This window comes from Passer montanus, unplaced genomic scaffold (genome assembly GCF_014805655.1).
Source record: "Passer montanus isolate IOZ18808 unplaced genomic scaffold, ASM1480565v1 scaffold17, whole genome shotgun sequence".
Taxonomy (NCBI): Eukaryota; Metazoa; Chordata; class Aves; order Passeriformes; family Passeridae; genus Passer; species Passer montanus.
In genome coordinates, this window is record NW_024364270.1 from 12,190,388 (window position 1) to 12,247,210 (window position 56,823).

Here is a 56,823-nt window from a genome sequence, read left to right on the forward strand (position 1 = left end):
CACTTTCCAGTAGACCACACTGCTGCAGACACTCACACAAAATTGTGATGTGTGCAACAGAAAAATATACCTGTTGAAAAGAGCTCTTACCAAATTTCACACTTTGGGCAGCTCATCTGCCACTGTAAGATTACTTGCTTGCATGCTTGGTTATTATTTTTAATGTTCTTCAGGAGGAGAATTATTCAGGATTAGGAAACAAAAACTACTGGTCAGTTTTGCAGCTCTGACTGCCTCTTCACAATGATAACATTCTTTGAAATCTGCTGAAGGGAAAGTCTCACCCACTGAATCCTGTGTCTAATCTAAAATGGTCCATACTAAAACTTCCTGCAGCTTGAAAACAAAATGAAGAGGGGAAAAAAAAAAACATGACCAAGAGGAGAAAAAGGAGAAAAACACAGCCTTTGAATTGCTGCTTTTGACAATCACTTTTTGAGAAAAAAAAAGATTTTTTCAGGCCTATTTCTTTTATGTCTTACTGTCTTAGAAACCCATGCTGAGGATTCAGGTATCTGCAGGACAGATGCCTAATAAAATACAAATGATCATGTCTTTGTGGCTGAGGAGATTAAGCCAAACATATTAAAGTGAATAAAAATCTCCTGGTGTTTTCAACAGGCATTGAATCAGGCACAAAGTAGGTGGTGGGGAACTATGGGGTTTCTGCCACTGGTCCAACTCTACCACAGGACTTCCAAGTGATCCCAGCAATTAATTTATGCTTTATGCCTCCCTATGCAGTTTCCCTACTTTTCTGCTAAAGTTCCTGCCCAAAGGCATAGTCAGGCTTAATGGCTCGTAAGGTGATTGTAAGATCCTAGCAAGTGCTGTAGGACTGCAAGATATTCCTGCTACCCAGCAAAAATCTTCTTTTATGTCTGGTTACACACTTAATGTTTAAGATATGATGGGCTGGTGAGCACAAGGGTTAATTACAGGTTCCCACAGATTATGTTTTCTCTCATGGGCCTACTTTGAACTTCACTCCCATGTTTATTTAGCTGTGTGTATGTGTGTGCATGGCCCTGCATGTAGCAAAGGGCCAGAAGGGCCGAGCCCCTCCCTGAGGAAGCTCTGACAGAGGATCTGTGCAAATGTGCTTCCTCTTCCTTTCACTCCCCAACCTTAAGGTCAGAGGATCTGGAAAATCCTCCTCCACCCTGTGACTTGATCTGATGATTGTAAGAGAACTGCAGTTCCCCTGCGCCTTCCTGCTCCTTCCGCTCCCCACCCTTCCCTCTCACAGCCCGGTAACCCTTTAAAGCCTTCTCCAGAGTGATGCCTATGGAGCCCAGGCACTGGAGAGGGACACAGGGGAGTTGGCTGCTCGTGTTTTCACAGGATGAGCAACCCTGGGTTATTCCAGGTGGAAGGCTGTTTCTGTAACCCCATGGGCCAAGGTAACATGTGAAAATTGAAGTTTTTCAGGGACATTGCTTCCTGTTCTCTGGCAGACGAGACAAGCCTGGAAAATGCATCAATTATTAACTCAATTGAGAGGAGCTAACTGTTTTTAATTTTTTTTTTTTTTTAATCTCAGATTTTTGGATTCAGGACAAGCCAGGAATTCTTGCCTTTGATTTCCAGCTTTGCTGCAGCATGAGGGGCCCCCATAGTGGCTAGTGCTGGTGGCTGGCACAGATGGGAGCATCAGGGCTGCAAGGATCCTTCTTGCAGGCTTCCTGCTTTGAGTGGAATGCTCCATCAAGGTGCTTTCCCACAGCTGCTGGTGCTGCCCTGAAACAACTGCTCTGAGGACTCTGAAAGGCCTTCAAAGTCCCCCTGTAGAAATCACAGGAAAAAGGACAGGTGGCCAGAGGTGTGTCTCCATGCCCAAAATATGTGCCCAAGTTGGATGCCAGGCAAAACCATGAGCAACCTCAGCTCCAGGCACGCCTCATTCCACAAGGCAGCACACCTTCTACTGCCTGGATTGTGAATATCCCAGCACTTGGACTTGGCTGCCATTTTTAATGTAGCTGCAGTAAAATGGGGTGCCCAGCTTCCCAGCAGAGAGAAGCCACAGCCCTGTCCCACTGCAGTCCAGAGGGCTCTTCTCACCCTGTTCTCTGGAGGAGTGGGATCACATTCCTGCCTGTCTGCACGAACACACCTCGTGGTGGTGATGTGATCACAGGTTCAGGTCGCGGGTTCACCTCTGTTGGCCAGTCAGCTGGGATGGCTCTTCCTGCACGCCTCTCCTTGCAGCAGCTGGAGGTGCAGGAAGGGACACTGGGGACAGGATGACTTGGTGTGTCACTGATTTCACCCTTTGCAGCTCTGGAGTCATTTCAGCAAGCAAACGACCTGTCCCCTCCTGGATGGGACAAGGGAGGTGGCAGTGTCTCACCTGCTGCTCGTATTTGTGGTGGACAGTCTAGCCAGCACTTCCCAGAGATGCTAAATGTGTTCCCAAACCTTAACACACACAGATATGATTATTTTTGTATTAAATTCTTTTTAAGGAGCCATTTATTAGCACGTGTTGCTTTTGTATGCAGTCTGTATTTCTGATGCCATATGTAGACTTTACCTCCTTAAAAGGATCTGAAGGCGCTCCCAAAGGGCACTGTGCTCCTTCATTTCCCTGCTCAGTCTAGACTGAGCAAACATGTTAGGTTCTATCAGTGCTTGTGTTCTGCAATTAAGAAAGCTGAGAGAGATACAGGTTAGTCTGGCTCTTCTGCAGATTGATTCATTACAGACCGACAGGTCAGGGCTGCAAACAGCAGCAATGCTGACCCACAGAATAAGAACTTTCTAACACTAGCATTGACCCAGGTATATTACAAAGATGCCCACATAATTATGCCTCATTGGAACACCTTTCAGTAAGCATATCTATGTATAAAGCACCTTTAACTTAAAGAGCACAAAGTGTCTTGGGTTTTATTCCACTCTGTTTACACTAAGGTGCTATTACTCTATGGAAGTGAAACGATACTGGGCTCCAGCCCGAAGAAAACCACAGGTGTTTGTGTCCTGCAGCAAACATTTCTGGATTCCTACACTAATGTTTGTACAGGTAACCATGAAAGGTGTTACCACGGGGCCACAAACCTGGATATAAATATATTCACAAATTTCACATTTCCTGAAGCAGGAACTGCTGTTTATTGTGTACAGCACCTGACACAACGTAGTTGTGAGCTGATTAGGGATACTGTGCTTTCCTGAAGTGGTAAATAAAAGAGTGATAATGATGTCTTCTCCTTTGCTTCTGCACAGCATTATTGCTGTGGTGTTTTGGTTTAGTGGGTCTAATTAACAAACTTCTGGAGTTGCTCCTGAAGGAAAAGGATTTCAAAGAGAGCATGATTTGTCATTTGTGAATCCCATTTATTTTAAAAGAGGGCATGGATTTCTTGAAAATTTTAAAGAAACATAACCATGGTTTTTACAATAGTAATGAATTCTGAGCAGTGAAAAAGGTCATATGAAAAGCAGTAGGAGGACAGGATTCTGGGATAAAGCACTGAGCAAATTTACTTCCTAAATTAACATTTTTCTCTCTCTCTTTTTTCCCTCTACTCTCTGTGGGACTTTGTGGGATAACAGCATCTTGTGCTAGACAAAGGAAATGAAAGAGCATTAAGTACAGGTATACTGGAAATGTGGTGGGCATTTCTAAAGAAAAAACTCAAAAGATCTCAAAAAGGAATGCAGATTTAAGTGGAAACATGCAATTCAGCTTATCAGCAGATTTACATCTTAATTATTTTTAGATGTACTGTAAAGATATTAAGAGGACAAGTGTATGTAAAAGTTGTCAAATATTATAAAGACAATGAAGTAATTAAATTTAAGAGAAACTCGTGTACATCTCTCCATGCAAATATGAAGTAGGGCTATTACACCCATCTATAGATCTCCTGATTTTGAAGAGACTGGACCAAATTCCTCTCTATCACACTTTCATCAGTCTTCAGACATTTATTAAGCTCAGATTTGCCTGGTGTAAGTGCCTGAAAACATAAACTCCAATAACACTTGAACCCAACAGATGTAAGAATGTTTGTTTTAATAATCGTAAGGGTCACAAATTCAAATGTTCAGTATGTGTGGATTACTTTTTAATTAAAGATAAGCTTTGCACTGTGCAGCAGCTAATGATTCTCTAGTACAAGGTGTTTGACAATTATCTATGGCAAAGCATAAAATGTCACAACATAGACTTTGAAAATATTGCCAAGTTTACCAGAAATGTCCATCTACATTTGCCACTTTGCTTTACTAGTTACACCCTTCTGCCTGATCCAAGGTCCCAGGAGGACTCTGCATTCAGCTGCCCCAGGCCAGGAGGGGCACTGGGCCACACTGACAGTGAGACTCAGCTGCTTGGTTCTGGGAGTAATTTTTCTCACCATCCAGCTGTACATTTTGCCTTTATGTCACCATCCCCCTGTACATGTTGCAACAGGGGGTCAGCACAATTCTTTGCCTTTCCCCATCCTTTGACATGCCAAGGAGATGTCAATTTGCAGTCCTGGCATCTCTGTCCATTCTTCTCTTTTAGCCTGCTTATCTACGGGACTGTTTCTAATTTCTTGCCTTGCTGTCACACTTACTGGGCACACCCATTTTCCCTCAGGTTTCTGTGGGATAAAAGGAGGATCAAGTTACCTGTTTTCTATTTCTGGCAAAAATTTCAGAGCCCTTTCCTGTCTCAAGTCCCCTGGACTCACTAAGGATAAACTCTTGCAGAAGAGAGGAAGCAAAGAAGACTCCCATAGCAACAGCACTCCTTCCCCTATCTCTCTGAATCTCTCTGTGTGCAACCTCTGGATTTTCATCTGCAGAATGGAAAAAGATAAGCTTTGCCTCATTTTCCTTTCCCACAGGCACTGAAAAATTATGAGGAAGGCTGGGGATGTAAAAAAGCATAAATATAAATAGTTTAGGAAAAACAGATTAAAAACAAAAGATAAAAACCCACAAACCAGAGAATACAGGGAGAAAAAAATTATGATCCCAAGTATTTGCACAGCTAAGGCTTTCACTTCCACAGTAATGTGCTCTTCCTAGATTGACAATACTGTGCAGGAGTAATCTGTCCTCATGAACACTGATTTCACACATAACCAGTTGAAAGGATCACAAAACCCCAGTCTTCTGTGAGATGTCTGGAAATAGCTATATCCAAGTTACAGTTCCAGGGAATAAGGAGAAAAAGTCAATAAAGTGTGGTGCACTACAGCATGTTTCCACATTGTGCCTGGGATTGCTCCCCAAGTACCTCCTACTGGGATAATTTAAAACTTTTGACATCCATGACCAGTGCATACAAATTGTATTCTCCTTTGCTTTTTCTTTATCATCTTCCTCCCAACCTTCCTCTTAGTTCTTTGGGTCAAAAGGGCATAACTTCCTGTCTGACTCCTAAAGCCATAGTCTTTTTTATTTTGAAAAAATACTGAGTTGAAGACTCATTTTATTTTGCAGATAACTGAACATGAAAATATTTAAAATCCACAGGAACAGAATTGGAGATCTTTTTTAATGAAAAAAAAACCCCAAGTATTCCCTCAGAATACTTGCAGATGTGAAAGAACCTAAATATGAATATAAAATAAAATAAAATCCAGACCTGTAAATACTTTTTTTTTTTTAACATATCCTCAAAATATGGAAACAACTCACTTGGAAAAGTGAAAATACAGCGTTATAGGCCTAAAAACCCAAAATAAATTAAAAAAACAAAGTGACTTAGGATTTGGACAGGCCAAATAAATGCTGATGGGACTGGAGGAGAGCAAATAAAATAATTCTACCTAAGGAAAGATAGTCTCTGCATGGTAGCTGAAAAAAAAATGGAAAGATTCAAAAGATGATCTGTTATCTTCATCAGGAATTTCCTAAATTCTTACTAAACAGGCTGTAGTAAATAATTTCTGCAGCTGATCAGCATGCTACTTAAAAGGATGTTTGTTTATTTTCTATAAATCAGAGACCAAGGGTACTTTGAAGTTTCCAGACAGTAGCACCACATAGACTCCCTTGCGGTGTGTCGGTTGTTTCGAGGCTGAAAGGTTTAGAAAGATGTACAACTGAACTCCTAAAGAGAACTTTCATCTCAGGCAGTTCTGTAAATTAATCAATTTAATATAATAACACAAACTGTTCTTTTTCTCACTATTTTGAGGAAGAACAGTAAAAGCCACACCTGAAAAATTGTGGGGTTAGAGGCTTCACTCATTTCTGTTGAACACTTAGCACAAACAGTTACAATCCTTATTCCCTCTAGGAAATGAATCCTCATTCTCAGTGAATTTTGATGTTCAAAATACAGGCTCACTCAAAAATCCCAAGAATGTGTCTGACAGAAAACAGAGATTTGGTTTATTTTCTTCTTCATGATTTTAAGATATGTAAGATGTTGTGCACATGGGTACAGATTCTAAGTCTTCAAATTAATTTGGTTTATAATATGCAAGATGTCAAAAAATGGGGGAAAAAAGGTGACAACAGTTATCATTTTACTTGCAGAAATTTCATTAGTACCATTGGCAAAAAAACCCCAAACTTCTAAAATTAGGACATCAGTGCAAGGTCTTTATGAAACTTCCTAAGCAATGATGACAGCCCAAACCAGATATTTCTAAAATTTCTTTAGTTCATATCTCACAGACCAATAATTTTCTGCAACCTCTAATGTTGGAGCCAGTGATGCACTGTAATCTCATACAATAGCACAGTCAGTACAGAGCAACCCTGTACATGAGCATTAATGTTAGTGAACACAGAGAATATCCACTGGGTGTATAACTCACAAATATTTGAGGGTACAAGTCTTAAATTAGGATATTTGTATACGTAGTGTAAACTATTAGATATAACTGAACACAGTTCAAATCCCTCTCCTCTCCTCTCCTCTCCTCTCCTGGCAGAGAACAAGACTCTGGTGCTTTACAAGAAGGTGGTGCTTTACAGAAGGTGGTTACAGGGCAAGAAATCCCAGCTTTGGGACACTGTGGCCGAGCTTTTCCCTTTATGACATTTCTTTCTGACCCGTTTATGTCTCCCAGTGCTGTGACACGTGTGACATCTCCAGATCCCTGAGGATCCTCCCCCCAGCAGCCAGTAGTTCTCTGCATCCCCGTCCCACTCACGGCCTTCTCTCCCTCCTCCTGCAGAGCATGGATCCCATGGTATTCCTGTTGGTGCTGTACAAAAGCCTCATCCAATACCCACAGCCTGTGGCTGATGGTTTGGATGCAGAAACACATCTGCGCATGGAAGCGCGTGAAAAGTACCTGGAAACGGAGAGGCTTCATCTGGAGCAGGAGATGGAACAGCTTATGCAGGAGCAGGCGAAGCAGGCACAGGTCTTGCAGAACCTTGCTGTTGCTGTGTTCCTGACCCTCGTCTTGGTCTTGTGGTTCACCGGGTGGAAAAGCAGCCAAAGGAGAGAGGAGGCTGAAGAAGGAAACGGTGGTGCTAATGAAGCGGAAGTGCGTAACGTTGGGGCAAATGAAGAAGGCAATATCAGAAATGAAGATGTAAATGCGGCTGCAATTGCAGAAATCAATGGTGGTGCAAATGAAGTCAGTGATGAAGATGATGATGCGGACGATCGCGTTGGACGAGTTGTAATGCAGCGCATCCAGTTGCCTGTACAGGACCTGCAGAGAGGCTGTGAATGGATTACTCGGCTCATGGATAATTATACAATTTGCTTTGGCCAAGTCCTCTCAAACAGCTTCTACCCAGTCCTGCAACGAGCCATCGGGGTGGGCAGTGCCTTTGAAGGCTGGAGTCCCCGTGAGCAGGATGTCGTTTACACCGTGCTCATCCCCATGACTCCTCCCCGAGGCCACAGCTTCCACCTGGAGCTGGAGAGTCAAGAGCAGAGGCACGTGAAGAACTTCCGTGTCCGCGTGCAGCTGGAGTGCACCTGCACTCCAGGGAGGGAGCAGCAGGACCTCTCCTCTCCTCTCCTCTCCTCTCCTCTCTCCTTTACAGCTCTCTGCAGTAGACATTTTTCATTCTGCATTTGAGGAAGCTGGTGATACTAGATGAAATGTCTTTAGTCTCCTTTCCATCTCTGTTATTTTTTCTCTTCTATGCCCTGGAAGAATCCTATCCTCATCTCACAGACAGATGACTCCTTGTCATCTCTAGACAGATGACTCAGTGGAAGTCTTGCTTGAAGTCACTCAAATGGCAAATACCTGGTGCAGAGTGAGTGTGATTGTTATCTTACCTGCAGAGTTTGCCTACCCTTTTCTAAGTGATTTCACCAAAAAAAACCAAAAAACCCAGATAACACCAGAAGCCTTAGCTTCAACATCTGGGGCTCTACCTTCTCAAACAGGTATTTTCCAGACAGATAAAAAATCCAGAGATTTTTCTCCAGATCTGAGAAGGCTTACAATACAAATCACTGCAAGGTAATATCCCCTGAAAGATAAAAAATACTCTCACAATTTGGCAAAGAACTTAAAACAGCTAAGTTCTCCTTTTCTGAAGCAAAGGACCATTATCAATAACTGTTCATCACTTCCTGGAACCCTTGCCAAGAGACCCAGAACATCTCAGTTTCCTGTTTCAACCCACTCAAATGTTATGCAGAACTTTGAAGAGAGGCCATGAAACAACAAGCATCTTGGAAAAAAGACACCACCTCTATTTCCGTACAGTTCCATGGAAATGATGCAGTCTTGTGAGAGGAAAAACTCATTAAGAAGGGCCAAAATGCTTCAATTCCAGATTTGTTTTGTGTGTAGACATCTCTAAGCTACAAGTCCTACCTTAAAAGTAGCTGGCAAAGCTGCAATGAGGAAAGACAGAGGTGATTCTTGCTGGGAGAAAGACAGGCATCATAGAAGTTGCTGTTTCCTCTTCTATACCACACATCCTTGAGGGCATCTGTTTCTAGATTATTAAATTAATCTTCTGCCTGTGATTCATTTTTGTTTTTTCACAAACATAAACTCCCTTGGCAGCTGTTCTGCTCAAGTAGGGTAAGTATCAGACCTCAAAGGAAGGTTTGTGCTGTGGGAGAGTAGTGAAGACTGTGGAACTTGCAGGGGCAGATGCAGGCCTGCTCTAAATATGACTTAGAGCCATGATTTAATGAAGTGGCACTTAAGTGCATGGAGGTCTTGCTGACCATACTAATTGGGAAAGCACAGGGAAGAGAAAAGAAACTCTATCAGCATCATGGTAAATGCCCAACTTGGATACCTCACATAGAAGACACAGGTCATGATTCTGACTTCACAGTTTTCAGAACTACACAGAGCACTCATCTTTTCTTTGTGTCTTTACCTCAATAAGCTCCTCATAGAAACACACACTTTAAAAGAAAAAAAATTTGAAGCAAATGAAACAGTTTTTCTAGGGTGAAGAAATAATTGTTCAGAACTACTTATAATGAGGTTCAAACAAACAAACACACCTAAAAATGCAGCCTCTGAAATAGCTATTAAACATTCAAGACACTGTTCTTTATCTTTAGTGAGTCTTTCACTAGAGCAGCCCTCTTCTATTTTCATGGAGCCCAGGTCTTATCTGTCTCATCTAATAAAGCTGATTGGATGTAACTAATAAATTAGGATAAACTACATATTTCTTTGAGTTTTCACCTTTTTTTTTAATAAAACTTTTTCTTGTTAGAATCACGTGTGGGATTTTACGCTGTTGCTCTCAAGGAAAAAAGATGCCTGCTACCTCTAGGGGAAGGCATTGATCAGTTTGCACTGGTTTTGGGGTTAATCCAGAGAGCAGAACAAAATTGTCTGAACTCTCTGATATGTAGTTTCCTGAGGCTCTGATAGGCAAACCAAGATTATCAGGACAGCCAGAAAGACCAAAGAAGAGGGTGGTTAAAGACTCTCTATGTTTAACTGGCCTAACATTGGTCCTGAGGACAGTCTGGTCTTGCCTAGTAGCCTCTTGTGTGGGTTAGACAAGAAGAGAGGAATTTATATCTCTGTGGAGCTGTGCAAAAAAAGCAAGTTGTTCTGGAAAAGAAAAGAAAGTGAAGTCTGGCTTCATATGGCTTTACCTTTTCTGACTGGAGTTCTTTGTTGCCTAATAAGTGCAAACTCCAATTGACTCTAATCACATGATGAAGGCATTTATACCTTATCATCATGTGGACTCGTTGGTGTCTGTGACTTATTGAGTTCAGTTACACTTCCTCCTGATTGTACACAAACAGGGTCTTCTTCCTAAGAGCTAATTTTCACAGATTTTTTTGTGGAGTTTAAAGTAATGTTCATCTCTGCCCAACCTCTAGGTATGTTGGGGCAATCGTAGACAAACCTGCAGGTTGGGTGGAGAAATGATTGAGAGCAGCCCTGCAGAGAAGGATGATGGCTGCCAAAAAACTCAGCATGACTGGGCATTGTGAGCTTGCAGCCCAGAAAGCCAATGGAATCCTGGACTGCATCAAAAGGAGCATGGCCAGCAGGTCAAGGAAGGTGATTGTGCCCCTCTGGTCCACTGTGGTGAGACCTCGCCTGGAGTGCTGCATGCAGCATGAATTGTTGGAGGAAGTCCAGAGGAAGGAACAAAGATGATAAGGGGACCAGAACACCTTCCCTCAGGTCAAGGAAGGTGATTCTGCTCCACTGTGGTGAGGTCTCACCTTGAGTGCTGCATTCAGCTCTGGACCCCCAACAGTAGAAGAACATGAGCTGTTGGAGAAAGTCCAGAGGAAGGAACAAAGATGATAAGGGGACCAGAACACCTTCCCTATGAAGAGAGGCTGAGAAAATTTGGGCTGTGCAGTCTGGAGAAGAAAAGATTGAGTGGAGACCTCATAACAACCTTTCACTCTCTGAAGGGGGCCTTTGGGGAAGCTAGAGAGGGAATCTTTGTTCAGAGCTGCAGTGACAGGACAAGGGGGAATGGCTTCAAACAGAAAGTAGCTTTAGATTAGATATTAGGAAAATATTCTTTACAAAGAATTTACTGTGAGGGCAGTAAGACACTAGCACAGGTTGCCCAGAGAAGCTGTGGATGCCCCATCCCTGGAAGCGTTCAAAGCCAGGTTGGATGGAGCTTTGAGCAACGTGGTCTAGTGGGAGGTGTCCCTGTGCTTGGCAGGGAATTGGAACTACATGATCTTTAGGTCCCCTCCAACCCAAACCATTCTATGATTCTGTGAATCTAAAGTTGGTCAGTTTGGCTGAAGGGGGAAGCCTGGGTTACCTGCTAGCAGGAAGAGCTGACAGATGCCATGCAAACTGTATGCAAATCAGTCACACACACATTGGTCTCTAACTTGCACTTGCACATCTTCAGAGAAGACTAATTTTTAAAAAAAAATGGGTTAAAGTTATTTCAGTCTCTTTGGGATTGGGAAGCCGGTATTTATTTCTGAGACATCAACAGGGCTCTGAATCTTTTTGTAATTAGCCCAATGCAAATTCACAGTAACACCAATGATTTTAGTAGTGTTCTGTTAATTTAGACATGAGGGAGCCTGAGCAGAACAGGAGCTGGAATCAAATCCATTAACTGCAGAAGCAGAATGCTCTAACACAATCATAAATATTTGCCACATGCAAAACTACACTTCCCACTGCTAACTGTGATCTTGTGATTTGATTAGAAAACAGCCCACTCCCTAATTTACAGTGTCATTTTATCAGTTTTAAACACAAGGGTTTTTTAGGGACCATTCCTTGTCATGTATTATCCTCATGCTAAATTGCCTATTATTAAAGGCATAATTTTTATAGAAGTAAATACCAGACAAGAACATTATCATATAAATAAGTATGATAAATAAAATAAAGGTTAAATTGATGTATACTTCTTAATCATGTGGTAATCAGTGAGGACACAAACATGAAATAATGAATTTTGCTGGTTACATTGTTGTTTTGCTCTTCATGCTAATTATTTCCTGCAAGTCAAAACATTTCCTTTTTTTCTGTTTGGTTTTTTTATTTAGCAGAAAAAGAAAGATAACCATCCCAATAAAATATAAACATTATCAGAAAAGGTAGAGGGAAAATAAAAAACTTAACTCAGCAGATCTTATCCATGCAGAGGCAGGAGTTTTGTTCTGTATTATTTTAAAAGTAAATTGTAAACAATCTACTTACTGCTATGTGTTTTGGCAAATTGTCTGAAACCTCCACATATTTTTTAAAGTTTATGCCTTTTTACATTGTTTATAGCTTGGCAGCCCCATGGATTTTTTTATTATTTAACATACATGTACTTCAGTTAAAATGTTTGTTTTCTGATCTTCCCTGTCTATCAGATGATGGAATAATTCTCTTCCATCATACCCAGCACCATGCCTTATTGCTATGGCTAAGAAAAAACTGCTGAATGATCCAAATGAGAAACATAAATATATACATCTGCATTTATATGTGTATAGGGTTGTAAAACAGGTTTCCAACATACAGAGGAGAGTAAAATGGTTAAAGCCTATGCTGACTGCTCAGGAACACCATCCATTAGCATTGCCTACACTTGTAAAGTCCAGTTCCTTTATTTTAAGTATTAACTTTTAGAATGAATTAAAACTGGAACTTGGATAAAGGCCTTTACTAATTTCTTTATTTATTACTGGGAGTTAGGAAATTCCCCTATAATTCCCCCAAGGATGCAGACAGTCTGGACAGACAGACAAGTGAAAAGTGGGAGCTAATGAATATTGCTCCAGTGTCAGACAGGTAAAGCACTCCCCCCTTCCTGTTAATTCAGTCGAAACAATGAAGAGAAAAACCCAACCCACCCTTGTCTTGTTTGGCTTAGACATGAACCCTTGATAAGACTCTGGAAAACAAGAAACTTTGTAATAGATTTTGGCTACCTTTGGATGACAAATTCATATGTCATAAAAACATAAAAATAGCGTTGCACTTCTGCCACTCAGCTTGATATGTTGTAGATTACAGAAAATTACTGAGATAAAGAATTATATAACATTTTTACTTGAATATTACATACTTTACATTTCTCTACAGAAAGGATATCCCAGCAGGAAGGAGAAAGGTGGAGCACAATCCCTGTAGCATTTCTTGTTCTGCATTGTACAAAACTTTGTAGGGACACAGGAAGAGGATACGGAAGTTTCTACAGGAAAACAGAGAAAAGTTCAAACATAAACAGTATCCAAAAAATTTACCAACACTTTATAACATTTCCTTTTTATTTTTAAATGTTTAAGGACAGTTACATTACAGCATAGTTTACTACACATTTCTATGTCTAAGTATTTTTACAATTTCTCTTATCATATTAATTGCAATACTATCTCAAAGCAATTTTTAAGATGAATTGTGAAAGCTTTATAAGAGTAACATATGCAATAATCTATTTGGGATAGCATCCTCCTTTTAACAGAATGAGTGTGTCAGACTAACAAGTTTATACTACAATCTATGCACAACTTTGAAGAAACTTGGTATTTAACCAAAGTCCCCCTGAAGACCACTTCCTCAACAGACCTCTGGAATCCCCCACAGCCAAAAGAAACCTAAAATAACTTCAACACCTTTTACAGGAGGATGGAAGATCTTGCTTCAGCAAAGCTTAAGAGCATACTTCAATCTAGAGTTGCAGGTGGCTGAAATATTTATGAGAGGGTTTAGCCAAAGACCTGTCCTATCACCTGGAGCAGCCAAGGTGGGATGGTGCCGGTGGTGTGATACACCGATGTTAGCTGTTCCCACAGGCTTGTATGTAAAGGAATGTCCCTGTGTGAGCATCCAGGAGCCACCCTGGCAGTCACGCTCGTAGCTCCTGCTCTGGGACCGAAGCCCCTTCCCAGCCGCACTCTCCACACGTGCACCAGCTCCACCCCACGTTTCCTTGAGCAGCGTCTCAGACGATCCTTAAAATAATTTCATCTTGGTGCAATAACCAATTAACAAAACACCAACCTGAGCTGGTGTCTCTGAGGAGGTACCCCGAAAAAGGAGCCCCTTTGCTTTTATCTGTTCACAGCCTAAGCACAGGCAAGTCCGAGGGTCATCGGCTCCTGTCACATCTCTGAGCATCTGGTCCTGCGCCACAGGTGCCTGGGCCCTTTGTTATGCACTTCACAGCCCCTGCCTGGGGCTCCAGCCACCCAGAGCTCAACCCGCAGCTCTACTGCAGCTGCACCCCGAGCCACCTGCATTAAATGCATTCCTCAACATGTTGTTGCTTGAAGACATTTCGTGTTAAGCAAAACACAGAGCACATGGTAAGCTCCTAAGAATTTGTTTAGTAATTATGGACTTTGGCTTGTGTTTATGGCCTTTTGCTAAGTCTGGCTATGAAGGAGCCTATGGTTTGCATCAAAAGAGCTTTCCATATAAATGTGGCATCTTTGGACAGCGCTCAGTAAGGAGCACAAAAGACCCAAGGCAATATTCATACAACTGTAGATTTGGCTGCACATCCTCAATTCTCTTAGAACTGTAACTACCACAAGCATGTGATGATAGGGTATCAGCTGGGATAACGGGTATCAGCTTTTCAGTGTGCCTGTTTCAGGTACAGGTAACACAGTAGTCATGTTCTATTACAGAGCAAGGGAGTATATGAAAGATATATAAACTGGGAATTTTTTTGAGGAAGAAGATCAAGTTTGCATTGCAAGCCTACATTACTTGAGTTTTTAGAGGGATCAAAATACTGTCACTTTAAAATTACTTAGGTGTGAGTTTGTCTACACTGAAAACCTTTAATACTTGTAGTTAAAATGTATAGCAAATAAAATCTCCTCATTAGCAGCTGAAAAGTGATTCCATATTTCAGCTGTACAGAAGGCAGAATATGAAACAAAGATATACCTATGTCTTCTAAACCTAAGCACACAGTTAGGGCGGCTGAGTTATCTAGTGAAGCTTCCCAGGATCCCTGCATGGTCAGCAGGGAGAAGCAGGCTCCTCTGAAGCATTGATACCAGGCTCCTAAATTACATGCCTTGAATTATTTTCCAAAATCTTTCTCCATTACCATTCATATCATTCATCTCCATATCATTCAAGAAAAAGGAGTGCACATGAACATGCAAAGTAAAGGTACTACGACACATTAATTTTTAAATTCTTTTTTGTAAAACATGACTTAGAAAAAAAGGATTTCCTAGCAAGCAGAATGGAGCTACAATTATGCTAATAGCCATCATTTCCCATAAGAAACAGATAATCTGTGTACTTTATGGTCTGCACCAATGACTGGTTAAAGGGTTAATTTTGACTTCTAAAAACTGAACATTTTGAAGACTTTGTTTTTCCAAAGTGTCTTTTATATGAGGTTTATAATTATGGCTATAGAGTATGAGAACAGGAAGGGCTTTAATATTAAAGGGTTAATTTTGACTTCTAAAAACCGAACATTTTGAAGACTGTTTTTCCAAAGTGTCTTTTACATGAGGTTTATAATTATGGCTATAGAGTATGAGAACAGGAAGGGCTTTAATAGAACATCAGTTATTTTATTAAAAAATGCACATCACCAAGAACATGCATAATTAACTTTGTAACTATGAAATAAATACATTAATTGGAACATTATAATAAAAAGACACAGTAATTAGAGGAGAACAAATATTGTCATTTTCACCTATCTGAAAATTTGAAAGTAGATCTGTGTCCCAAAATGTGTGTCATACTTGGAAACATAAAAACTATAAGTCCACATGTTGAAGGTAAAATATGTTTGATTTCATTCACCATTTAAAATTTTAGAATTAGTGTGGGCTAAACAGAAGTGGCAGTGAGTTGTGCTCCACTTGACCAGAGGCATGTGAGAACAGTAAGAGCAGTTTAATTATGTTCAGATGCTATGGTGATATTTGTCAGTAGAATTACCTTGGATCACATATATTTAGAGATTAGGTTAGGATAAAATAGACAGATGGGAAATGGCAGGGGGAAGAGACCAATAAAATGCAGCTGTAGCTCCAGCTCAGACCTTTAATTAATTAGCTTGGAAAAGGAATTGCTGTAGAACAGATTGGAAGATTTAAGAGAAACCTGAAATAGTTAATCTTTGCAGTTAGATTAGACTTCATGGTTAGTCAGAGATTCATGGAATCCTCTTTCGCTGTTTTCATGGGTTGCTCATTAGATGCTCTAGGCTCCTTCAATACAGAGTGACACCACATTCCTTAGATGACAAAAAAAAATCATAGGCAATTACACTGCACACAGGATGTAATTTCTTATAAACCTTTCACTAAGAAGGCAAACCTAATGAAATTGTACACGCAATGATGCTTTTACTTGAAACATGTTGGGTCATGTGCTTTCTTCCACAGCACACAGGGAGAGCAAAACATTCAGGAAAGCAAAATGTGCCAGAGGAAGAGGAGTGTAAAAGCAGTCATTTCCCTCAAACACTCCTTCCTGATCAAGCACCACAGCCTTCCGGGGCTGGATAGGGGAGAAGAGGAAAACCTTGGGGTCTCTAAAACATCATTCTCTTAAGACTGAAGGCAGATTTCTAACTGCAACCCAGCAACAAATCTCATTCGCAGACAGTCACGAGGGACTAGAACATGCTCCCTAAGGGAAAAGAAGTCCCTGGGAAGACAGAAGAGGCTCCTGCTTCCCTGCCGAAGTCCTACCTTCTGTACCGTATACTTGTTTCATAGTGTGAAGAAGCACTTAGCCCTTCTCCTGCCTCTCACAGGAAATATTTTAGGTTAAAATTTGAAGGATTTCTTTGTTTCAGAAAATGTGACATTAAGTTTAGAGGCTCTTGATGGCAACATGCAATTTTTTTCCCACTAATCTGAACCAACTTTGAACAAGAAGTTTCTCAAGAACAAACACAGTTCCATTGGTTTCTGCCATCACCTCTTCCAAAGTTCACAATTTTACTCTAGATAGCTCAGCAAAAAGCCCAGGAAGAAATGTTTTTGGGAAACACTGTGCAACCTGGTCCCTGAGTTTCCATGGATTTAGAGTCAGTGTTATATGCTGGAGCTACGGCATTGCACACATCGCTTTTCTTGCCAGTGAAGCTGCTAGTGAGATGAGATAAAACTGAGGACCTGACCATTTTGTGAGCAGTGGGGATCCCCAAGGGCTTTTTGCAAAAATGAAGCTGTTGGCTCTAAAGCCTGTGCTGGTTCAGCTACAGGAGAGTGTGAAAGAGAAAAGCCAAACCTCCCAGAGCAACATTCATCACATTCATCAGTATGGATGCAACATTTGCAAGATATTTAAATAATATGTTGTGAATGGCAACCAAGAATCTTGCATGAATTAGACTGTCATTTCAGCTCAGGCAATTAGTTTTTATTTACCCAGTTTCCAAAATTCCCTGGAAATTCTCCTGTAACCTGTTAGGTGGTTACTCAAGTTAGAATTGCTAAAAAATGAGAGAGAAGAATGGTTAAGAGTGTTTCTCTCACAGAAATATTGTGTTCGTTGTCCTAACGGCAGACACAAATCTGAAGCCTCTTCACTGCAGAGCCTGTAATCTAGAAAGAAATAAAAAATTATTAGAGAAGATGAAACAATGTATACATTCATTAAATATATTAGCACTTAAAATATTAAATGAAACAACAATTATTTCCAACTGCTTTCAACTTTGTTCTTGATAATTACATGCGATTATAAGCATCTATGTACACTTAAGGGAAATTGTATACCACAAAGTGACATTACAATTATATAATTTAATTCAATAATTTAATTACGGAGGGACTCAAGGCTCAGAGTGAAATTAGACTAAAACCTAGACCAACCCATTTATGAGTCTCAGCCTGAAGAGCTTTAAACAGAGATCTAGAGGACAGCAAATCTACCTGTACTTTTTTGTTCCCTTCTCTTAGATTGTTTAATTACAGCAGCACATGAGATTTATGAACAGTTTAAAAATGCAGGAGAAACAATCTGAAAAGACAGACAAAGCCTGGTTTCTTAATTGATGTAATCTAATAAAATGAGGCAGAATTATAGTCACTATTCTTAGGAATGCTTTGGGGCAATTTTTTCAGCAGGAGTGGTTTATAAATACAGGCTCTTTTACAAATCACACTGTCTCTAGGTAAACAGAGACATCCTGGGTGCATATGTTTGTTCAAGGATTGCCTGCACCCATCAGATTAGGACTCAGCAGCAGTAACCTGCCTTACTGGTTGAAGGGGAGCCGTCTCAGTTCAACTTAGTCCTTTATGAGTACAACAGCTGTTGTCTGGACCAAATCTGAGCAAGGAACAACAGTTTCCAAAGCTAAACCCTCAGATCTTCATAGCTTGAGGACAGAACTAAGGCTTCACAGTTAACAGTTGTAATGATATCATGTGCTGATGAATGGATGTGAAGAGACACAGAAGCTGACTAGTGACTCTGCTAAAAATATAACCAGCATTTTAATAACTATGTCAACTGACAGGTTTTTTGAAAAACAGAAGAAGAAAGTTCTTACACAACACAAACACAGTTTTCCTCATTCATCATCTTGTATTTTTGCATCAGATAATTCTTAAAGTTAACTCAAAGTGTAGATTAATCAAGCCAGGCAGATATTGCAGAGGAGAGTTTCAGCAATCATTCTGTAAAGCACTGTTTTTATCAAGACATAGATGTAGCTTCCAAAAATACTTTTCCAATGATATCCATAGTGCTACGATCAGTAGCCCTAGCCAAAAGCTCCCATTTTCTTCCACTTCCTGCAGAGCTTTCTGAATTTCTTGTGTTTCCAACACATCCTGGTGTCTTCATTCTGTTAAACGAGTTCTGCACTTTTTACTCCAGCCTTTGTAGGGCAATTATGAAGAGCCCTCATCCAGTAGTCATCTGACCTCCAGCATGGCAGCCTTATTTAGGTTTCTACCTCGCTAGACAAAAAAAGAGATTGGTGTTGCAAAAAAACACACACAAAAAAATGGTGCTGTAAACAGTTACAGCATAGGAAATTGGAGGGAAAAAAAAGTTTCAAACTTTTTAGAGACAGTGTTATTTGTAGAAGAAAAGAACTTGTACTGTTTTTGAGAGTTTTTTCTTTTAGATCTCCACACCATATACCTGGTCAAGGCAACTGTGGTATATCTGCTTCACCTCTTGGTCAGAAAGACAATAAAAGATAAATGTAGAAGATGAATACTGGTGCTCCTAGCTGTCAGTCCAGAACTTCATTTTGATACCAAAAAAACTTCTCTGACAGCCCTGTTTCCAAAACTGGATCTTCAGCTGTCGTTCCCTAATAATCCTCATAATTTAAACTAGTGCCACCAGCAAGGACTTTATCCACTGTACACTTAATCTAGGATATATACTATCTGAAATTAAAGATTTTAATGTTTATTTAGAAAACACAAAATGATAATTTATCAGACCTCATATCTCTATTCTGAAATTCAAAATTATTTCTAGAAAGGAATGGTTTAAGAAAAATAACAAAGTTCCATTATTTGGTGGGCTGGTACCAAGTTATTCTTGCTTCTCTATGGCATGTTAGAAGACAAGAAGGAAGAAACCTGATGGACTTCCTCAAGAGACTTAATTTGATCCTATACCTCTGTTCAGATGCTACTGACTGATGCTTAGTGGCCAACTGTGACAATCTCTTTGACTCCATCGAAACATACTTGTGTTCCCAATGATATTGCAAGCAACAAACCAATAGAGTGAGAAAAGATAATCACAGCTTCTATGTCAGTGCTCATCAAAAACATTCTGAATAGCAGTTACAGCACTGGCATGATAAATCTCATTACTATTAAAAGAAATAGCGGGATTGGTTTTGAAGGATTATGCCTTGAACGCCACTGATGTTCTAGGCAGAGAGAAGATAATGTCACTCACTCTGAAAATTTCCAAATAAAGTTAGAAATGCTGATATACGAGACACAAGAATACACAAAATTTATGTAAACTCCTAATACTGGAAATGTGTCCCTTTTAATACATCCAACCCAACAGTTTATATCTGAGGTCTACAGCTTGAAGGTCAAAACCTAAACCTCAATCAGCTGACTACCACTGACTCTTGAGATATGATGTGGAGTTGCAAGATGCAGCTTGTATTTGATGATTTGCAATAGGAAAAGGGGAAATAATTTTAAACTAAAAGAGGATAGGTTCAGACTGGATATAAGGAATACATTTTTTACAATAACAGTGGTAAGGCGCTGACACAGGTTGTCCAGAGACGCGGAGGTGCTTCATTCCTGGAAACATTCAAAGTTAGGTAGGCAGTAGCTCTGAACAACCTGATCAAGTTGATGATGCTCATTACTAGGGAATTGGACAGGACGACCATCAGAGGTGCCTTCCAAATAAAATCTTTATTCCGTGATGTTATGATTTGAGTACTCCTTGATTTTTAACCTGTTATTTCCCTTGATTTAAGTTGTCATACTGTGTTGCTCCACTTCTGCACTTTGCTGTCCTTGCGAGGTTCAGCTTGGGATGATGGCCAGCGAGCATCCAGCGAGCTACTGCATCCCACCAGCCCCTCAGCCCCCGGTGACCCCAGCAGAGCTGCCCTACGCTCCTCTCCACGGTGACCTCAGCCCCAGCACGGTGGGACGAAGGCAGCCGTCTCTCCAGGGCCAAAGCCGTCACCATCCTCCGGGACGGCGAAGCACCGCTCCTGCGGGGTTCATAAGCATCTCCCCGCTGTCCCCCGGGGAAACGCGGGCACATTTTGGCCCGAGCAGCCGGGGCGGCCGGCGGGAAGCTCCTCCCTGGGGGTGTAGCACAGGAAGGGGTGGCGGTCGGGGGAGTCGCGGAGCTCCCTTTGAGCCGGCGGAGTCCCCGCTGTACTATGCGTGTGTCTTGTGTTACAGCCATGCTGCACATCGGCGGCCAGAGCGAGGGGCGCGGGGAGGAAAAGGCTGTTTACACAGACTGCAAACCGCCCGGGGAATAGTGCGGGAGAGGAAGTGAGCCGGGCCGCTGTCTGACTGCCCCGGCTTCCTGCTCGCTCCCTCTCACGGGCAGGCGCTCACACACACACACACACACACACACCGGCCCGAGGGGAAAAAAAAAAAAAAGGAAAAAGGGAAAACAAAATCAGGATCTCATTACTAGAGCAACAGAGAGCCTGCAGAAGACTGTCAGCATGGAGAATCAGGGAATTTTACTCGGCTCCCTCTAGACTACCAGGAGAGAGCGGAAAAGTCCCTCAGCCGCTGGGTAGGTACAAGTGCTGCTGCGCCCGCCCCGGCTCCCGCAAAGTTTCGGGGGGCTGCGGGCAGAGAAGGGGAGGCCGGCGGCTGCTGCGGGGCCGCGCTCCGCTCGCGGTGGGGTGGCAGCGGGGACAGCCCGCGGGAGGGAGGTGAGGCTGCCGGGCACCGCGGGGAGGGGGCTCGGAGCCCCGCACGGGGCCGGGGAGCCCAGGGGTCCTGCCCCGGGGTCGGGCCCGGGCAGCGCGGCGGTAACGAGGCAGAGGACGGCCGCCGGGGGGGCGGGATGCCCGGGGAGGCTCCCACCGCCGCAGGGGCCCCCGGCCCGGTGGAGGGTTTCCCCGGGGGCCCTGCCGCCCCCCGGGAGCTGCGGGTGCAGGTGAAGGGACGGACCGTGGCGGGGGGCCCAGATGCGGGAGAAGGAGCCGCAGGGTAAGGAGCAGCAGGGCCGGGGGTCAAGGGGAACCTCGGGACCCCGCTCCGCCCGCAGCCCCTCGGCGGTGCCGGGGCGTTTCGCGTCCCGCTCCCCGGCGGTGCCGGCTGGCGGTGCCGGGGGCTGCCCCCTCCCAGCGGCATCCCGGGTACGGCGCTCGGGGCGGCGGGGGCCGCCCGCTGCCTGTGAGGGCGGCGGGGGCGCCGCGGGGTCCCCGGCGGCGCTGCGAGGCCGAGCGGGGCCGGGGAGGGCGCGGGGGGAGGGAAGGGAAGGCTCCTGCAGAAACTGCAGAAGGGGCTTTAAAAAAAGGAAAAAAAAAAAAAAAAGTGTCGGGAGAGTTTCTGGCTTGTCTGGAAACAGCAAGACTAATTGCCATGCGCTTCCGGTTTGAAACTGGCAGCAGACAACATCTTGAAAATGAGTCACTGCAGCTCACAAAGAAACTCTGTGGTTTTCTCCCTCTCAGGTTTATGTATTTGCTCCTTTTCACTGTTTCCTTTGTAGTCTTCTGCCTTCTCCCCGGACCTCCCCCCACCCTCTTTTCTTAGCCACCCCCTGCCCCCAGACCCCCTTGGCCGACGTGGATAGTTTCCACCACCAAATGAAAAAAAGAAAAACACAAAAAATGTTTGTAAGGGAAAGGCAAAAAAAAAAAAAAAAAAAAAAAAGAGAGGGAGAAAGGGAGAGAAAGTGGAGAGTTGTTGTTGGATCTGGCTTTGCTGAAGGTTAGAGGGACTCTGATGCTGCAGGGGGAAAAAGTTCCCTGAATTTTCCACTGGCTGCAGGAAGAGAGCCCATTTAGTCATGGCTAAGTAATGTCTGCACACACACCAACTAATCTCATTAGGAGTTTCCGTTCCCTAACACAGGAGGGTTTTGTGAAGCCCTGTCAGCCTTTCTAACGTTGCAGTTGAAAGGGAGACAAGTTACATCTTTATTTACTTAGGAGTGTAGTGCTATGACAATTTTATATAATGTAGCATCTTTTAGGCCATGACGACTCCAAAAGTCAATCGTTGCATTTCATTTCAAGCCGAAAGTCGTGATTCGTCTCGTATTTTGCTCATACAGACTTTTCAATTATTTCAGATTAATTTATGCATAAATATTTTCATAGGGTGAATCATATAAATGGGGTAGCAAGATGTCTCTGTTATGATAAACATGTTCTATGCATGTCTGACAATTGCATGTAATTACAAAGTTAAAAAATTTTGAGGCAAGATACTGAGGTGATGGCCATATTTGAAAAATACATTCACCCACATAGCCTTCCTGTGGTGGGTGCTTTACGTATGTAGTTTTCAAGTGATTGTATACATACCAGTTTTGATTTAGTGGTTTGTGTAATTACTTTATGATGATTTGCTTTCATAATGGTCATGAAAGAAGTCTATGTTCAGAATTACAAAGATTTTTGCCATGCCCCACCAATCTTTAAATTAGAAGCAACAACTTTTTGCGGTGGAGCAAACAAAGAAAATGGATTCTTGCTTGCAAGTGGATTTTAGCTAAAGGAATTGTCAATAAATGAGAATAAAATTGTATGCATTAGAAAGTAACACTTAGCTACTTACTTGAATTACCATGTGATAGCATAAAACTAATTTGCAAATATTATGCAGAAAAGCAGTGCTTGCAGTATATCACGTGTTTACCTCTGAGGATCTGCAGTGTTTCCTGCACTTCCTATGTCCAAGTGGCACAGAAAAGTTCTTCATTAACATCACTTCACAGAGGACTTCTATTAGTGGATTAGTGACACAATCTCCAGACACAGATGTCTCTTGATTTTCTAGCGGGGCACTGAAGAATTTTTGGAATAGTGTACAAACCAGACAATGCCTAATCTCTGTCTCAATCAAATGCAGCCATCAGGAAGTGAGGGATTGTTTTTCAGTTTTGGAGGTTTATTTCTTTTGTAAAATTATCAGTTTTAGAGAAGGAAGTGCAATACTAGACATAGCATTCAAAAACCTGTTGAATATGTTATGGAGCAGTTAGTGTGGTGTACAGCACCAAAACTTACTGAGGAGTGTTTCCTGGCTCTCACTATCTCTCTCTGAAATATGGACAATAAATTGTTCACTTATTGTGTTGAATATGGCTGGAATTTTTTGTCCTGTCTACTGAATCAGAGTAGATGAAGCACACACATTCATACATACTTACATACACATACGTATATGTAGTTTATCCACACTATATAAATTTTGTATGTTGTGTTTGTTCGAGATAAGTGTAAAACATCTTGATGCCCTCGGGAAAACAGATGTAGTAGTAGTGTACTTTGTGTTGTGTGTTCTGTGAATTTGAAAGGCTGAATGAGAAGTAATCCGTAGATGTGTTAAAATACAACAGTTCTGTCTGGACTAGAAAAAAAATTCCAGATATTATGTAATGCATGATAGTTTCCACTCAAATAATAAAAAAAGTATTAAGATGCTTTTTTTGTAAATATAATTTTATTCTTCACCTGTCTAAAAATGTATTAGGAGTATATATTGTCTGCTCAGTATTACAATCATTGCTTACATCTTTATTTTTCCTAATCACCTCTGTGAGTTGTTCCTAAAAAGAAAAAGCCCCACAGGCTTATATCCTTTCTGGTATCACCAACTCCACCTAGATGCAACAGCTGAAATAAGCAACTGAGTCTCAGGGGAGAAACTCAGCAACAGCCTTCCTTGTAACTGTTTATAACAACATGCACATGGACACTTTCATATGTAGAAACAAAAGTGTATTTTGTTTTATTCATTAGTGGCTTTCAGTGCTTACTGATTCACAGTGCTTCTTTGCTCCTGCTACTTAATGTTAGTCCATTAAACTTAAGTCATAGGAAGAAATCAAGTATATCACTCCAAAGACTGAAGTGTTTCCCCCTTGCTGTGCATAAAATCCAATTATGTAAACTTTGCCTTCTTCTTGTGGTGCCCTTTTTGCGATGGAGCTATTCATTACAGAGTTATTCTTAGGGGCAGCTATTACTGGTCAAGTGAACACAAATATTGGTCAAAAAATGATTCTGAAAGATGGCACAGAATGAAAGTAAATGTTCAGGCTCACCAAGGTGCACAGAGCTTGTTGTTCTTGCTCTGAGGCTCATGTTTGCATGTAGGAAGGTAGCTGTGTGCAACACAGACATGGGGGTCCATGAGCTGTACAGAAAATACAAACCTTAGCCTTGGGAATGCAATCACATGACAAGTTGCTTCAGAAGAAAGAAATAGGTATCAAACAGACATTTGGCAGCTAAATATAAGGGAGTGCGGGATAAGGGTGGGAGCACCAATACACAGTTACTTGTGATGCATGTATTTATTAAAAAGGATTTTAACTAGTGTGTTGGTGACATGATTTAAAATTTGTAAGTTCATGTAGTTACCATTATCTCTCTGAGTGGTTCTCTGCCATAATGCTAAATAACCTAAGATAATAAAGAACTGATAAATTAGCTAGTACTTCCCATAAAGATATGGCAGTTGGACTCCTTTGTGCAGTAATTTATCAGTCCATGGTTTCTTCTGTTGGAGGTGGCTCCAGTGCATGGCATGTCTGGATGCTGCTGCTGGAATCCATTTTGGAGCTGTGGCACTGATTATAGGACAGTTATCCTGGGCCAGTTTCAAAGAGCACTGTTGGTTTTGAGCTGCTGTCTGTGCTTGGTAACCACACCCAATGGCTCATGCCACAGGCTGTCACTGACGGGCCTGTGGAAGTCGTGTTGTGCCGTGTATCCTTGGATTGATTCACCGTGGCTTTCTCCTCGGTGTTTCCCACAATAGGGAATCTCATCGTCTTGAATCATTAGACAGATGTTTACTTCATCTGTGGCTTGTTAAATGAATCAATGAGTATTTTGGAGGCTGTTCAGAGCTCTTGAAAGACCGACTATGTCCGTTCTCATGTTGAAGTATTTTGTTGAATAATGAATGATTAAAGATTTAGTCATGATTTTGAGGAGAATGTCAAGGTGTAGGCACAGGAAGTCCATCTCACAGCACCACAAAATACAAGGCTACGTGGATGGAAACAAAGCAGATGAAGCATGAAGTGCCTCTCAGCTATGCACTTCAGAAAAAGAAATTCATCTTTGTCCTTAAAACTTTAACATATTGTGATTTTATGTGCCAGCAATTATATCAGATTTCAGGTTCTTATGGGTTTGTTGTTAAGAGTAGATTTTAATTCAAAAGCTCTTTGAAGGAGATTTTCTGCTTTTCCAAAATCAAGAACTAAAGAAAACACCTGCCCACAAGCATGGATACAAAAATACTACTTGGCAGCTAATTCAATGCCAGTTAACAATTGTACAGTCAGCTCTGCATTTTAATTTTTTTATGAATACTGTGGTAATTTTTTTGTACTACCAAAATGTACCCTGGAGCTGTTGATCTTCTTGATAGTTGCAATTCTTGGGTAGTATCTCATATTATACCAGACAAATAAATATTTAAGTACCATTTTAAAGTTATATGGCAGCTAAGAATATAGGAGGCAAATTTTGCCATGCCTTAGGCAGGTACAACTCAGCTGAAAATCATAGGGGATTTTTTTACTGTTGTGGAGTTCTCACCACCATGTCTGATTTTCAGCTGCTTGCTAAAGTAGCATTGCTGTGATTGTCTACAGCAGTGGGGTTTGTCCTTCTTGTATCTGTGGTTCCATGGTTATTTCTGAGCAGTTGTGCCCTCAGTGGTGGTGCTGCAGTGCTTCTGCCTCACTGTCAGGAGGAAGGGACACTGACCCCGCATGTATGGCCAAGTGTTGGAAACTGTTCAACTGTGCGATGGCAGCTATGGACATGGCACCTATGGACTTTTAACATAAACATCAATCAACTGTCTAAAGAAAGGTTTTTGAAGACTCTAGCATGTGATCTGTCCACATCTGAGCAGTTAGATACAGCTCAGGATCTTCAGGACAAGAGTCTCCATAGGAAGCCACAAACTTACTTTGTTTTGATCTTTTAAAGCACTTAGGCATGTATTTACTTTTGAGTGTGTCAGCACTTCTGTTAATGCACTGAGACCAGCTGCATGTTAAATGTCACTAAGGCACTGCAGTGGCTCTTGCTTGCTCTCTGAAGGGTCCTCCTAGTCTTCCACAGCTCTGAATTTTGCAGAGTCAGGATGTCCTGTGTGAATGATACTGCCCATTCCATGGCTACCCCCAGACCTATTTCAGAGAGTAATTTCAGTCACATCTGTGTCTCTGCTTTCCAGTTTACTACCCAATATTTGAAGATTCAGAATGAAACTTGGATGATCTTTGCAGATACCAGTTTACTACGTTAATGTGTTTTGGCTCTTGTGCAAGCAATACCGTCTTAGTTTTTTGAGCTTTATAGTATACAGTTTTCTTATCTTGTGGCTCTTAACTTGAAGATCACTTGAAGTACTATGAGGGAAAAACTCATGTCTCACACATTGTCTTTTATTTTTCATTGTTATTAAATTATGTAATGAATAATACATAATTTTATTAATATTTCCAATAATGCAAAATTGGTAAGAGATTTCTAGGCTCTAACCTAGTATTAAGTCCAAAGTCCCATTAATACTATTTTACATGATGGGTCTTTTTCTGAAAACATTAGTGAATGAGCAAAAATGTTTCTGTAAAACATGCTTTTGCTCTTGTACACAAAAGCATAGACTTGGACTATATCCTTCATCTAAAGGATCTAAATGTTTTTAATCAAATGTCCTCCTGTAAGTTTCCCATCATTATTTTGCAACACGGCTGATAGTTCATCTGGAAAACAGATTTCTATTCCACATCCATTTGCCTCTAATGTGGTGACAGCACCTCTTTACTACGTCTCTGTACATTTCTTCTTTTTTGTTGTTGTTTTTTTAATAAAAATTGATCAGATATGTGTTTCAGTTTAGGCTTTTTGAGAAGGATGCTAATGTGTGTTATTGTTTTTAAATGTTTATGTTGTGGTAGTGTTGAGTGGCCTTTGCTGTATCAAGTCACAATACAGCACAAACAAAAAAATTTGTAGACTGAAGTACCACCATTATCTCTTCCTAGCAATTAACAGTAATTCATGTGAAGAAACAATCTTTAAAAAGCCTTTAGAAAATAAGAACAAATTCCTTTTGCAGCTCAGTTAGTTAAATCTGGAGAAAGTTGACTACCTTCAGAGAATTTCTTCCATGCTCCACTAACATAGCTGAGATGGGAATGTGGGTTTAGATTCTGGATATAGACCTCTGTGAAGTCTGGTGACTCAGAGCAGACTCAGAGTAAGTGGCGTGTGTGGTCAGTTTAGCAAACTGTGAGTGTGGAATAGGGCTGGCATAGAAAGTATGACTGCAGCACTCCTTCAGTACTGCCACTTCAGTGATAAAAACCCTTCCAGAACAGAGCAGTTTGATTCCCTGGGAGCAGGGCACAATAATGCTGACTGTGCAGTCTCATCCGAGCTGAGAAGAGGGAATAGAGTCTTTGCATTTCATTTAAATGTGTCATTTTATACAGAATTCAATGGGACAGGATACAAGTCAAAACAGTGGCTGTTACGTATCCTGAGCAGCAGAGACATTGACAAACCAGTTAGTGCATTGATGTCACTTCTAAACATGTGCAATCTGAGCACTCAGCATACAGCAAAGTTTGCTGTAGTCATTGAAATAGTGTCTCGTTTGCCTCTCATTCATAGTTTGCAGCAGCTGTGGGAATTAGTTTAAGCACACAGTACAGGGGAGTGACAAACAGATCTTCTCCTGGCTGAGATCTCGGGTATTCTACAACACATTCTGTGGGATATTCCAGTGTTTAATGAATGAAGTTAGGTGAAACATGTAGGTGTGACCTGCAGGGCCTTGTTGGTTAGTAGGCAAGTCAATAATGTCAGAAGATTAAAATATTTTAGTTGGGTTTTGGTTTAGCTTAGTGCATGATAAACACACAGAACTTTCATTAGCACTAAGAAGAATAGCAGATCTTTGAGATTTTTATGTGTAAGAATAGTTCTTAATTTATGTTTTTACTATGACATAATAAAAATACAGACCTTCACAAGTGCTGCGATGCGTTGCTCATTTTTTATGGCTAAGGAACTTGCACTCTGGCTTGTACTCTAAAACCTACTGCAGTAGAGCTAATGTTTTGGGAAGAAACTGTTCAAGTAAAGTGATTCCATATTTGTAGGTTACCATCTGCTGAATTGTTTTACACCATTTTTGGTGTAATGCTGTAACTGATTCCCCTTGCAACAATATGCAGGTAAGCCTGAATGTTATTTAATAGTTCAATGGCTCATTTTGCTAATTCAGCAAATTCTGAAAATCCAGTTTGCATGGTAAGGCAAGTCTGACTACTAGTCTATGCTACAATGATCTTGCTGTGCTTCAGGTTTCATTAAAATTGCCAGCCACCTTGGTTTTCCTTAACAGAACTCCAAGGACTGTTTCCTGTCCTTTTGGCCAGTTTCCTCTCTGCTCACAGCATGAAAAAGACCTGCTTTTTTATCTGAGTTTTAGTCTAGGAAAAATCAGTGGCAAGGGGGAGATTAGTTTAAACATCTGAATATGAAATGTATTAAAGCAGCATTTGAGACAGCAGATAGTAATAGTACACAATTTAACATTTTAGAGCCACTGAATAAGTTACAAAGCATTCAGTCTGTTTTTGCAAAATGGAAAATTTTAATACTTCGTTTAAAGAAGGGAGTACAGATAAAGCATTTACATTTGGGAGTAATCATCTCTTGATATATTAAGTAAACTTTCAGAATATCTGCTGTTCCTGGAGGTTGGAACCTCTGCCTTCTTCAGCTCTGGAAACATCAGAAATTTTATATAGGACAGTCAAGTAATCATGATCTGTGTCCTACTGTGTCTGATGCTGACAAAATATAAGAGGAAGTCATATGGGAAAAATAAACATTTAGGACTGGTTTTGAAAGCAGGAGTCCCTCAGATTGCAGTGTAGCATGTTGCCAGCGTGCCACAGATGTGCACCACATGAGCAGACAGAAAGCAGTGTGAGGAGTCTGCACTCATTTTATGTCTGTCCCAAGGTGAAGGGTTGGAGCCATTACAGATTTATGTAGTTTTGTTTATGGCTAGCTTTAGAAATAATTGAGCAGGTTATTTTTTAAGCCTTCACAGGGCAGCAACTAGCCAGGTTTCCTCCTGCTAAGGGCTTTTACTCCAGTGGGATTAAAACTGCTTCTTGAACTGCATCCTTACAGAAAATGTGAAAACAGTCGTGTTGTAGAGATGGTGTCATCACACCTCTGCTTGGCAGGCAACCAGTCCTTTGTTTTATTAGTTTGGAGATTGCAGAACTTTCTTCCTTTGGACATCTGCCTCCGCTTTTCTTTGGCTTAGGTAAAAAAATTAAAAACTGCAAACAGTGTATTACCAAATGTACCTACTTGAAGCATTACTGGACATATGTGTGAGTGCTTTCTTCTCTGTGGTGGAACTCAATGCTATCCCTTAATATTTTGTGAGATTTTGCTGCTGTTTCTTTTGTGTTGCTCTTAACCACAGGAGTCTGTTTATTTTTTTTAAATGTGCTCGGCCATAACAGTGGGTATTCTTGCTTGAGAAGGAGACCTTGTAAATTTTTACTGTAAATAAATCTTTTAAATTAGAATTTAAAGTAAAAAGACAACTGTTATGCCAGAGTAACAGAGTAGTCATACCTTGTATTACTCTGTTGAGTAGCTCGTCCAGCAAAACCCTCTGTGTTTTTTTGGCACATCCTTAAACCAGTCTGTGTTTGTGTGGCAATATTACTGTAGTTTTGCAGTAAATTGGAACTTGTGCTCTGGGGCACCCCTGTGGCTTTCGCTAATGTTTCCACTGGGTGGTGCTGCAGGAATTCCTTTTTTTTTTCTTTTTTTTTTTCGCTTGAATCTGTATTTCCCAGAAAGACGCCTCTAAAATATAATAGGAGGAAGTCCTGATTTAGAAAGTTTTTGCAGTTTCAACACAATGGAAGGACTTGGAGGATGCTCTGACAGGAAATGTCCTGGTTGCTGGATGTGGAAAAATTACCAGCATTCTGTATCATACACACAGTCGGTTCCCTAAAGTGTCCTGGGTATGGATTGCACCACTAGTTTGATTTATTACCTTTAATAGAGAAAGTTCTGCATCAAATAAAACCAGGTATATTTACACACTTAGTTCAAAGCTTATTTTTTCAAGCCCAATTAAATTAGCAGTAAGATCTCCTTTAATGAATATATGAAAGCTTTCTGAGTAAACAAATTGATATTTGTTTTTCCTCTTTTCTGGCAGAATCACTAACTCCTCACCAACCACATCCTATTTATCACCCTTGAAGCATCTCTGTTGAGAAATAAAGTGTTAGGACTGACTCAGCTTTTTCTTTCAAATAGTTCTGAGCAAACATTTGGGCAGATTTGGCAATTGTCTTTAATCTCTCATGATATAGTCATAGTTATACAGATGAATTTTCAGTGAAAAATGTTATGGCTGACTAATTTTAAAATTATTTTAGGAAAGTTCCTTTTGTTGACCGACACTCTTGCTTCCGTAATTAGACGAAAAACACATGTACTTCAATTTTTTAATAAAAACTAAAATGAAAAATAGAAAAATTGTCCTAGAGAATTTATAAGCTCTTAAACTTTTCATATTGACATTCACTTTAGAACTGTGTTTAGGATGTATATAGACACTACCTTGTTCTGTATTTTTGTCTGCATATAGTTTATGATATTGTATATAGCATGGAATTTATATATGGAATTGTTTGGCCAATTTCTAGCAAGAGATTTTACAAAATCAATTTGTAATTGTTTATTTTCTAAGTATTAATAGACTTTAAAATTAATCTAGTTAAGTAAAAAAATCTCCATTTCTATTATTGAGAAATGGTGGTTAAAAAATAATGGCAAAACAGTCACATTCTTGCACATGGTATTGCAGCAGTCATCTCAAGGGTTAAAATGAACCTGAGACACTTAGAAAAATAAAACCAGAGCTGCTATTACAAACTGGGACAGATGTAGGAGGCCAGGTTTCCTGTGGCCCATTTTCCAGTTTCCTGGCTGCAACCTGCAGAAATAAAGGAAGCCAAATGCTAACGTGAATGAGAAACTAACAATGCCCCACGTCATGCTGCTCGGAGGAACGTGCTGGACAGAATTAAGATACAAAAGCAGAAAATGGACGTACAAAAAATGTACACACATTTTCTAGAGTAGCTGAAATGGTGAAAAAAGGTGTCTGTTACTGAGAAATGCTGTGTGCTTGCAAAAGCACACACGTGCCTGTAAGGGAAATGTAAGTGCAGGCGTGTGCCTGCTGTGATGGGGCATACAAAAAGGAGCTGGATCTTTTGCAGCTGCTTTGGCTACAGAAGGAATCAGCAGTTTCTTCATATGCTAAGGGAAATTAATTTCCCTGCCCTGACTCAGCCTCTTAATCCTTTTCATGTACATGCCTGATCACCATCTTTCTGTGACTACCTACATGGCATAACGCTGGCTAACACCTTTTATGTCTTCCTGATTTAATTGGTCACCAGCTGGTTTTTTCAGCCTCTGGGCACCCCAGCCAGTCTGTCCCACTCAGCTGTCCCTCCTGTGCCCCAAGTTCCCCGACCTGGTTTATAGCTCAGGCTCCCAGATGTTGTTCCTTTGCAGACCCTCTAAAGCAAAAGGGACTGGTTTTGATCCCAATGCCTGGAGGCATTCCTACTTTTAGCCTTCAAAACTTGTTCAGTCAGTGTTGATTGTCCTGGATCTGCAGTTTCTCTCTATTTTAGAAAGGCTGTAGGGGAGCTAACATGGAGAAAAAAAATCCAAGTAGGAAACCTGGACTACTTGGGAGAGCAGAGCTGTGTTGTAGCATAGTTGTGTGAAAGCTGAGGACCTCTGCAGAAGTCCTGAATTGCTACAGAGCTGCTTTCCATATTTTTGCCTTTTATATGTGGCTTTTCCTATGCAAGAGTCCTACAAAACTTGATGCTTCAAGGACTATCCTGCTTGTCTCACAGTTCATGTCATAAATCTTTTCAATACTGAGGTTTTGGTTAGCTAGATTTGTCTCTGAGCCTCCTGGTGTTCTAATGCTTCGACTTAAGATGCCTTGCTTATTTGTTTTATTTTGCCCAGCAGGTTAATAACCGTATTTTTGGATCTTAATGCTGCCTTACTGACTGACATTTTATCACATGGAATTTCATATGTATTGTCTTGTTAAAAAATGAAAAAGCTTATACAGCTTATCAGCACATATATGATCACACCTTTACTATTTCTAGTGTAACTTGCATAATGCTTTTATAGTGTTATTTTCATACTGGTTGAAGCCAGTCTTCATATGCTAAAGGGAAAGAGAGTATTTGGCATGTATGCCCCTTGCCTAAGTAAGGAATTTGGGTAGACCCTTTATAGGAACATCATCTCTCAGATGAGACACTTTGCTCTATGGATGTCTCTGTCCATTTCCATTATCCTCTTCAGGGAGAGCTTATGATGTTGACTCTGCTGCTCCAGGTTTAGTCACTTCTGTTAGTCCCTCAGTTTGGTTGGAATAGGAGCAGAATTATCAGCACAGATACTCTGATTTGCTGCCTTCTGGCACCAGACCTAAACTTAAAATTTGGTGTGTGGAGGGCATGTTGTATCACACTGACCATGCAGTTGCTAGGGTTTGTATGGGGGGAAGCACATTGCAAGGAATGTAAATTGCTAATGCAGATGGTGTCAGCATGGTTCCCTGTCACAGCTGCCAGAGAAATGGACTTTCAGAAAAATTTTCAATCCTGAAATACCATTTTGCTGTTGAACACAGCATTTCCAAGTATAATTTCTTCTAACTATGCCTGTGATTATTTGCACCACCAGTAGTGGAAGTGATCACAAAGTAAAATTGCTAGGCTATCTAGGTCAGGTCAAACTAGCAAATTTTGTTTCATGGCTTAGAAAGCATCTTTGACTGTCAAATGCATTGTATAAATATTTTAAAAATGGTAAGATGGCAAAATCAGATATGTCAGAGTTAATGGATTAAAAAATCGACTCTTTTGTCTGTATGAATTTTGATTAGGCTTTCCATGATACAGGATATATGTTTCTAACATAGGTTGTGTTTCTCATGCTGTACCATTGATACATGTGCCTATCTAAATAAGGGGTTTTATAAAACTATTTTTCCTGCTAATCCATGTAATTCAGTATGTGGTTCCATATATTATTTATTGCTCTGCATTCAAATCTTGCACTGAGCACAGAAGTAAGAGGAATATTTATTATTACTATTTAATATTAATAAGGAGTTGAATGAAATGTGGTCACTGTAGGAAGTGACCACATCCTAACAACCCTTTCTGTCAAAGTAAGGCATGACACTGAATTCCCTTTGAGTCAGTAAAAATTCAAAAGAGTTAGAAAATACATAAATGAAATATGTTTTCTGAAGATCTCCAACTCCTCACAGTCATAATTTATTATGACTTTTAATACAGGTACCAGGTTTTTGGTTGAATTACATGTCTTCTAATAAATCCAATACATCTGTAGTGATTCTCTTGCTTAACCACTCAAATGAGGCACAAGTTAAGCCCTGTGTGGCCATTCTGTCCTCCCAAGGGAACAGTTAGTATCTTGTGGAATTCAAAACAGTTCCCATTGAGAAAGGCAGGTTAATACTTCTGTTGGCCTGTTTGGAAATTACATATTTTGTATCAGTTAAAAAATCCTGTCACTGCAGAATCTTAGATTTTTCTATTGTTGTGGGCAGAATGGGAATTTGCCATGGGCAGAATGGAAGCTTCAGACAAAGTTTATTAGAGAAGCCTTCCCTTTGAGTCATGGGGTGCAGAAGGGACCCCTTTGCTTTCCAAACTCCTTCTCAGACAGGAGTCCAGGCAGAGGATTCTCCTACAACTGTTTCCCTGCAAATCACATTTTACAGAATGGAAATGAGATTAACACCAGTTTACCAAATTCAAGAAATCTGAGATTTTACTTCACCATATATACTTAGACCAAGGCTTCTTTTATAGGTAGTTACAGCTGTGAATATTCAGTGCAACTCAGACCTGCACACCTCAGGTTTGGTGGTTAGAAGAGTAGGACCATACAATTAATGATCAGCTGAAAATGTAATTGGCATGGTTTGCCTCATGTAGGAATCATACATGTATGAGCAGTATGGGAAGCTTTATACAGGAACTCAGTGGCAGATGGAGGGATGAGGCACAATGCAGCATTGAGCTGTTTTAATCTCATTTCTGTAGGGGCAGACAGGTCATACCAGTAGAAGATTTATGCATGTACCAACTGAGCACATTGATGCTGAAGTCTGAGGTCCTTTATAAAGCCTGTTCAGAGCCACAGGCTTGGGAGAGTTTGTGGTCAGGCAAGATAGGTTGTGAGGAGCTGCCTAAATGTAATCCCACCACAGCCATCTGGCCTGGGTCCAGCACCTGAAGTGACCCCCAGAGATTATCCATGGATCTCAGCTGGAATAACTGAGCCACTTCCAAAAATGTGGCAGTAACCTTTTGTGTAATAACCCGATGGGAGTCACCCCTCCTTGCTCGCCGGGACCTGTGGTTTGTAGAGTGTTCCTGTAGGATTCTCTTGCCCAGGCTTGTGCTGTTCATACATTTTACATTATGCCTGTGGCTGAGTCACCTTGAGTGCCACACTCAGTAGATAAAATGGAATCCAAAACTGTTTACATTTTACACATGATACACATCGGAAAACAGGTTCATAATGGAAAGTGTAGTACAAAGTTAGCTGTAGATTACTCTGTGAGTTTTCATGGGCAGAGGTGAATGGGGATGGAGCAGGCTGCAGCAAAATGTTCTTCGCTTGGTGTTGAGTTCCACCTACCTCTCTTCAGAGCCATGAGTGCTGAACTTGTAGTTTAAGATCTGGGTGAGAGAATTGTGTCTCTGGGGTATTAGACTGTTTGGGTGATGATATGGTGGTGAACTTTGTATTGCTTCTTCTATAATTCTCAACCCTCTTTACTTTCCTCAGCTGAAGTTCCGCTGACAGGTCTTTGTAGCATGGGACACGTTTTAGTACAATTTTGAAGAAAGATATTTATATGGTACTTGAAATTTTCCAGAGCAACAAAAGTTCTGTTTGTGATTTCTTGTTAGGAAGAGTTGCATGATGCAAGTTGAAATTATGCAGGGTATGGCTGCAAAATATGTGATTTTGGGAGCAGGTGTTCCTGCTCCCAAAATAGAATTTTGGGAGAAAATAGAAATTAGAGAGAAAATAGAATTATTTAAGAGGAATATGATTGTATATAAATGCATTTTTGCATTTTACTTTTTAGCAAAGTAAATTGCAAAACTTACAGGTATTAGAAAGTATATACATATATGATGTGTATCTGTGTATTTATGATACCAGATTAATAGGGACACTTTATGAAGTTATAGATAAATAATCTGTTAAAGGTGCTAATGTCTGCAAAGAGAGTGTAGTTTAAAGGAACTTTTACAGGCTGTAAAGTGAATAACTGTTAGGTATACTTAATCCTAGCTATGAAATTTTTTTCTTGCCTTATTTTCTGGGGAAAAGCATTTGTATAAAATTGCAGTGAAGCAAATGCAAACGTTTGAAAGTGCCAGACCTTCCATATAGGTAGGCTGTTCTGTTTCCAGCATCCCTAACAGTCCTAGGAGCCTCAAATGACTTTGAAAGTGCTGTGTAGTTACGGTGTCACTCAGCTGGGCATCAGTGGTTTTGTCTTTGTCATTCAGACGGGACTCTCAGTTAATTAGAGAAATGAGGATTTTGAAGAGATAATAAAATCATCATTGATTCTGCCAACCCTTGTTTGGCCAGCTTACTTAAAAATTACTTGGACTAAAACATAGCTCCAAACCGTGTTTCCCACACAACTATAGACGGCGTTCTCCAGTATCATTAACTTGCTTTACACTAGTGCAGCTCATGCAATTTGTGGTTCTTTATACTCGTGAACCTTACGCAGGGTGATTTCCTTCCTGCTGGGGCAGACGTGAAGAGGCAGCTGTTCCCGCAGCGTCCCTCTGTCCCGTTCCCTGCCGGGGATAGCTGGAAGTCTTGTGCCCTCTTGTGGTACGCGCATCCAGGGAAGCGGCAGGCAGCAAGCCTGGCGTCCTGTCCGTGTCACCTGCTAGGGCACAAACAACAATGTATTGGGAAACAAAATGAACGAGGGCGCTAAAAATCGTGAGCTTGTCTAGATAAAGACAAAAATACCTATTGTTTCATGCACAGAGGCAAGTCAGGTAATAATTAGCCCCATTAGCACCACAGTAAATTAATCAATACTAGCAATAAATCTCTGTGACACAACACATCCAAGTTAAGAATCAGAAGAGGCCAAAAAGATTATTTGATCCAGTGTTAACATGCTAAGGCTGGGAATGTTTTTGAATGTGAGTGAAAATCTCATCTAATGATTCTGTAGTTTAAAAGGTCAACTTTAGCTGCATCTTCATTAAAATGACAAGTTGTTAGCAGCTGTAATGCTCCCAGTTTTTAAGTTGTGCGTATACCTGTACTGAGTTGGAATACAGCCAGACTTCTGTTTATCCTTTTATTGCAGTACCTGAGCAAAAAGTTTCTTTTAGGGAGGGCTCAGTAGCACAGGCAGTTAATTAGCAGAGGAGAATAATAGTCAAAAAACCTTTAGCAGAGAAAAAAAAAATCCAACCAACCTCAGATATGAGACTCAGGCACTGTTAAAAATATTCCTAATTCTCAGTAATACGTATGATAATGAAAGAAAAGATCCCTCTTAAAGAGAGGTTCTGGGTAAACATCTTACTTTACTGTGCTTAACTGTACTGAACTTCCAGCTTTTCTAAAAAATAAAGAATGTCTTTTGAGCTATTTGAATTGGCAAACAGAAGTAAGATTAATTTGAGGCCCTGGGAAAAAACAAAATAGGCAAAGACTATCTGGTGGTGGGAGGGATGTAGCTTCTGGTCCTGTAATCAAAGGCAATTGCTCTGGTCTTCCCTTGTCCTCCCCTTTTTCACAGTGACGTATCTGAACAAGTCCAGTAAACTCCTCCTGACAGTAAACAGCAGGTTTTTGGTATCATTTCAGTGGATAGTCATGTTAAGTCCTTTTCTCCCTGCCTTATGTGTTCCTTTGTAATGAATGGAAGATGCCAGAACTGGCGGTGACCTTGTATAATGTGAACTTTGTGGGCGGTGCTTTTCTAAATACTTCCTCTATTTTATGTGACCCTTCAGAGAACAGCAGTGGGAAGAATACTGGAAAAGCAGTGGAAGACCTGTAGGTCTTACGGATGTTTGGTTGTGAATGATGTGGTAGCTTCCTTTTCTCAGTTATGTAGGATGACTCCTGTATAGAACTTATTACTGAAATGAGTGTTGGGTGGAACACCTGCTCCCAAATGTTTTTCACACTTGTTTGAAAAACATTTCTCTCCTTTGTCCCTTCTAGGTATGGAGAGTGCAATCACTCTGTGGCAGTTCCTTTTGCAGTTGCTGCTAGACCAGAAACACGAGCACCTCATTTGCTGGACGTCTAATGATGGCGAATTCAAGCTGCTCAAGGCAGAAGAAGTGGCTAAGCTGTGGGGACTCAGAAAAAACAAAACTAATATGAATTATGACAAGCTGAGCCGGGCGCTCAGATACTATTATGACAAGGTAAATTTTGTTATTCTCATGCAGACTAAGAAAATAGAAATGCTACCAGTTAATATTTCTCCTCTCCATGGAAGCTACTTAGAAGTTCCTCTAACCAGTCAAGATACTAGAAGGAAAAGATTGTAGAACACAAATATACAAATATTGTAGGACACAAATCTTGTGTTTCACATTTCTTGATTTTAGACTCCAGTAAATTCAAGGAGTTTCCAACCTGTTTCCGTGCCCTTTTTTTGATGAATATTATATTGTTTTTACTAATTGATATTAAATCTTCTCAGGATTAGTTCTCCTTAAATGGATATTTTTCAATAAGATATATAAATTCCAAGTTATTAGGTTTTACTCTTTCCTATATTATTGAAGATTAAATATTAATAAAAAAAGACTGTTATAGATTTTGTATATTAAAATGGAGAACTTCATAGCTGTGCTTAGTGGCCTGTTTTCTTCTTGATTTTCAGGAAAAGGGATGAGATGAGATTATACAGTGAGTTATGCCAGTGTTCAGCACAATTAGGCCATGTTTGCTGCCCGGACAAGGCAGAGGAAAGTAGATACTGTTTCTGGACTGACCTTAGAGTGCTGTTGTCATGTAGTATTTGTAATACACTAATTTTTGCAGGGGACAGTGCTATGCAGTCAATCTAACACAGCGATCAAAAACCGTGGTGACTGCAAATTAAAATGAACAATTGGATGATCAGACTTTCCATGACCCACAGGGGCTTCTTCTCCTGAAAAAATTTTTTCGTTTCAGATTTAGAGATGTTAGTGTTTTGTCCACTAGAAGTCATATTTTCCCACTTAATATGTTTCAAAGGTGGCCTGACTGAGAAGGCATGAAAGGATTCAGTGAGGACAGTACAGTGCCTGTTCTGAGCAGTTGGTGTGATGCATCCCCTTAGCTAAGTGCTAAAAAGGCTTCTGCTCAGCATGGGGAAGCTTGTTTCATTATTTGACTCCAGCCCCTCTGGTTATAAACTTGACTGGGATCAATGGAGACAGAGTGCCTGCTGGTGCATGAAGAGCATAGCCGGGCAGAGCCCAAATATGCTGTTAGTGATGAACAGACATTGCTTAAAAACAAGGAACAAGATATTTGTAGCACTTACGCTTTGAGATCTCTCTGATCTCTTTGAAGTAATAGAATATAATAGCTCCTTACCTGAGATTCTCTTACTTCTTTTATCCCTTAACCTTTTTTTTTTTTAACCCCTGTACTCTTTTCAGTTCCTTGCCCCCAGCACACACACACCTTTGTCATCTGTTTTGTCTCTCTCTCTTGCTTCTTTTATCCCTTAACCTTTTTTTTTTAACCCCTGTTCTGTTTTCAGTTCCTTGCCCCCAGCACACACACACCTTTGTCATCTGTTTTGTCTCTGCTCAAGCAGCATCTGCCAGAGTGGCTGTACAGTTTCTTCATCAGGGTTCTGGCTGAGACAACTGCTTGCTGTTTGCAGAGATGGTCTTCTGTCTGACAATTTTATCTAAGAGTGGCACAAGTATTTTGTCCATTTTTTCAGGCGTTCTGCGGTCCAGTGGAGGTCATAGCTCCTAGATGGAAAGAAGGATAAGTTCTTTCTTCCCCATGTACTGCAATCAGTACATGGGGAGCCCCAACCCAAACCTATGGCTATTTCTGTTTAAATTAAAAGAGTAACTCCTTTAGAATGAAACTGTGGGAGCTTCTCACTCTGTGGATATAGTGTTTCATGACATCTAGGTTCCCAGACAGTGGAGAAAGCTGGATTATTGGGAGAGCGCAGAGGGACAGAGCAAGTGGCTGCAGGTTTTGAAGTATGAGAGGGAATGGTGTAAGACAGCAGATAGTGAATCCTTGTGGGGTGGCAGGGTGTGCTCAGCAGTGGGTTCAGTCCTGAACGCTTCCTCTGCCTTCAGTTCAGTCTATACTGCATAGCACAGGAGGGAAGAAGTCAAGAAAGGGAGGAAAGGCTCCTTGACATTCTTCCTTCCCCCCTGCAGAACAAAAGGGGAAGGACTGGGGAGGTGGAAGAGCCTCTCTCAGCCTTTAATGCTCTTTTCCTTTAGACCATTCACCAATTTGTGAGATAAACCTAAAACCAGTCTAGACTCTGAGGTAGCTTTAAGGAGCCTTCTGAGATCCTTGTCCCCTCCCTGCTTGTGTACAATGATGGATGTGTTGGCATCTAGGGGTGCTGAGGTAAATGAACAAATGAACAAATGTGACAAACACTGAGCTGCAAATGGGGGAGTGGCAGCAGGAAAGATGAGGCAGAACTCTGGACAAGACTTCACTTGCACTATGGAATTATTGACAGGAATTTATCTTCCTATAACCTAAGTGATCTGGCAGTATGTGAGTTTGAGACAAGGGTCAGTGATTTTTTAGAAATTATGGTGGCACATGGGCTGGACCTTCCTTTCTTGGACTGCCCTCTGCTCTTACTGCGTACAGTTGACACTGAACTAATGTTTCATGGTCTGTCTTTGAAATTATTCACCATGGAGAAATAAAGCCTGATTGCTGGATAAATGGGGGTTTATGAGCTCTGCCTTTTGCTTGGGGGGAACACTGGCTTGTTAAAATTCATCATCTGATTCATCTGAACTTAAAAGTAAATTAATTCCAGTACTGGAGAAAAATAACACAATTAGGACAAGTTTCTTAGCCTGGCTTTGAAAGCAAGCATGACATGCTGTTTGAGGCTGATGGCTAGATTTATGTTAAATTCACATAAAAGCACCCCAGGAAATGTAGAGTATGGCATGTCTTGATTATAATTTGCTGCCATGATTATAGTTTCTAAATGTTTGTAGATAATCTGAAGACTCCATTTCCTGTTTCATTTGTTCCCCAAATTCTTCTTCCCTCCCCCTTATTTTATTTAATGCATTTCCCCTATTGCCTCAACAGAGCAGCACAGATGACAGCAGATGACAGACAGCACTGCATCCTACCCTCTACCTATGGCTTGTGTTCATCATGTCACACACTTTTGCCTGTCTGAAATCTCTTGTAATACTTTCAGGCTAGGAAATGCTTCAGCACTATTCCCATAAAGAGCACTTCAGCTTGAAGTAAAATACCTATGAAAGCAGGGTTAATAAGTTTCTTTTTTCCCTCAGGTTATCCAGTTATTTTGTTTTTGTGGTAGCCGTAATGGCACATATATTTTGGAAGTCACCAGGGATTTCAAGACTACTGAAAGTCCCTATGAATATTTCACGATGACACCACAAGAGAGAAGCTAGTGATTTTTCCCATGAGGTTTTTTTTGAGGGAAGGAGAGTGAATCCAGGAAATTACATGCCGATACTGACATTAATGGGATGTAGAAGTTGTTGAATTCAAGTCCTCAGAAGTTAGGAAATAAAAGAATCACAGTTCCCTGGATAACCCTAATGTTTGCATGAGTTATGCTGCATCTTTAATTACACAGTCACATAATGTTGTGATGAGCATCAGAGAATATTTTTGCATCTTTTCTGAGCAGTGCGTGGCCCGAGGCTTTACTCAGTGAGTGCTATTCAGTCTGTTTCAGTTTTAGTTTCAGTGAATGGCTGCCCACTTGTTTAGATGGCTTGGCAGTATGATTTATAGTATTAAAATAATACGGGCTGCTTTGTGCTCATTGCAGTGCAGGGACAGGGCTTCTCAGGTGCTGTCAGGATTCAGAGGTGCCAATGCATTCACTCCCTCCCGTAACAGGTCAAACCCTGTAACCTGGTTACTAGTTTGTATTTTTAATGTCCAAGTGTGGGTGGAAGCATGGAAGTGGGGTGGAAGCATGGAAGAATTGTTTTGGGCATGGGTCCCTTGCTTGGGTGCTTTCTGAACTTCAGGATATAAATGAGGATATACTTCAGTATAATAAAAAATATTATTTTACTTTTGGGAAGGTCTTCTCTAAGACATCTCAGGGGAAAAAGAATCCTACAATGAAACAACAGCAGTGTGATTGTGCTGGAGTACCAACTATACATTATGTAGTGGTGCAGGTCAGAGGTGTTACAAGGAAATACTTTAAGGGACATTAGAAAGAACCTTTATAGAAAACTGGAAGGAGCTTCAGCCAAGAGTGATTTGTGCAAGTCAAGAAGGTGCTTGGCTGAAATGGCATAAATGGTTATATAGTGCTATTCATATGGAAAGATGGGAGTAAAGAATTTGATACTCGGTAAGAGGTGATGTGTAGAGGAGAAAGCCCAAGAACACCTGCCTCAAAAAGAAACATAAAATTGTTCATGTTTGATGTGAAACGAAAGGGATGTTCAGTGACCTGAGGTAGAGAGAGGGGAGAACCGGGTCATAGGTGCTAGCCAGAGAAATAGCCTTTATCTTCCAGCTGGATGTGAGTGAAGAAAGACTGAAATACAGATAAATGGGAGCCTTGATCTTCCAAAGGTCAGTACAGGTGCACTGTGTAGTAACACCTGTGCCTGCATCAAAAATATTACAAAATCTGGCTTCTACACACACAGTGTACAAAGCATTGCTGCATAACCTGTGATGCTAGCAGAATCTGCCTGCCTGCACATGCTGATGCAGAACACTCCCATTTTTCAGAGCAGACCATCCTGCCACAGGTACCTCCTGCCAGCATATGTACTTCAGATGCTGGAGTGTGAGCAGCCCTCTGTCTGGGTGTCCCAGTAGCTGGAAGCAGCCTGGATAGAGTTCTTGGAGGAATTCATAACCTGTGTTCTTACACCTGTTAACACCCCTCAGTACTCTCAGAGCCAGAGAACTTGCAGCACATCCAAGTGGGACTTAGGAGCAGCAGCTACAGCTTTGGTCTTTCTTCTTTTCTGAGCAGGGATGTTTAGTACCTACAGACAAGTTCATTCTGCTGGAGCAGCAGCTACAGCTCTGGTCTTCTTTTCTGAGCAGGGATGTTTAGTACCTACAGACAAGTTCATTCTGCTCTGTCATAAATTTTGACATCTTGGGCATCCTGATTATAGGTCACTTCCTGGAAAGAGGGAAAAATGGTCTTCCTGCTCCTGAGATCCCTCATTAGTCTGAAGTTTGACTAGGAAGTGAATCCTATCTCCTAGATCAGTCTCCCCAGTGGCTGTTGCAGCCAGCAAACTTGCTAGCAAACAGGTTTGGGCCAAGCCACTAAAATGCTTCGGTCATCCTAGTTTGCTCTAAATGGCTCAAACACTGAGCAGGAGTCAGAGCTGATAAAAACAAAACAGACACACATGATGGATTTCAGTGGTGCATATGCATAGTTGACACAACCCCGCCCCAGTATAGTCTAGTTGAAGCTGCAGGGACAACCAGTCCACCCAGCCTTTGGCATCCAGCTCAGCCAGCTGCTCTGTGGAGGACAGGGGCAGAGGAGAGCCATCCCTGCAGCTGGTGATTCAGAGCTCTTGGGTGAGGCTGCTTTTGGAAGGGCGAGTTCCTGAATGCTGGGGTGTGAACAAGCCAGAGCTCCCTAGCACGGCCGGTGTGCTGGAGCAGGCAGCAGGCACTGCAGCTTTCCAAGCACTTCTCAGCAGGGCAGGCTGGCGTGGGCACGTTTGCTGTAGTCACTGTTTTGTACTCTGGGGGCAGAGGGGGCAAGTGTAAAGTGTTCCAGAAGCCAATAGAAGAGGGGCATTCCCTGCTGCCTGCCCTCTCTCTGAGTGTCAGAGAGTGCTGTCTATTGATAAGATTTTTTTTTAAGCTGTTGGACTGCAACCCCTGCTCTTGTCCCTGGTGCTCATTTCTTCTCTGCAGCAGCTGCATGGACCTAGTCCTGCCCTGGCTCCCTGCAGCCCTGGCCAGCAGCCACTAGCACTCATTGCAAGCCTGTTCATGAGGGAATTTACATAGAAAATTCAAGCAACAACAATAAAAAATGTTCACATACAATTACTGTCCTGCTACCAAGCAAGTGGTCTAATCTTCTTGCAGATGCAGGAAGACACAATTCTTTGCCCTTTCAAACTGCTTGTTGTGCTGTGGTTTGAACTGTCATAGCTCAGAATGATTCTGACAGATCACTGAGGTGATGGTAAAAATATGCTGCTTTTTACCTTCAATTATTTGTCAAAAGAATATGGAAAAGTCAGTGCCTTTCCCAGGCACTTGATTAATTTGTGTCGTTATTTTCTTTTTCATGCTGGTGGAGATTTCCTCAGGCTACACATTTAAGAGAAGCCTGCAAAGTGCTTGAGGGATCTGCACTTGAATCTTTTCATCTCCAGCCATCGTTAAGTGGGCCTTTGCTGCAGGCTGACAGAGTTGGAGGAGCAGCACTGCAATGTTCTTAAAATATAACTGCATTTAATAATAACAAAGGAAGTATAAACTCACCAGTCCGTTCAGTTGCTTTTTATAGCAATGTTCCCCCGTTTCAAGCCTGCATCAGTGTAAAAGTGCAATCCTTAAATAAATTGAATCTTGTTCTGATGGGAGTCACATTTTCCAAGGACAATCTCAGTTGCTAGTGCTTGATTTAATAATAATTCAAAGTAGCCAGGAGCAGAGGGGAGGCATTATTTTAAAGGAAAATATAAATATATATATATATATAAAAGAAAGAAAACAAAAATGCAGTTGGGATGGGTTTGTTTTTTTTTCATATGCGAGTAGTTTGGAGATTTTGCAATTTGGAAAGAGAATGCAATATCGAGAGTGCAGAAAAAGTGCAATCATCCAATGTTGCACCTAATTAGCAATGAAAAAAAATCTAGGCCAAGCCCAAAGCCATAGGAATTAAAGCTCATGCAGATTCAGGTTCTGTGGGCTGTTTGTCCTGAACCTCTGGAGGGCAAAAAAAGGCACTGCAGCATCTGCCAGGTGGGTAGATGTGTGTACAATTCAGCATGAAGAGGGCAGTTTGTGCCTTTAGTTTGAACTTGCTGAATTTAATTCTTCTCTTTGCTACAGATCCCTGTTATCAGCTTGGGGAACAACATTCTCTATTTGTACCACAGCTCCTGACCTGTGATGCAAAGCTGCATCCCAGGGTTCTTTGTGGGGTTAGTTTTGTGTTCAAGAAGGTGCCTGAATTAAATGCCAGGGCGTTCAGACAGATGAATTACAGAGTGAAGTAGCTCATCTGAGAGACAGAAGAGGTTCTGATACTCAAGTGCAGATTCTTCTTTAACAAAATGATCCTCGCTTTTGCGACCGAGCAAGGTGCAGTACAGGCAGTACAAGCACCCAGCACTACTTGTTTTCTATATACAGAGAAATGTGATGTCTCTTTTCCTTTTCCTTAATTTTCTGTTCCATTTTCAGTCAGTTTAACAAATGTTTCCACTATTGGTGTCAGAAGCTGTGGTAGAATGAAAAACCAATTAGATTTTTTAGGAAATTTGTAAATATTTACATTCCCATATGTACAGCAAAGCAGATGTCTGCAGAATACCAGCTGGAGGTGCAGCAGATGTGCTGGACTAAAGGGAGCGACTTAACAAACTCTCCACCAGGGGTTTCAAGAAGAGGGAAATTAGCATGGAAATCTCAGGAATATATATTGTTTTGTTCTACAGCACTTGGCTTAGGGTGGTAAATGTTCCAGTCCCTAAGCCAGGCCTGTGCCATGAAATGCCTTTGTGGAGGAGTTCACATATCCCTAGGAATTGTGTTAGAGCAGGCAGCCAGCCTGGGTTTGCAGGAGGAGCACTAGGACTAGAAACAGGATGCTCATAAAAAGTCTCAAAAGGAATCAGTTCACTTTACATAAAGGGGACACTGAAAGAAAAAAAATAAACGGTTCTACAAAACTTTGACAGGTTTGGGACTTCTTCAGTAATTAATTTCCATGGTCAGTTTAGACTGATGAAAGCCTTCTGCCTGCACCACTGAGCATCCTGAGCCTAATGCCAGCCTGGAGATGGTGCAGGGGATATTGCAGGACACAAGTACATGTCCAGCCCTTGCAAGGGGTTGCATTTTTCACTGTCATAAGTTCATGATCATTGACAGAAAGTCACTGTAAGTTTAGCTCAGTCCTTTCCTAATGTGGTAAGGAACAGAGGGTAAATAACTGGGGCCAGGAGGCTGAGGTGGTTTTGTCCCTTGCAGGCATTCTGAGAGTACTTCATCCTCAGGTGTTGGTGTCAGTTTTAGGAGGCATGAATGAAGGAGTTAGCATTTATTGTGGAATGCAAGTGGTGGCATGGCTCGATTCCACAAGGCAGCAGAATTGCTTTTACTGGAAAGAAATTATTCCCAAGCTGCTTCAGAGGAAGCAGAAGTCAAACAGGCCACCAGTAGGTCTTTGTCACCAAGTGATGGTGGTTTTGTTGGAAACCATGAGGAGCCAGGAGTGAACTCCCTGGCTGAGCAGAGAGAGGTATTGGAATAAGCCAAGGGTGATCAGCATTTGGAGCCCCACAAAATGACCTGCATAGCTTTATGAGGGAGCAGTGCCCCCACCCTTGTGTGTGCAGTACTGGGTGCCTCTGAAACGCTGATCTTTCTAGCACCTTCTTTGTATTTGCAGAACATCATCAAGAAAGTGATCGGACAAAAATTTGTATACAAGTTTGTCTCTTTTCCTGAGATTTTAAAAATGGATCCTCATGCTGTGGAAATCAGCAGAGAGAGCCTTTTGCTGCAGGACAGCGACTGTAAGATGCCTTCGGAGGGCAGGGATCAGCACAAGCACAGCTTGTCAGCACTGAAAAGCACAAGCCGTAATGAATATATCCACTCTGGCCTGTACTCCTCTTTCACTATCAACTCTCTGCAGAACCAGCCAGACCCTTACAAGACCATCAAAACAGAAAAACTGGAGAAGTCAGAAGGAAACACACCAGTTGAAGAAGTCCGAACTGTTATCAGATTTGTGACAAACAAAACAGACAAACAAGTTACAAGGCCCGTGGTGTCGTTGCCTTCTACTTCTGAAACAGCAGCTGCCTCTGCTTTCCTCAACTCTTCAGTATCAGCTAAAATATCTTCCTTAATGCTACCCAACAGTGCCAGCATTTCATCTCCATCATCATCCTCCTCCAGATCACCGTCTCTGTCTCCCACCTCACCCCTCCCTACAGAACACAAGAGCTTCTTCCTTGACTCCAGTTGCCACGACTCAGATTCTCTTGAGCCTCTGAACCTCTCCTCAGGCTCCAAGGCCAAATCCCCATCTCTTCCCCCAAAGGCTAAAAAACCCAAAGGCTTGGAAATCTCTGCCCCACCTATGATTCTCTCCAGCACTGACATCGGTTCCATCGCCCTCAACAGCCCCGCGCTTCCTTCGGGATCCCTGACTCCAGCTTTCTTCACTGCACAGGTAAGACCTGCCTGTCTCCAGGCATTCCCTCCTTGTGGCCAACAGTGCTAGTTCTGTGGGTCTATCACCATCTGATGGGAAAAAACCCCCAACATACGGGAAAGAGGGATACACAACAGTGCTCTGAACAAGGGGTGGAAAGTAGGTTTCTCCTGGGGTTTGTTCCTAATTGAGTGGGAAAAGCCATCACAGTTCACAGAATGCCTGAAAAAATAAGGAGATAGGCAGCCATTAGTGAATTGTTTATCAGTTCAAACCAGCCTCCAGATCTACAAAACAAACAGGAAAAAGCCAAAAAGAAAACCACAGGGGTTTTGTAAGTCACAACTTGAGCATGTGGGATGCTTGGTTAGATTTCTGTACTAGGTGTTACATCCATTCAAACAGTGTGACCTTTTTGTTAATTTCCAAATACAGAGCAAATTAAGTGGTTTCTAAGACAGTCTCTGAAGTCAGTTTTAATTTCCAAAGTTGTACAAATTCACAGAATACTTGCCAAAGCTTCCCTTCAGCAGAGAACTACTGAATAACCAGAAGGTTATTTTGTTCTTTTTAATAACATATTTGTGGTAATGTCAACAGTGAGTTCTCATTTTCAAGCTAGTCTGTGAAAAAAGGAGCTCAGAGCAGAAGGGTAAAATCATATAGATATGACTCAGTATGTTCATTGGTGAGTTTTGTCTTACAATACCACCTCAAAATTAGACCAAAAAAAATCCAAGAATAAAATTATCCCAATTGGGAATATCTCTCAAGATCCCCAGCCCTGAAGTATCACTTGATGCAAATACTGGCATTGAATGTAGCAAACTGGACAGTAAATAAACGAGGACAAAGGTGTGTTACAAGCCCTCTCTCACTTCAGACTGCCTAGAAGACCCACGGTATCCAGAATCCCATCACCTCTTCCCTGCTGGAAGGTGTTGGAGGTGTTAGATGTGGGCAGCACTGTGTGCCTGCACGGCACAAGGGCCTGGCAGAAGGGAGTGTTGGCAAGTGCTCTCAGGCAGCCCAGCACTTGCTCTCCTGAGCTTGTCAGCTGGCTGCAGAGCGGGTTTGTGCAGCTCAGGCATACCTGTAAGCCACCAAGATACAAAGCTGTGTCACCAAGAAGAGCAGTTTGTGGGCTGACACCTGCCATGTTTGACATCATAAAGCCTTTAAGTGAAGTTATGTTTGGCAGGAAGAAGTGTGGCAAACCAAACCTGAGATGCATTGACAAACTTACAACCTCTAACTGTGGTATAACCACAGTATTTTTTTCGTAGGGAGCAAATCTGACAATATCAGATGCCAACCGGACACAAAGACAATGTGAGTTATTTCAAACCCACTTTAATCTGCTGCTGTCCCCAAACCACAGGATGAACAGAGATTTGTTTCCTGGTTTTGTAATTATTTCTTTGTATATTTAACTTTCCCATGCACCTATGAACTGGTGTACCTACTGCCCTGAAAGATGGAGAAAGGAATTATGCTGAGGATTGTGGCACTGCTTTAACAGGAGGGATAGCTAAGGCTGTGATGAGTGTTACCCAACTTAAAGTAATCACAAATCTTTTTTACAGGTTGTCCTATCACAGAAGAGGCATATGGCATCTGTGTAGGGTAGTTCCCAGGTCTAATTATTGAAACTTTTGGCTATACAGCAACACAGCTTTTATCCTCTCCTTTAGCATTCTTTTTCTAGTGTGGATAAGAAGCACCCTGCATCCTAAACACTCATCCTAGTGGATATAAAATGAAAACTACATAGCAGCTCTATTCAGATAACTGTAATATCACAATGCAGAATAGCTAAAGCCATAATTTAGACAGGAAATCTGCTGTTCATCCCGTTATCCAAGGAAGAACATGCATCATATCTCAAACGTTCTCTGATTTACCAGATCCCAGTGTGAAACACCTGCTGCCGGGGGCAGGTGCAGAACAGGATGTCAGCTCCAGGAGTGATGTATGTTCTGAGAAGGTCCTGCTGCCTCAGAGGATGTTTCAAATGGCTTTCCACTGTGCCTGCTGGTCATGAGCAATACCCTCAGGTGGAATGCTGTGAAAGGGCACTTGATACACACAATCAATATTAGAACAGAAATGCATGTGTGACAGCACTTGTGTGCTTTCTAACAGCTAGAAGTGACAAGATTGTACTTACACACATTGTCACAGAAGTAAGGAGCCATGAGCATCATTGCTTTACATAAACCTCTCTGTGCAATGAATTATTTCTATTTAAACTGTTCCTGTGCTTAGATTACAATGATGTTTCACAAGTAGGAACTTCCCAATGGGTTCCACATCTAATACCAGATGCATGGCTGCATGTGGGCAGAAAATGAAGTGACACATCAATTTCTGCGTGTAATTTAGGGATAGCCTGCCCTGTGGTATTGTTTACACTCAGGTTTCCTCTGGTGGTTTTGATACTTGGCTCATGGCAATACTGAGAACAAGCCTGGGATGCCCTGTGCTCTTTTTGCATTAAATATTAAACAGATTTGGAGGCTTCATTTGGCTGGCTCTTGGTTCTGGCAGAACTTGCAGACATTAGTGCTCTGCTCATCAATGGAGCTTTTGCTTAGCACTGTTTTAGGCATGTTAGCGTGCTTCCAGAGATGAATGGAGGGCAGTCAGTTTTTCAGGTGTCTCTGAGGACTTGCTTTGGCTGCATCTAGGTAGGAATAAACATCTCCAAGTCTTCCTCATTATTTTCAGAAGATCCCCTCAAGAACTGCACTTGGAGTTCTGGATAACTGCAGCTTCTTAGAGAAAAAATACAGAATGGAGGTTAACCACGGGAGTTCTTGGTACAGTTGCCACAGTTACCTGTGTCCTTAGTTGAATGTTGTTGGGTCTAGCTACTTATATCTTTGGTTTTAAGGTTAGTAGGCTCTTCTGTAAGTAGATCTGAGTGTTTATCCTGACCTAATTCAGTGTGTTGTCAGTCTCATAAATCTCCACCAGTATCCGCCTGCCAGTGCAGCATCAGCTTGAAATGTGGCACAGGAAAGAGGCTCTTGCTGCTGATTTCCTTCCCCATGAAAGCACCATGCCCCTGGGAAGAGAGTAAAGGACTCTTGACAAGTGCTCGCTTGTCAAGTGGTTTTTTGACAAGAGCTGTCACTTGATGAGATCACGACTGACATATTCTCCTTGCCAGGCTTCCACCCACTCTTTGCCCCTTCTGTTGGCATGCAGATATATCCCAACCCTGACTGGTACTCCTGTGACCAGCTGATTTACTGCATCAACCTTTTGCTTTCCCAGTGATAGCACAGGTTTATTACTCCTTGGGACAAACATGGTTTCTTCCATGGGGTTTGGTGTTTTTGATCCACCTTCTTCAGCACAGTGAAGGTGGCAGGGTCTTTTCCCTGCACATTTCTCCATGAACCCCACTTCATCTGAGATTCCTTAGCAAAACCATTCAAGAGCAGCCAAGGTCTTTGTATTAAAGAGCCTTTCAGAATCACCAGGATAACTGTTTGCTGCTCCTTGCCTTCCCCATCTCTTCTCCTGGTGCCAAACGAGCAGTTTGCCCTGCTGTGAGCTGCAGTGCAGTCCTGTCACAAGCAGGTCTGTGTTCCTGTGCCCTGAGCCCCAAACACCGCAGCCACGGCTCAGCAGAGGAGTCTGACACTCCAAATGCACGGGAGCCTGTGTGAGCCTGCTGCCTGCAGGCTCTGCCAGAGAGCAGAGGTGATGGGCCCTGGTGTCAGCAGCTGCTGAGGGACACCCCCGGCTGCAATTGCCCTGCGTGGGAGTTTGTATTTCTGGCCTGGTGGGGAGCACCAGAATACCTGACCTGCTGGTTACTACAGGGAGATGCAGGTACTCTCTGTCTTCTGTCTTCTCTTTACATATTTTAAAATCAGGACAAAAGGATGCCCCGGTTCAGCAGAGCACTGAGACAGCAAAGCACATGCTTGCTTGCTAAGTGTGTACTCAAATTCCATTAAGTGCTTTGCTAAATAGGACTGATTTTGATAATTGGCATCAAGATTACTGGCAAGATTAACTCATTATGCCAAATACTTTTTTCAAAAGTGTCACATGTTCTTTTTTTGGCATGATAAAAGATATTCTGGATACAGAATAATTCACATAATTCTTCATTTGAATGAAGATTTGCATGTGCTCTAACGCTACCTCCCCTCTAATTGTGCTTTAAGAATGCTGCAGGCAATCCCAGCAATTCTTGTGCCTCGTGGCACAGAGAGGAGGCACCTCTGAGCTGGGAAAAGCCTTGGATTCTAAGTTCTTGCCATTTTGGTTCTTCTCAAACAATTAGCTGTGCTCTCTGCTGTCCCCCTGGGCACCAGCCCATACACCTGACTCTCTCCCTGTTGAACCCTCTTCCATTGCAAAGAAGTGCCATCAGGGGAGTGAATGTCAAAGGCCAGCAGTGACTCTTCCAGCTCCACACATAATTGTAGTAATGTTTCAAAAGCTGCAGTCAGGTCAAGGAACTGCCGCCCTTCAAAAGGTAAAAACTGATTCTGAAGGAGACTAGGTGGGGTTGGCAGGCACTGGGGCACACATGGTACTATTCTCTGTGTCACATAGTTGCATGAGTGTGGTTCAAATAAACAATAACTGTGCATCTCATTAAGCAAACAGAAAATAAATGAATTTGAATATGAAGGGATACAAAATGTGCAGCTATCCAGAGACAGGATGCAGGGCTGGATGGGCAGCTGCTGCTGACCATGCTGTGTGTCTGCATTCACTGGAAAATACAGCCAGTAGCTGCTGTGTAAGGCTTTAGGGGTGGTGAGCGCTGCATGGAGCTGTAACTCTGAGCTGTGCATCATGGAGTGTTTTTTGTCTTGCAGACCCCCAATGGATTATTGCTGACCCCCAGCCCGCTGCTGTCCAGCATTCACTTCTGGAGCAGCCTCAGTCCTGTTGCTCCTCTGAGTCCTGCCAGGCTGCAGGGACCAAACAGTCTGTTCCAGGTAGGTCTTCCTGCACAGGTTTCATTGCTAAATGCACACGTATGGAAGAGACATTGTGGGACCATCTCTTCACATCAATCTGAGCTTTTCAAACAGATCAAGAAAATACAGGCATTAATAGGCACTTCTACAGAGGCCTACTTACTTGTACCCTCTTCCAATTCTTGGCAGCACAGTCAGAAGTTACAGGCCAGTGTCTGCTGCAGAAAGCACACATACATTTCCTTCACATGTGTGAAGGAAAGAGAAATAAATGCTGGACCCTGGAGAAAGCAGGTAACAGAGCTCAGAGCTGCAGGAAGACAGTGCAGACCAGTCAGTGACCTGCCAGGAGAGGGCTGGAACACGGACTCTGGGAAAACCAAGACAGTTTGGCTCTCACCCAGTGAGGTGGGTGTAGGTTTATCCTTTGTCCTAATGAGCTACTTCTCACTCAGAAAGACAAGGCTCTCTGAACCTGAAGGCTCTGTTTCCAGTTCTCCTGCCAATTACCCATGTGTCCTCAACCAAGGACACACCTCTTGCCATGTGTAACAGCAGAAAGGCAGCATTGTGCCCACTCTCTCCTGAGTATTGGCAGAGTAAAATTCTTAAAGTTTTACAGAGATGTGGTAAATACAAAAGTTATTAAATAACCCACAATGGCCACAGCACACAGCTGCAGCATTTGCCTGAGGCTCAGGAAGAAGACAGTGGGTATTTGCAGCTCCAGCTGTAGCTGCTGCAGAACAGCTGATTCATTAAGTCACAGAAGAAATTATGTTGCTCTGCTGATTGGCAAGGAACCCAGTGGCCATCTGCACAGCTGAAGGTGCAAGGACACCCCTGGAATAGACACCCCTGGAATGGACACCCTGACAGCTGTGGAGGGCCAGCACTAAGAGAGGAGAAGGCTGCTGCTAGACAGGGACCCAGTATTAGTCTCTGAACATTCAGGAAGGCTGAGTGCCCAAATCCAGAGCTGGGCTTCAGCTCAAGTAGTGGCTCAGGTACTGGGATAGTCTTTCTACCTCCAGCTGCACATGGAGCTCAGGGCTTCTTATTTGTGTTTTCGAGAAACTCATTAATCCCTACTGGACCTTAGTCTTGCACGCGTGGTTAGAAACGTGCAGACATTTCACCTGAGAAGTGCCTGTGCCGAGACCTGGAATGAGCTTGACACGTTGGCCATTCCCTGGGGGAACTGAAAGAGAGGAGTGGCCTTGGCTTTCCCTGCTGAGAGACCCAAAGGGCCTTATAAATGATGTTTGATTCAAGCAAAGGCCATGATGACATGTTGTAGAGCACAAAGCCTTGTTTTAACAGAAACAGGAAACGAAAACCACAGCTGAATTCCATCCAAGCCCACCTAGAACTGAAGGGTCAGCCAGTGTAGGCGTCAGGGTAAAGCTCTCCTCAGGCTGCCTGCACAGGCCAGCTCACGCTCCATGCGTACCCAGGGAAGAGCTTGTAATCAGGTTCTGCGATTTAACGAATCTTGGCAGAAGTGGTGGAAGCCTTTCCTGAGGTTTGGTGTGGTTAAAGCAGAGGCATCAGCCAGTTTGGGCCACGCCAGGAGCACGGTGCCCTGCAGCGCTGCGCTGCTCGGCCTGGCTTTACGCGGGGTGGTGGAAGACAGGTATCACCAACTACCATCTGAGTGGAAGAGGAAACTTGTTAGGAGCACGTCATTATATGCATGTGGAGGGTGTGGTTACACCACAGCTGGCTGTCCAAGGACTGATCTGATAAGGGGTAAAAATACACCAGATGCTTGAAGTTGTTCAGCTCTGTCTTCCTCAAGCCAACAGAAACCCAGCACAGCTCATGGAGCTGGGCCTCGAGGCCAGATCAGTATCTACCACTGGGATAATTCCTGCCTCATGCTGCAGCAAGTTTATTCCACCTACTTGCTTTACTTTTTGTCAGGTCAGATGTTAAGAACTAGTCAATACCCACCCTGCAGGCAAGGTGCAGTCACAATGCCGTCATGAACTAGGACTGTACAGCTTCTGTAGTGGATCAGTTTTTTGCACAGCACTTCTGAAGCAGCAGGTGACAATAAGTGACTACACATTCTGCTTTGCATGCTGAATGGTGTAGTTAGTTTGTAGTTTCTGAGTGAATACAGAAACTGTAATTACTTGAGAGTAATTTCCCCCAAGCTTTGTATCCCAGTTGTACTTTTTCTGCCCTAAAACTACACCTGAACTTTCACTTTTGCCAAACTTCTGCATAAAAAAAAGACAAAAACGATGTATTGCAATTAATAATGTGTAGACTGAAAAAATATTTTTGGAAACAGAATGGATGGCAAAGGTTGTTATGTAGTGTTTACTTTTCCAGGGTGATGATAAATGTATTGTGTGAACTTTTATATAAAAAATAGCCATTAACAGATTTTTATATCCTCATGCACTTACAAATTATTTGGGTTTTGTCCTCTATCTTGCATTCCTAACGGCTGATGCAGGCATTTGGTAGATGTCTCACTGTATAGACATCACAACTCTTGAAACCATCTGGAGCCAGTTGCTAATGCTAAAGCCATGTGCTTCTTGGGCTGAATGTTTTGAGATGAACAGTAATTTCTACCTTTTGGCCTCTTACAGTTTCCTACTCTGCTAAATGGTCACATACCAGTGCCACTCCCCAGTCTGGACAGATCCTCTTCACCAATACTGCTTTCTCCAAATGCTCAGAAATCCTGATGATGCCTCATCACACCAAGGATGTATTGGTGGATTTAACACTTCATTCCTATGGGCTAGTTTTTCCTGTGTCATGAGAAGGACATTGTGAAACCCTTTATTACTTTGGTTTGCACTTTTCATTACATGGATAATCTACTTTTATTATGTTAGCATTTTTCAACAGTGTTTATATATAAAAGTATATATAAATCTGTTATGCATTAAATGAATTATAATTTTTTTATATCATAGCTCTCAAGTGTTGAACACTTCTGTTGTTGATGAAGTACTTTTCTTAATGGATTGCAACAATGTATCTATTAGGGATGTGAAGCTTCTTTTTAATCCCTTTTTCTGCATATTATGCATTGCGCTTGTGTAAACTATAACCGGCTGTGCCTTCTTTTGCATAAAGTCATGTAAATGATTTATATATTTTCTAGTATTAAGATAAAAAGTTGAAAGAAAAAACTAGTATTGAACAGCCCTATGGTAGTATTTCAGTATTTTCTCCACAGATAGGCCATATGATGCAGTGTATTAATGTAACTTTATATTAAGTGCTTTCAAATTGTATAAAAATAGCCTTATAATTTTCCTTTGCTGAAGTGGAAAACATAATCCTTGTTACAGCCAGGAGATGTAGTTCAGAGTAACAAAGCCACATTTACACTTTTATGCCCAAGTTCTTCTGTCAAGTTGCAACAAGGATGAACTGGGCTGTGTATGTTCATGAGATGTTTCCAGCATTTGAGAGTACTTCTGTAGAAAAGGAGACATTGCTCAGAATTTATTTGGCCTATACTTCTTATGAACTGTCAACATTATGTCTGGAAAGGGCGCAGGTAATCTTTGTCCTCCCAAGGAACGAGGATCATTCCCGATAATTTCCAGGTGCTTTGTTCAGCTGTGCCAAGTGCCTTCTACTACTTCCCTGGAAAGACTATTGTAGCTACTTAAGCTCTGAAGGTCACATTTCCCCTTCCCCCAAAGCTGGAAAAGTTACAGATCTGTAAATTGATGCCTGGTGCTTGCAAAGAGGCAGAGACTCTGCATGTGGGATGTTTATGTATAAACAGCTGAATTCTGGATGAAAAAACAGCACTGTGTTACTATATACTTGCAACTTGAATTTACTGGGTATGTCCTCTACCTTGAGGGGATGGTTTAGCCATCTAAATGTCAGGTTAGGATTAGGCCAGACTCCCTGGCACCACAGACTCTAATCCTGGCAGGGCTGATGCAAATGTTCAGTTTCCTGATGTGGCTAAATTGGCTTGAATGCAGCTTTACCGTGTCGGTTTTTCAGATGAGACCTTAAAAGCCAACCCCAAATCCGATCCCTGTTTGTGACAGGTCATTCAAACCTCAACTTTGCTTTCTGGCCAAGCAGCTGGCCACGGTCTGTTCTTTTTGAAATGTATGCAGTGAGTTGTCTGCTGATTTTCTGCTTGGATGCATTTCAGTGATGATGTGTGTAGTTATTTGTAAAGTGCTTTTGGATCCTTCAACCTTAAAGGTGCTAAATAAACATTTTATTAATGCAGTTCTGATGTTGAAAAGCCATTTTTGGGGCAGAGGTTGTTGACAAAAGACAGCAGGAATTTTCCTCAGGCTCCTGGGTTGCACAACCAAAAACTACTCAACAGTTCCACTTGCAGTGATAAAAACCTGCTGTATCTGTGTAGGTACCAGCTGATAAAGACAGCAACTGAATGCCAGACATGAGGAGAACAAATGAAGCACTTGGGACATCATTTGCTCGACTCAGCGTTTCAAGAGCTCAAGATGTGCCACCCCATGGAGTCAAAAAGAGAAGATGAACCTACGCTAA

General features: G+C 41.8%; 1 protein-coding gene across 2 annotated transcripts; it reads left to right on the forward strand.

Annotated features, from left to right (window-relative positions):
* Positions 1-20,643: 20,643 nt before the first annotated feature.
* On the forward strand, positions 20,644-56,535 carry ELK3 (ETS transcription factor ELK3). 2 transcript variants are annotated; one of them, XM_039704063.1, is made up of 5 exons: positions 20,644-21,068; positions 37,927-38,135; positions 46,571-47,362; positions 52,195-52,317; positions 54,909-56,535. In XM_039704063.1, exons 2-5 carry the CDS (start codon positions 37,929-37,931, stop codon positions 55,005-55,007), a joined length of 1,221 nt encoding a protein of 406 aa, XP_039559997.1. In that variant the 5' UTR covers positions 20,644-21,068; positions 37,927-37,928; the 3' UTR covers positions 55,008-56,535. The 2 variants fall into 2 exon arrangements, with proteins under 2 accessions (XP_039559997.1, XP_039559998.1); XM_039704064.1 differs by lacking the exon at positions 46,571-47,362.
* The last annotated feature ends 288 nt before the right edge of the window (positions 56,536-56,823 follow it).

Excerpts from the sequence above, each read along its gene's own strand:
- ELK3 (XM_039704063.1), top strand. The coding sequence starts at position 37,929 with ATGGAGAGTGCAATCACTCTGTGGCAGTTCCTTTTGCAGTTGCTGCTA. Across the intron at positions 38,136-46,570 it reads TCAGATACTATTATGACAAG|AACATCATCAAGAAAGTGAT; the intron begins GTAAATTTTGTT and ends TTGTATTTGCAG. Across the intron at positions 52,318-54,908 it reads GACCAAACAGTCTGTTCCAG|TTTCCTACTCTGCTAAATGG; the intron begins GTAGGTCTTCCT and ends GGCCTCTTACAG.